At 37.4% G+C, this 55,932-nt stretch overlaps 1 protein-coding gene across 6 annotated transcripts; it reads left to right on the top strand.

The window, feature by feature from the left end:
* Nucleotides 1–22,781: 22,781 nt before the first annotated feature.
* LOC144980256 (uncharacterized) lies at nucleotides 22,782–46,549 on the top strand. Of its 6 annotated transcripts, none has more exons than XM_078927883.1 (5): nucleotides 22,782–22,914; nucleotides 28,583–28,755; nucleotides 32,347–32,455; nucleotides 33,270–33,466; nucleotides 39,368–46,549. In XM_078927883.1, the coding sequence occupies exon 5, from the start codon at nucleotides 41,486–41,488 to the stop codon at nucleotides 42,731–42,733; it is 1,248 nt and encodes a 415-aa protein (XP_078784009.1). In that variant the 5' UTR covers nucleotides 22,782–22,914; nucleotides 28,583–28,755; nucleotides 32,347–32,455; nucleotides 33,270–33,466; nucleotides 39,368–41,485; the 3' UTR covers nucleotides 42,734–46,549. The 6 variants fall into 6 exon arrangements, with proteins under 6 accessions (XP_078784009.1, XP_078784006.1, XP_078784005.1 ...); XM_078927880.1 differs by lacking the exon at nucleotides 22,782–22,914 and adding an exon at nucleotides 26,217–26,269; XM_078927879.1 differs by lacking the exon at nucleotides 22,782–22,914 and adding an exon at nucleotides 26,793–26,831.
* The last annotated feature ends 9,383 nt before the right edge of the window (nucleotides 46,550–55,932 follow it).

Here is a 55,932-nt window from a genome sequence, read left to right as displayed (position 1 = left end):
AAAAAAGGAGTACAAAGCTAAATGGTACAAAAATATTGACACCCATTTGCTCCATCCCCTTCCCTTTTGATCATCTTTTCATCCAAGGCCGTCATGGGTTAGTACCACTATTCACATTTGGCAACAGTGTGTCTAGACTAATGTCATGGGCATGGGAATGTCATCAAAAATCATGCAGCTGAGCAGAGGTGTCAAAAAATGACAAAAGACATATTGGTGATTTTTCAGCTAAATTACCTCTTAGCCGAAAATGTTTGACACGGCAAAAACAGTTGAAAATTTCAGAAAAATCCTAAAATCGCGGAATTCCGCGGAAGATTATCATCACTGAGGGATGATGGTGTGATGGTAGTTATAGTAGTGGTTGTAGCTGTAGTGGTGGTGATGGTCGGGATGATGATGTGGTGGTAGGTGTCGTAGGGATGGTGGTGGTGGTAGGGATGATGATGGGGTTGGTTGTAGTATTAATGGTGATAGGTGGGAATGATGATGTGGTAGTAGTTGTAGTAGTGATGGTGGTGGTGATAGAGATGATGATGTGGTGGTGGTTGTAGTAGTAATGGTGATAGGGATGTTGATGTAGTGGTTGTGGTGAGTCTTTTTAAAAGGCGGAATTGTGATGGTGATGGGCAGAGATAAAACACCGTTTAGGCGGAAGATTCTCAGCCCTGATAGCCTTCACTGTCTCATTCACGAGGGGCAGGCGATTATCCGGATAAAGTGAGGATCGATAAATGTAAAAAGAAAAACGATTAAAAGTACAAAATTGTATGCAATAGCATTCAATTCAGACCTGCCAGCTAACAAAAAAAAAAAGCATTTTATTTTTATTGACAATTTAAAGACAAAAATCTGCATATAAACCCATAATGCACGAGTTGTGTTTGTCACTCTAAAATACTTGAATGAACTAAAATGCAACAGGCGCTCATCAAAATCAAGGGTTTAATGAATGACTGCAGAATTCCCAAAAAACGTCGCTTCATTGTCTTTGTAACATTTTCATGGCATACAAAAACGCAATAGAGTGGTCACCATTTATAATTAGTCCTCAGAAATCAAGCACTTATAACTGCATCGTACTCATAGTCAAATTCAAATTATATTTTGAAAAGTCTATGGACAACCATCAAATCTTAAAATTCCTTATCTGGAACAAAAACAAAAAAAAACAAAGACAAAAAAAAAAAGACTCAAAAAAATACCCCCACCTAGATCTGCTTATATTGTCTTACAGGACTTAATAGCGCTTGCAACACTATAAAAAGGATGATGATATGGTGACTGATTCAATAAATAGGGAACAGTAGATTTCACGAGCACCTCAAAGATGTACCAATTTTGACATTACCTCAAAGTCTCACCGAGACACAAGCAAAGGATCCTGCTAAAACATTTACATAATGCAATAATATTCAAAACCTATAACTATAACAGTACATAACAGAGAGATGATTTACAGTATAAAAAATCATCGCAAGAAGAAAGGTACTGTATTTGACTGTCTGCCTCCCAACTAAAGACCCCGCAAGGACCAGGAAAAAATGAGCAATCTTAATCCATAACAAAGACAGGGAGCAACATGGAAAGGGAAAACAAATATAAGGGATAGAAAAATGTGAACTCTCTGCCCAGAACCCTTCCAAGAAATTTTTTTTTTTAATAAAAAAATTACAAATTCTGGAACAGTCAATTTTGTCACAAGCTGGTCATCATCTCTCCATCTCAGTGCACCACCTTAAATGTATCGTAATAAAATATGAGTTGGAATGGCTGTTGTCCTTTAAACATTTGGTCCTGGTGTCAATAGTGCATTTACCTAACTAATCTATTACTATATATTACACTCAATAGATGGAGGGGGGAGGGACAATTAAGTACTGAAAATATAAAGTAGCAAGAAAAGAAAAAATATTACATATTTATTTTTAAAAATTGAGTCTAATTGCGACTAAAATAGAATTTGCGATTAATTGCTGTCAAGTGTAAAATTTTCGGCAGCGAAAAACTGCAGGGACAAAATGTCGATGGAAAATAACTATAAAATGAATGAGTCTTACAAATTTATCACATGGGTGATTTTCATGGTGGTGATTAGCCCCTGTAACCCTCAGAAACCAGTATTAATTTCAGAGTCCTGCATGGTAAGAAAAACTTTTTATTACAAAATAATAAAATTATCCACAACATAGTATGATAAAATATTAATAGCGTTGTCACTTGCATAACTCAATTGTGAAGGATTTCAACATGCAGATTATAGAGCAATTGAAAATAAATCTTAATAAGATATTCAATAATAATACTAATCCAGCGCAATCAGATACAATGAACAAATCAAGTCTTTCACTTTTTAAAACTGTTCTGGTAATAGTTGAACTATTGTCTTGCTGCATTACATCGTGCAGCCCGCCCACTGAAGACTGTAAATGAGCTGCAGATAGGCACACATTGCCTCTTCCTCTGGATGTTTTAAAATTCAGAATTAGTTTGATTGCTTTATTAAAATTGTCTTGGCAATCAAGATAGAAAAGCTGATGGAGATAATTTACTTCCGAGTTATTCTGAAATATTATAACCTTGTGCATATAATATTTTCATTTTTTTAAAATATGTAAAAGTAAAAAAACACCTCCTGCCCCCGTCCAAAAACAACCTCCTACCTCTGGTTAGGGCGAACTCCTTTGCTTGAGGTCAATCGCTTTTTGCCCTGCTTGCATTCATAGACACAAAAGTCATAAATTAGCCAACTTTCCTCAGGGTGATATGATGGAAGCTGAAAAACACGGAATAATATAAAAGATCATAACATAAACACCTAAATATTAAGTTAAAAATTGCAATATTTTCTCCAACTGAGACAAAGGTGTTACAGTTCAGTACGTTAGAAGAATAAGAAAGTAAGTCGAGAGTTTTCTCGAAGAACTTAAATTTGTGACGTGGTACTCAAATCAGGGACTAGGTCAAAAGCTGAATGGCACAAATGGAAAGCCAAAGGCATGTTGTTTTCAATATTTAAAGTCAATAAAAATTCAAATTCTGTGCATTCTAATATTAGGCAAACAACTACAGACCACACTAAATTGAATTGTATTAAGTAAAAGGATCTTGTCACATTCAATCAAGCTGTCATTTGAGAAAATTACTACATTATAAATTGAAGTTCAGATCGCTTGTTTGAAGCCGTATTATGAAAATTCATGTATCTGTGTATAAGCCAAGTTTCACCAAAATCACAGTGGCAACGAGTGTCTAATATTTGCCACCAGATACACTCGTAAAATTTGAGTGTAGGCCTATTTAGCAAAATCATATATTAGGAATGGTTTATACTACATCATAAAGTAGCGCATGCCCGTCATCATCCTGCATCTTTTTTATATATATATAAATATTAAAAAAAGAATTGAGCTTTCATAAGCCGCAATATCCACCAAACATGCTCAAAGCACTTTACAAAGGATCCATGACTAGCAGCAACACGTAACAAGTAGAACGTTTCTTCTGACAGACAACGCTCTTAGCGGATAGGAAATCATACACATGAGTACAGTGAGAGAATGTGAGTCCTTGGCGAGGCTCGACCCCAGGACCTTCCAATCCGGAAGTGAGTGCCACACAGCCGCATATATCTTGGCTGTTCTTGAGAATTTGCCAAACACCTACAAACTAATTAGTAAAAAGAGGGGAGATGGGCAGAAATAGACAGACAGATACACACTCAGAGAGAGAGAGAGAGAGAGAGAGAGAGAGGGAGAGAGAGAGAGAGAGAGAGAGAGAGAGAGAGAGAGAGAGAGAGAGAGAGAGAATAATATCAGATGCCTGTGGTGTCAGTCCGTTTAGGAGCGAGGTGGCGGAAGAAGTAGTCTAGCACTAGTACTTGGGTAGTAGTAGTAAGTAGTAAATAGGGGAGGTCTTCTGCACGTTCCTTGAGCTAAGGAAAGTATTCCTTCAACTAACCTTAAAATAAAAAATAAAACATTGTACATTTCCAACACTTGGACCTGCACTATGACCTATAACTAAAACTAACAGACAAAAAAAACCCCCGCTAAGACTCCTCTCCAGTACCTTTCAATATTTCAAATTGAATTATAATGGCTGCAGAAAACTAAAACAATGGTCATATAAGGAAATTTACAAATCAATCAAGTTGTTCTACAGGTTTTAAAATGAAAATATGAAGTAACAAGATATCACTCTAACATAGTGACACCTAACTAACACTAGACATCACACCAGCAGCAATGCTGAGCGGAGTAATTTTACTTTTTTCACTAGCAACCAAGTTGCCACATTGGATTTTCTTTCTTAACTTTTTTTTTTTTAGTGTTCTGCTAATGTGCAATCTACATTTAAAATAAAAAGTGGCATCTTTCATTTCTTCTAATTCTAAACAGACACGATTATTAAAACATGTCCACTTCACATCTCAACAACAGGGACAATTTTTTTCACTTCTTGAGGCAGTCTTTTCTTACTTCTTTTAAATTTCATTTTTTTAAAGCTTCTTTATTGATTTGTTTATAAGTTCTATTGTTCTTCTTATTATAATTTCATTGTCAATATCATTTTCATCAGCATACTTTTACGGCACTTTTACCATGTTCTTATTCTTACGCTCTTACAGTTACAGTACAGCAGAACGATACCTAACGCAGGCCTTTAAAGTGCTACTAAATTTGAAAAATTAAAATAAAACGTTTGACAAAAGATCCACAGTTCAAAAGCTAAAACAATTATAAAGTGAAACTACCTCGAGACTCGGGGAACATCGGGGTAAAGTCTCCCGCCCATACTGGGCACTGTGGGACTGGAAGTCTAGAGAGCTGCGCCGGTGGAACCCGTAATTTAGCTTCTTAAACAGTTCCGATCATTCAGGAGAGGAGTAGTATCTAGTTGTAGTTATAAGTAGAAGAAGAAGAAGAGAAGGAGCATGTTCAGGTTCAAGTTCAACCCTCTTAGTAGGCACTTGCAAGAAGTAGCTCTCGCGAGTTGAAAACAGGTGAGGATTTCTGTTTCCGTTTTTGAGGGGAAAAAATTTAGGAGTGATTTTAAAATGTTCATTCTTCTTTCTCAGTTGAATGAAATGGCATGTGTTATATATCATTGGAAAGGACATAAAATTCTACATACAATGATGCTAATATTATTATCTTCCTATAGGCTGCCTCTATTCTCCTCCCCCCCCCCCCCCCCCCCCCCCGGCCGATTGGATTACGGAAAAAAACGTCGCCGGCTTTTTGCGATTTGGATTTGATCGATTTTTTTTTTTACAAATTACTGCATTACAACCTTTGGATTAAACATACAACAATTGTGGACTACTATTATGAAGACTAGCATCCTAGTCCTAGACTAGGGGGATGAGAATAGTCACTCCCCTTCCTATACCATGATTTTGAGAAATCTTTGCGTAAAGAGAGTAGGTAGCCTATATGTGTTTAAACGCTTATAACTTTTAAACCAGAGATGGTCCTTCTTAATAAAAAAAATTCCTTCTGAGATACATATTAAAGTAGTTTCTCTGAAAATTTCAGAGCAAAATATGTTTGCACTCAAAAGTTAGAGCTCCCCAAAATACAAGTTATTGGCCTCGATTGTTTACAAAAGCTGCCATTTTCTTATACTGATTCACTTCCTGTCGTCTGCTGCGTTTGAGAGATAACTTTGTCAATCCACATCAAAACTTTACATCTTTATATCTTACAAAATATTCCATTTATGGAAGTTATTTTTGTTTTAAATTATTCAATTAATTGGCGTTTTCATGTCCATGCATTCATTTTATAATTTACAATTCTCTTCCTTTTTTTCCGATTGATTTTTCACTGCTGATTTTGACGTTTTTCATCCTTTGACGGAGGTCTGTCTAATTTCGGGGAACGGGGGAGGGGAAGTTTTTAAAATCACCTATTTTCGATCATTTAAAACACTAATACTACAACCTCAAACATTTATCAATCCATATCTCTGCTTTTATGAGGTCTATTTTCATTTTGAAAAGTTCAAAGTGAATAACTAAATGACGCTGATTCAGTGGTGTAGTTGGTCTATCTACATGTGAATAAATATTTAATTGTCGACTTTTCCAAAATTCCAATAGGTTTTGCATGTCGTGGTCTATTTTTCCTTGATTTCAGCTGTTTCAGCTCTAAACTATACTTTTCTTTCTCAATAAATATTTTTTTTTCTGTTTGCAATGTATTACAGAGATGTTGAATTACCACATGTAAAACTTTCAAAGTTGTATCTGAGGCCGTTTCTGAAATGTACTCGATTATCCATTGGGTTGCTGTGTTTTGGTCACATATTTTCCTATTCCTATTATTGATAGAGTTAGAGTGAGAATGACGAGAAAGATTGCCACTTAATTAAGGAAAAATTGTCGTATCTAGTTTACTTACCTTCTTTGTTGACTTTTAAATAAAAAGTACATTATTCTCATTTTCGAATGTTTTCAAATTGGAGAAAAGATGAGAATGTCTCGTTTACCGAGAGGGCCATTTTTTTTTTTTTTTGCTTCACACTAGTGTTGGGTTATTTGATCGCTTTTACTCGATCGACGACCGAGCGCCAAGCCACGAGTCAGTGCTCGATCTCAATGCCGGAAGAGCGAGTTAGTAAAACGATCACTCGATCGTAAAACGATCAGGCGGGTTGTGAGCTTGAGACGATCTTGACACGTGAGACGAGCTTGAGACGATCAGGATTCGAGCGAGCGGAGGGGTAACGAGTGTTTCGAATCATTTCAAATTCAAACGATCACAGTTTGCCATCCGATACCAATCGCCAATGTTTGCACACGGTAGTCTGTGGTTCTTCCACAGCCCTCACTCCTTGTCAGATGTTAGTGTGTCTGGGTGGCAGTGGCAGGGAAATTCGTATAGGTGTATCACGCGTGTGTGACAAGACTTCATTAAACCTACTAAAGTTTGACTATCACACACACACACACACACACACACACACACACACACTAAGGCTATTTCTATGACACACACGCATCCCTCTATCAATGAACACTCCTACAGTAGTGCGGCTATGTGGTCTAGTCATGACGTAACTATAGGTAGTACTCTAGTCGACCATGGGTCTCGTGCATTATAATGGTCTAGTGGTATGACACCCGCTTTGGGATCGGAAAGTCCTGGGTTCAAGCCTCGCGCTCGGTGCATAGTTGAGTCTTTGGACAAGGCTCTTTACTCACATTCTCTCACCGTACTCAGGTGTAAAATGAGTACCTGGCCGTTAACAGCGTTGTCTTTGTCTGAAAAATTGTAATATCGCCTAACAGGCGGCATGTCCCGTCCTTCATATTAAATGTTGCTGTTGACCGGGGACCCCTTTACAAAGCGCTTTGATCACATTTAGTGGATATTGTAAAGCTCAATTTTTTAAAGTAAAACATTAGCTTTGAATATGGAATGTTTCAATTTTAGATGCCTGTGTATTCTTTGTTAGTTCCCATCATCATCATCATCATCATCATCATCATCATCATCATCATCATCATCATCATCATCATCATCATCATCATCATCATCATCATCATCATCAGGGGCAGCGGTACGGTCTTTGGTTGGCACCCGAAAGGTACCGAGTTCGATCACCCGCCGCTGAGTGGTCTTGAGCAAGTCACCTTGCCCTAACTAAATTTGCGGCGCTGCACTGCGGCTATCGCTTGGGTTATTCCAGTCTTCCCTTAGAATAGACCCGAAAGACGAATCTCCCCTATGGGATGAATAAAGGGAATTATGTTTAATTTATTTATCATCACCATCATATCAGCGGGATCATCATCATCACCACCACCACCACCACCACCCTAATAATAATGGATAAAATAAATATCAACACATTTCAATGTAATAATCAATCTAAAATCAATCAGTGCTCCTAAAAGACCCTTTGATTTCTTTGTCTAATTCGTTCCATACTTTTGGAGTCCCGACAAAGAAAGATTTTCAGCTAACTATAGTTTATATATGGGAATATTAATCAGTCGTTTATATTGGAATCGGAGTTGTCTAGCAGGTGTATTAGTTCAAAGCGCATTTCCAAGGATTTACCATGCTCAATGAACTTCACAATATTTTATTTAATTTATTCCTCCGGCACGCCATATCGACCATACATCCATTTCGTACAGTAGGTACCGATCGCTGTTTGGAGTCTTTTTGTATTAAAGCTCTTTACAATACCCGTCATTGCTTATAAGATAAGAATACATTCACACCTGAGTCAAGTGCCTGACACACGGACTTAACGTCTGGATCACAATTTTTAACAATCACTGTCACTCATCCGGCCATTGACAAGGCTTGATTTTGTGACAAGAGACACCGTACCACTGAGCGACCGAACAAATAATCACCATCTGCGCCATCGTCATCATCATCATCATTATCATCATCCTCATCACAGCCGTAACAGCCAGCAAAACCACAATCATCATCTTCGGGTCCGGTCTATCCGTGTGGGGGGTGGGGGTGGAACCTGCTAAAGTATTTCATTTTTTAAACAGAAACACGAGAATCATCATCATCATCATCATCGTCATCCATTGTCGTCGGCATCGTTATCATCGTGTCCGGGCAATCCGTGGGTGTCTGGGTGTGGAACCTGCTAAATATTATTATTATCTACCTACCTAATAAAAACACACCATTCTTGTTCATTTATTTTTCAAATAATGAAATGAAAGGCACGACCTTTCCCGCACACACAAGAGGCGATGACGACCAGTGACAAATTATGGGAGGTGGGGGCGGCCAACAACTTTTGGCGCGACATAAATATGAAATGTTAAGGTGACAGCGGGATGATGGTGGTGGGAGGGGGGGGGGTCTCAACCCTTCACTATCAACAACTGTTTGATGGCGTGTGTGTGTGTGTGTGTGTATGTGTGTGTGTGTGTATGTGTGTGTGATGCGACGAACGATCATAATCAAGGCTGCCAGACAGCCAGATTTCTTCTTGCCCAAGTAGTCAAATAGACCCCAAATAGCCAAACACCACAAGCATTCTGACTCCCTTGAAAAACTCATTTGTTTTGATTAACAAAACAATCGACTACAGTTGGATAAACTTATCTTTTCATTTTTTTTAAATAAAAGATTTTTTTAAAAATGAATAATAATAGAAAAGCGTTTCTTAGTAACCAATTTTGAACTTGGCCATCTGGCAGCCCCCATCATAACCAGCTGCAGTCAAGCCAGCCACAGACATAAGAGAGGGAGGGGTATGTGAAGTTTCCTGTGGCAAACGAGTTACTCGTGTTTTGTTTTTTTTCAAACGAATCACTGCTCGATGACGTCACTGACTCGAAACCCGCCCGAAACCGACTCGATTTTAGAGGACTCGATCGAAAACCCGCTCGATTTGATCGTTTCAAACTCGACCCAGCACTACTTCACACTTCTCAAAGAAAGACCGCGAAAAGTGGAGTAGCTGGTCGGCTGGTCCTTGAAAGCTCACAAATGCAACTTTAAACGCATAAGAGTGCTGGGAGTAGCTACTCCCACGCCTCGTTCTGAAAAAAGTCCGCGAAATTAAAGGGGAGGCAAAAGAAAATCAGCTGATCGTTAAAATAGTAACAGAAAAGTGGAGGTGCTCGGCAATGAATGCAAGAAAGACATTTAAAACGCCGTAAAAATGTTTAAAAATCACTTAATGTTATAATTACCATCCATAACAACCTGTCAAATTCACATATGTAAGATGTCAAGCCAAAATTAATAATAAAATAATAAAGAACATGATTGACCGGTGGTCCGTTGACTACACATGCATACGAGTACCAGAAATATTTTTTAAACAATGTAACACAATATAATGTGTAAGTTTCAAAGCAAATGCAACCACAAATAACATCAAAGAACAATGTGGGACTACTGTTTTAATTTCATAAAACCAAACGTATATTTTCTGCCCCCGATATTGAACGTGTAGTTAGTATGTATCGTACAAACAACATTCGTTTAGACAGGTAGTCGGGATTCTAGCGCCAGTTTTATTTGGGCAACCATGATTGGGATTTCACTCAATGCACTTATTATTAATTATTATTATTATTATTATTATTATTATTATTATTATTATTATTATTATTATTATTATTATTATTATTATTATTATTATTATTATTATTATTATTATTATATATAATATAATAATAATAATAATAATAATAATAATAATAATAATAATAATAATAATAATAACAATAATAATAACAATAATAATAATAATAATAATAATAATAATAATAATAATAATAATAATAATAATAATATAATAATAATAATAATAATAATAATAATAATAATAATAATAATAATAATAATAATAAGCAGTTGAAAGGATATAGTCTTTGGTGTATAAGTGCATATGTACAATATTTCTTATATTAAATGCTTCAAAACAAAACTAAACTAAAAAAAAAATAAAGAATAAATGAATAAAAATATCTATTTGGGCATTTACTTACATTAATAGTCTTGAAAATCACAATCACAATCCATGAAAATTAAATATCCCAAAATCCGAAGAAGACATGAATTTAATCCAAAATCCAACACAGGAATGTATTTTAATAGGAGACAGATATCCTATTAAAACCATAGCATTACTTGCAACCACCAATACCCCACTCTGCGTTTAACGGGCTTGTGGCCGTCACATTGTAAATTGTGGCCGCATTAGGGTAATCGGTGTCCTAAAGACTGACATACTGACATACAATCAATGAGAACTATAAAGAATCCATTCTAGAATTCAACTACAAACTGAAAAGCATGATAAATATCACTCTCTCAAATAATTTCCTTTGCTCAGGTTCACTCACACTCTCCTTTATTGCAAAACATTGATAAGTGAGATAAAGTTTGTATTTCAATTATAAACTTAATCACATAACCTAAATGATGGAGAATAAAAACAGCTAATTATAAAAAAAATTCACAGATCAAGTTATCTATTTGAACTCCGCATATTTAGCTTAATTACTCATTGACCATATATTTTTTTAAATGGCATTGTTTCATTTAAACAAGACCATGACGCTTATGCCTGGATCGGGTATTCACAAATTCTGCTTTTGTGTTCCACTTTTCGAATCGAATTAATCTCTATCTTATCCGTTTATATCCAAAGTTTCTGCACTTTATAAATAAGACCATAGCGCTTATGTCTGGACCGGGCATTCGCAGATTCTGCGTTTGTGTTCCACTTTTCGAATCGAATGAATCTCTATCTTATCCGTTTATTTGCAAAGTTTCTGCACTTTATAAATAAGACCATAACGCTTATGTCTGGACCGGGCATTCGCAAATTCTGCTTTTGTGTTCCACTTTTCGAATCGAATGAATCTCTATCTTATCCGTTTATTTGCAAAGTTTCTGCACTTTATAAATAAGACCATAACGCTTATGTCTGGACCGGGCATTCGCAAATTCTGCTTTTGTGTTCCACTTTTCGAATCGAATGAATCTCTATCTTATCCGTTTATTTGCAAAGTTTCTGCACTTTATAAATAAAACCATAACGCTTATGTCTGGACCGGGCATTCGCAAATTCTGCTTTTGTGTTCCACTTTTCGAATCGAATGAATCTCTATCTTATCCGTTTATTTGCAAAGTTTCTGCACTTTATAAATAAGACCATAACGCTTATGTCTGGACCGGGCATTCGCAAATTCTGCTTTTGTGTTCCACTTTTCGAACCGAATGAATCTCTATCTTGTCCGTTTATTTTCAAAGTTTCTAGATTTTATAAATAAGACCATAACACTTATGTCTGGACCGGGCATTCGCAAATTCTGCTTTTGTGTTCCACTTTTCGAATCGAATTAATCTCTATTTTATCCGTTTATTTGCAAAGTTTCAAGATTTTATAATTAAGACCATAACGCTTATGTCTGGACCGGTTGTTCGCAAATTCTGCCTTTGTGTTCCACTGTTCGATTAGAATTAATCTGTTTTTTTCCGTTTATTTGCAAAGTTTCTGCACTTTATAAATAAGACCATAGCGCTTATGTCTGGACCGGGCATTCGCAAATTCTGCTTTTGTGTTCCACTTTTCGAATCGAATTAATCTCTATTTTATCCGTCTATTTGCAAAGATTCTGTACTGTATAAATGGACTATGACGCTTATGTCTGGACTGGGTATTCGCAAATTTTCCTTTTGTGTTCCACTTTTCGAATCGAAATAACATCTAGTCTATCCGTTTATTTGCAAAGTTTCTGCACTTTATAAATAAGACCATAACGCTTATGTCTGGACTGGGTATTCGCAAATTTTCCTTTTGTGTTCCATTTTTCGAATCGAATTTATCTCTATTTCATCAGTTTATTTGCAAAGATTCTGCACTTTATAAATAATACCATGACGCTTACGTGTGGACTGGGTATTCGCAAATTTTACTTTTGTGTAACACTTTTCGAATCGAAATAACATCTAGTCTATCCGTTTATTTGCAAAGTTTCTGCACTTTATAAATAAGACCATAACGCTTATGTCTGGACCGGGCATTCGCAAATTCTGCTTTTGTGTTCCACTTTTCGAATCGAATGAATCTCTATCTTATCCGTTTATTTGCAAAGTTTCTGCACTTTATAAATAAGACCATAACGCTTATGTCTGGACCGGGCATTCGCAAATTCTGCTTTTGTGTTCCACTTTTCGAATCGAATGAATCTCTATCTTATCCCTTTATTTGCAAAGTTTCTGCACTTTATAAATAAGACCATAACGCTTATGTCTGGACCGGGCATTCGCAAATTCTGCTTTTGTGTTCCACTTTTCGAATCGAATGAATCTCTATCTTATCCGTTTATTTGCAAAGTTTCTGCACTTTATAAATAAGACCATAACGCTTATGTCTGGACCGGGCATTCGCAAATTCTGCTTTTGTGTTCCACTTTTCGAATCGAATGAATCTCTATCTTATCCGTTTATTTGCAAAGTTTCTGCACTTTATAAATAAGACCATAACGCTTATGTATGGACCGGGCATTCGCAAATTCTGCTTTTGTGTTCCACTTTTCGAAACGAATGAATCTCTATCTTATCCGTTTATTTGCAAAGTTTCTGCACTTTATAAATAAGACCATAACGCTTATGTCTGGACCGGGCATTCGCAAATTCTGCTTTTATGTTCCACTTTTCGAATCGAATGAATCTCTATCTTGTCCGTTTATTTTCAAAGTTTCTAGATTTTATAAATAAGACCATAACACTTATGTCTGGACCGGGCATTCGCAAATTCTGCTTTTGTGTTCCACTTTTCGAATCGAATTAATCTCTATTTTATCCGTTTATTTGCAAAGATTCTGCACTTTATAAATAAGACCATGACGCTTATGTCTGGACCGGGTATTCGCAAATTCTCCTTTTGTGTTCCACTTTTCGAATCGAATTAATATCTAGTCTATCGGTTTATTTGCAAAGTTTCTGCATTTCATAAATAATAATAATTGTTCAAAATTTTACCTTACACCCGATATTACAAGTACAAGTGAGCCAGGTGAAGAAGATTGTCAAACAGTGTGACAGATGAAATAGGAAGAGAGGAGGGAGAGAGAAGAGAGAGAGAGAGAGAGAGAGAGAGAGAGAGAGAGAGAGAGAGAGAGAGAGAGAGAGAGAGAGAGAGATATTCGTTTTTTGTTCAAAATCTCTCTCTCTCTCTCTCATTGCACAAGGTTGTGCTATTTACTACTATTTATCAAGAACAGCCAAGCTGGCAACCCAGTCTCTGTATAAACTAAGCAAGATGGCAACAGGGACCTCGCTCCTTATCCAATGCCGAAGCTTTAGTTTGAGTCAAACGGTTTTGTTAAAAAAAAAAACACCCAAAATAAGTTCGTGTCGTAAGTGATGGAAGTTGAAGTCGGCTTATTATAAAATCGTTTTTATGGTCTGTTTGGATTACCCTTTTTAAATAGAAAAAGTGAATATATCATAAACTTGAAGAATAGGCAATCTAAATGAAATTTAAATTGACTGATTAAATGAGTACGCGAGGCTGAGTTGCGAACGACTACTGGGTTCCGACATTCCGATCCCAGTGTCATTCATGTTCACCGTACCGTGTTACTGTCTACACACTACACTGCATTGTTAGTGACTGGTCATGTCTTTTTTGTTTGTATGTTTTACGCAAGCTTAATAAAAATTAAATTGACTGATTAAATGAATACGTGAGGCAGAGTTGCGAACGACTCATGGGTTCCGACATTCCGATCCCAGTGTCAGTCATGTTCACCGTACTGTGTTACTGTCTACACACTACACGGCATTGTTAGTGACTGGTCATGCCTGTTTTGTTTGTATGTTTCTTTTAATATGGGTCAATTTACAAAGAATAATAATAGAAATGTTCAAAACAAAAACTAGATTCACTATTACGTGCCTGTAATGAAGTGCTTTCCACAAACCGTGAGCGAGAATGATGGTGGAGGTAATGGCAACCATGTGGGTTTGTTATTGTTTCTTACCTCCGTCAACCCGACAATCCGGTTGCGCACCCACGCTGATTCTGACCAATAGGTAAAGGAGCGGTGGTTTGCAACTTTAAACACATAAGAGTTCTGGGAGTACAAATAGTGAAAAGCGGTAGTTTTCGCTATTTGTAGTGGTAGTACAAATAACCACTTCGTTATTTTATTGCACCAACTTTACTGCTCTATACAATGACGAAAAAAAAAAATGTAAACGATTTTTTCACCCTAAATCCCAAAAATTTGACTGATCATCCCCCTTAAAGCGAATTGTTATTATTTGGAAAGAAGTATGAAATAAAATTGATCACATCGAGGAGGAAAAGAAGAGGACCAGGATGACGACGAAGAGGAGGATGGCGTCAATATGAAGAGTAGTAGTAGAAGAAGAAGAAGAAGAAGAAGAAGAAGAAGAAGAAGAAGAAGAAGAAGAAGAAGAAGAAGAAGAAGAAGAAGAAGAAGAAGGAGGAGGAGGAGAAGGAGAATGACGAATAAATTAAATTGCTGTTTGTCTGTCTGCTGTTGTAATGTTTATTAACCTAGTAAACATGAAAAGCAAAAACAAAATCGGAGTAGAAGGAGGAGGAAAAAAAAAAAAACAGCATCAGTCGGAAGATGAGAAAGAGTAGTAGTAGTAGTAGTAGTAGTAGTAGTAGTAGTAGTAGTAGTAGTAGTAGTAGTAGCAGCAGTAGCAGCAGCAGCAGCAGTAGTAGTAGTAGTAGTAGTAGTAGTAGTAGTAGTAGTAGTAGTAGTAGTAGTAGTAGTATGCAAATGTGCAGCTAGGCGTATCCTTTGTTGAGTATGTAACTAAGTATATGACCATATGTATATTATAGTAAATTATAATAATCTAAATGGTCTGACAGGACAGACGAACAAAACTGTCGAGAAATCACAATAACTGCAACACTTAATTTATTGTTACATTATCGTTAATTCGTCACATCAGGTAGGACGCCATCCATCCATCTCTCAGTCGTCCTTGGTGTTTCATTCACCGTGTTTTGCTGATAAAGAGTAAGCCCGAAACGTCCACAGTATGTCTTCATTTAATAAATTGGAGCTTACATTTCAGTACGTATCGTTAGGTACCTAAACCACAAAGAAGTACCTAACTAGTGTAATGAAACACTTAGATTTGAAAAGACACTCACAACATCGGCTCTCTTATTTTTCGTGAACTAGTGCTGGGTCGAGTTTGAAACGATCAAATCGAGCGGGTTTTCGATCGAGTCCTCTAAAATCGAGTCGGTTTCGGGCGGGTTTCGAGTCAGTGACGTCATCGAGCAGTGATTCGTTTGAAAAAAAAAAAACACGAGCATCTCGGTTGCCACAGGAAACTTCACAGTCCCCTCCCTCTCTTATGTCTGTGGCTGGCTTGACTGCAGCTGGTTATGATGGGGGCTGCCAGATGGCCAAGTTCAAAATTGGTTACTAAGAAATGTTTTTCTATTATTATTCATTTTTAAAAAAAAATCTTTTATTTAAAAAAAATGAAAAGATAAGTTTTATCCAACTGTAGTCGATTGTTTTATTAATTAAAATCAATGAGTTTTTCAAGGGAGTCAGGATGATTGTGGTGTTTGATAATGTGAGGTTCTATTTGACTATTTGGCCAAGAAAAAATCTGGCTGTTTGGAAGCCTTGATTTTATTTATTTTAATTAATTTTTTTTTATGATCGTTCGTCGCATCACACGCACACACCCACACACGCACGCACACACAGGCACACACACGCACACACACACACACACACACACGCCATCAAAACTGCATCAGTTGTTGATTTGGTGATGGGGTGGCACGTCAACCCCCCCCCCCCCCCCCCCTAATCAGAGAAGGAATACAGCGATATTCACCTTGACATATTTCATATTTATGTCGCGCCAAAAGTTGTCGGGTGTAACCTACATAACCGCCCCCACCTCACATTTGTCACTGGTCGTCATCGAGGCGCGCGCTTTCTTGCTTTGTCGGTTACCTTTCATCACACATGTTCAAATCTTTATCTTATAGCCTATTTACTACTGCTATTAATTTTATTTAAACAGGTGATATTACGGTTGTTGCCTTTCCTGCTCTCGGCTTAGTTAGGTTGCTTTAAAATTTGGGCAGGAATATGAATATTTAACATTGTTACTTCCTGTTTAGTTTTTCTTTGTGTATGTATGTATGTATGTGTGTGTGTGTGTGTGTGTGTGTGTGTGCTGTTGTTGTTGTTGTGGCTGTTGTTGTTTTGTTGAGTTTTGGGGTTTTTTTTTTTGTTTTGGTTTTTTTTTTTTTTTTTTTTTGGGGGGGGGGGGTGCTTTTCTGACATCCAAACACCAAACCCGAGACTATTTATTTATTTACATTTAGTTACTTTGTTTGGTTTCTTTTTTTTCTCTTCATTTTGTTTGTGTTTTTTTTTTTTTTTGGTGTTTTTTTTTTTTGTTTTGTTTGTTTTTGTTTCCTTTTTTTGGGAATGGGAAGAAGGGGTAGTTTTATCCTTAGTCTTTTTAAAAGATGTATGGGATTACCTAACTTGGAACGCACAATAGGGATCGGCGTCGTTTCTGAGTTCAGTCAATTTGTTTTTAATTTTTTTTATTGCTCAGTCCATTAAAGTGGAAGTAGGTATGTAGCTGGGTGGACGCTATTTTAGATCAACGGAAAGCACTTTTCGATTTACTAGCATTCTATTAAAAGTTTGGGGTCCCAATAGCTCAGTAGGTAGTGCACTCGCTTAACATGCAAGGGAACCGAGCTCGATTCCGGGTGAAGTAGATACATATATTCTGACCCCTTGTCTACCTAGTAGTGATTGGGAAGCAAAGTCTGTTAAATCTGGCGGAAAGTTCCTTGCGATAGACTAATGGGCAATTGCTTTCGTAAGTTTTCCGATATGGAAACCGGACTGAACTCCGGCTTCATCGGGCCCAATAGCTCTGAAGAAGTACTTTTTAAAAAAAAGATTAAAAGCATGCATTTGTTGCGATCCTTAATGTTGTGATTATTAGTTGTTCTGTGGCTCAGCGGTAAGGTGTCTCTTCTTGTCATAAATCAAGCGATGTTAAGCGTTGTAAGTGGTCGAGTGGGTGACAGTGATCCTGGAAAATTCTGATCCCGAAGTTAAGTCCTTGTGTAAGGCACTTACCACACATTACTTTACTCGACTCAGGTGTGAATGTATAACTATCTATAAGCAGTGACGGATACTATTAAGAGTTTTAGTACAAAAAAGACCCGAAACAGGCGACTGGTACTTTATGAAATGGATGTAGGTTTGTATGGCCTGCTAAGGGGAAAATTGAATTATTATGAAGTTCATTGATCCGTGGAAATGAGCTTTGAATTCATACACCTGCTTGACCACTCCGATTCCAATATAAACGACTGATTAATGTTCCCATATTATAAACTATAGTTAGCTGAAAATCTTTCTCTGTCGGGTCCCCAAAAGTATGGAATAAATTAGACAAAGAAATCAAAGACGCTCCCGAGCTTTAATAACTTTAGGATTCTTTTGAAACTATTCCTTTTCAGATAAGTTAGCAATAGTATTTGTTTTGTTTTGTTTTCCTAGGTATTGTCTTTTAGGAGCAATTTGTGAATTCTGCGAGCTGTTTTGATTGATGATTACATTAACATGTGTTGATATTTATTTTATTTATTATAATTAAGGTGATGATGATGCTGGGCTGCTGCTCCTGCTGATAATGATGGTGAAGATAAATAAATTATAAAAATAATAATAAATAAAATTCCCGTTATTCATCCCATAGGGGAGGTTTTTCTCTACGGTCTTTTCTAAGGGAAGACTGGAATAACCCAGGCGTCAGCCACAGTGCAGCGCCGCAAATTGAGCTAGGACGAGGTGACTTGCTCAAGGCCACACAGGGCAGCGGCGGGTGATCGAACTCGGTACCTTTGGGGTGCAGCTAAAAGGAGTAAAATGAAAGGTGGCCTAACCCACTGAGCTGCCTATCCACACCGCTATCGGAATATTTTAAATTCATAATATATGAGCTAAACATATTTCCACCATTTTTGCTTCCTTGTTGTGGTAGTTATTTTCATCTCTGATTCAAATAAGAATATGTTGTTGGATCTAGTTTTGTGGACGTGTGATACTAAACTGTATTGTCTTGTGCGAAGCAGGTAGTGTTGGGTTATTTGATCGCTTTTACTCGATCGACGACCGAGCGCCAAGCCACGAGTCAGTGCTCGATCTCAATGCCGGAAGAGCGAGTTAGTAAAACGATCACTCGATCGTAAAACGATCAAGCGGGTTGTGAGCTTGAGACGATCTTGACACGTGAGACGAGCTTGAGACGATCAGGATTCGAGCGAGCGGAGGGGTAACGAGTGTTTCGAATCATTTCAAATTCAAACGATCACAGTTTGCCATCCGATACCAATCGCCAATGTTTGCACACGGTAGTCTGTGGTTCTTCCACAGCCCTCACTCCTTGTCAGATGTTAGTGTGTCTGGGTGGCAGTGGCAGGGAAATTCGTATAGGTGTATCACGCGTGTGTGACAAGACTTCATTAAACCTACTAAAGTTTGACTATCACACACACACACACACACATACACACACACACACACACTAAGGCTATTTCTATGACACACACGCATCCCTCTATCAATGAACACTCCTACAGTAGTGCGGCTATGTGGTCTAGTCATGACGTAACTATAGGTAGTACTCTAGTCGACCATGGCTCTCGTGCATTATAATGGTCTAGTGGTATGACACCCGCTTTGGGATCGGAAAGTCCTGGGTTCGAGCCTCGCGCTCGGTGCATAGTTGAGTCTTTGGACAAGGCTCTTTACTCACATTCTCTCACCGTACTCAGGTGTAAAATGAGTACCTGGCCGTTAACAGCGTTGTCTTTGTCTGAAAAATTGTAATATCGCCTAACAGGTGGCATGTCCCGTCCTACATATTAAATGTTGCTGTTGACCGGGGACCCCTTTACAAAGCGCTTTGATCACATTTAGTGGATATTGTAAAGCTCAATTTTTTAAAGTAAAACATTAGCTTTGAATATGGAATGTTTCAATTTTAGATGCCTGTGTATTCTTTGTTAGTTCCCATCATCATCATCATCATCATCATCATCATCATCATCATCATCATCATCATCATCATCATCATCATCATCATCAGGGGCAGCGGTACGGTCTTTGGTTGGCACCCGAAAGGTACCGAGTTCGATCACCCGCCGCTGAGTGGTCTTGAGCAAGTCACCTTGCCCTAACTAAATTTGCGGCGCTGCACTGCGGCTATCGCTTGGGTTATTCCAGTCTTCCCTTAGAATAGACCCGAAAGACGAATCTCCCCTATGGGATGAATAAAGGGAATTATGTTTAATTTATTTATCATCACCATCATATCAGCGGGATCATCATCATCACCACCACCACCACCACCCTAATAATAATGGATAAAATAAATATCAACACATTTCAATGTAATAATCAATCTAAAATCAATCAGTGCTCCTAAAAGACCCTTTGATTTCTTTGTCTAATTCGTTCCATACTTTTGGAGTCCCGACAAAGAAAGATTTTCAGCTAACTATAGTTTATATATGGGAATATTAATCAGTCGTTTATATTGGAATCGGAGTTGTCTAGCAGGTGTATTAGTTCAAAGCGCATTTCCAAGGATTTACCATGCTCAATGAACTTCACAATATTTTATTTAATTTATTCCTCCGGCACGCCATATCGACCATACATCCATTTCGTACAGTAGGTACCGATCGCTGTTTGGAGTCTTTTTGTATTAAAGCTCTTTACAATACCCGTCATTGCTTATAAGATAAGAATACATTCACACCTGAGTCAAGTGCCTGACACACGGACTTAACGTCTGGATCACAATTTTCAACAATCACTGTCACTCATCCGGCCATTGACAAGGCTTGATTTTGTGACAAGAGACACCGTACCACTGAGCGACCGAACAAATAATCACCATCTGCGCCATCGTCATCATCATCATCATCATCATTATCATCATCCTCATCACAGCCGTAACAGCCAGCAAAACCACAATCATCATCTTCGGGTCCGGTCTATCCGTGTGGGGGGTGGGGGTGGAACCTGCTAAAGTATTTCATTTTTTAAACAGAAACACGATAATCATCATCATCATCATCATCGTCATCCATTGTCGTCGGCATCGTTATCATCGTGTCCGGGCAATCCGTGTGTGTCTGGGTGTGGAACCTGCTAAATATTATTATTATCTACCTACCTAATAAAAACACACCATTCTTGTTCATTTATTTTTCAAATAATGAAATGAAAGGCACGACCTTTCCCGCACACACAAGAGGCGATGACGACCAGTGACAAATTATGGGAGGTGGGGGCGGCCGACAACTTTTGGCGCGACATAAATATGAAATGTTAAGGTGACAGGGGGATGATGGTGGTGGGAGGGGGGGGGGGGGGGGTCTCAACCCTTCACCATCAACAACTGTTTGATGGCGTGTGTGTGTGTGTGTGTGTGTGTGTGTATGTGTGTGTGATGCGACGAACGATCATAATCAAGGCTGCCAGACAGCCAGATTTCTTCTTGCCCAAGTAGTCAAATAGACCCCAAATAGCCCAACACCACAAGCATTCTGACTCCCTTGAAAAACTCATTTGTTTTGATTAACAAAACAATCGACTACAGTTGGATAAACTTATCTTTTCATTTTTTTTAAATAAAAGATTTTTTTTTAATGAATAATAATAGAAAAGCGTTTCTTAGTAACCAATTTTGAACTTGGCCATCTGGCAGCCCCCATCATAACCAGCTGCAGTCAAGCCAGCCACAGACATAAGAGAGGGAGGGGTATGTGAAGTTTCCTGTGGCAAACGAGTTGCTCGTGTTTTTTTTTTTAATAATAATAATAATAATGCTGAAAACTTATATAGCGCTATAACTCCGAGACACCAGACTCTAAGCGCTTAAATTACAAATTACTTTGGCTGAAACATACTCATTCACACACACAAGCACACACACACACACACATACACACACACAACACAACACACAACACAAACCAAACCTATCTTGCTTCTCATACCATCTACTAAAATCGAAACAAATATGTTTTAAGCGAACGTTTAAAAATAGACAAAGATTCTTTTTCACGAATGCTCTGCGGTAAGGCGTTCCAAATAGAGGGTCCGAAATGAGAAAAGGATCTCATTCCAGCATTTTTTCCGAATTCGAGGGACAACTAGTTTTGTGGAATCACTGGCCGAACGTAAGGGACGGGGTTTTGAATATCTTTCAATTAGTTCTGAAAGGTAGGAAGGGGCAGTACCTTCAAGACAACGATACACTAAAACACAAGCTTTGAATTTAATTCTTTTCTCAACAGGCAGCCAATGCAGGTCATGAAGTAGAGGTCCGGCAGAGTCGCACCTACGCTTCATAAATACTAGTCTGGCAGCGCTGTTTTGGACAATCTGAAGACGTTTCAGATTGTATTGCGAAACGCCAAACAACAGAGCATTACAATAATCCAATTTCGATAGTACGAGGGACACAACCAGGTGCTTGGTCACATCCTCAGATATGAACCGTCTAATGGAAGCAATCTTTTTTAGTTGGAAAAAGAGAGATCTAACCAAATTATTAACCTGATGCTCCATCGACAGTCCAGAGTCTAAGAATGTGCCAAGGTTTTTCACTTTGTCAACAATTTGAATAGAGGCATCCCCCAACTTCAAATCTGTTTCACTTTTCCACTTCCTGTTCCCCACATACAGCACCTCCGTCTTATCATCATTCAGTTTCAGTCTGTTCTCATTCATCCATTTCTTAACACTTTGGATACAATTTTTACTATTGGCTGATACTTCTTGTAAATTTCTCATATTGGAAACGCAGTACAATTGCGTATCATCAGCGTATTGATGGTAAGACAGACCAAAACTTCTGATGATTTTAGACAGAGGGCCAACGTACAAAACAAAAAGAACGGGTCCAAGTACTGAACCCTGGGGAACCCCACAATCAAGAAAGATTTCCTCCGATCTATATTCATCCACCGTAATAATCTGTTTACGATTAAACAAATATGACCTAAACCAATCAAGCGCTGCACCAGACACGCCATAAGTAATTTCAAACGAATCACTGCTCGATGACGTCACTGACTCGAAACCCGCCCGAAACCGACTCGATTTTAGAGGACTCGATCGAAAACCCGCTCGATTTGATCGTTTCAAACTCGACCCAGCACTAGAAGCAGGCAGGAAAATAACAGGTGTGGGTTTTGGTCTTTGGGGCGAACAACACCATGGCCTAGGAATTCGTCCGCGACATAAAAATTATTTCCGGTCGTCCCCAAAATTGTGGCCAGAATGAGCAAATTATAGAAACAAGAGATGATCAATAAAGTTAACAGGTAGGTTGGTAATGAAAATTTAAATGGTTGGTGGACTATGAACAGATTTGATGATTAACAACTTTCTTCCTGGTTGAAAATAAAAAGTCGAATTGCCAGTTTGACGTTTTCAGATCAAAGTAACAAAAGAAATTTCATTGATCCATTTGCTTTAAAATATTTTTTTTAAAAAGAGCTGGATTTGACATTTGATCACTATTTACTTTCATCTTGTGTTAAATATCACTTGATATATTAACTGTTTTGGGACACAACCACTAGTATTTTTTCCAGAATATTTGGTATTTTTCACGCATAGTTTGGCATTTTGCATAAAATCTTTCTGCCCACTTGCTACAGGCGTCTGGGAATAATGACAGCCTTGTCATTGTGGGAGGGGGGGGGGGACTTTTTTTTAAAAAAAAGTCTCTCCCCTCCCAAAACCCCTACTAGACTTTAAAAAAAAAAAGTTTTCCCCCCTCCCAAACCCCCAGAATTATTTGGGTCCCCGAGTTTGCGGTATTACTATTACCTTAAAATTGGTTGGGTTGAATGAAAATAAAGCTGTCTTAGACAGGTTCGTCAAGCTCATTAAGAAGCTGTGATTATCCCCAGGGTATTACGGTTGGTCACATTGTATTTAAGGCGGCACAAATCCGAAATACAGAATCAAATTTTATTGGTCTAGTTAATTTAACTTAATTTGACCTACTTTGTATGTGTGTGTGTGTGTGTGTGTGTGTGTGTGTGTGTGTGGAGGGGGGTATTGCATTGTTTGCATATGTGCGTGTATTTGTGTGTGCGTGTATGTGTGTGTGTTAGAATATTAACGAGACGTACTCACAAAAGAGCATCAATGATCTTGGACAAAACTTGTCTGTTAACTTTCATCTGTTCATTATAACGACTCACAGACGCAGCATGTCCTGTTTCCAACTGATTTCATATATCTACAACGTTGAAAAGTTTATATTTAACAGCATCTGTGACATGGCTATTTCATTCAGAATGTTTCTTCAGTGCCTGAGAGATGTGCGCAATATCACTGAATCCTCCTGTTGTCCGTTATAGCATACATCACCAAATATCAAGCAATAAAAACAATGAAGCGTTTTAAAAATAATCATTATTAAATCGGCGCTGTCTCCTCGGTGTGTTAGAAACTAAGTTAAAATTCCCTGGTTTGTGTGGACCTAAATCTTTCACCGCTATTTTCTCTTGATGGGATAAGTGTCGGAATCGATTTTCAATTAAAAAATCAACATGATTCATGATTGGTTACAAATTACAGAAATAACTTTTTAAAATAAAATGATTCAAGATAAAAACAGGTAGGTTTCATAAACAATGACAACAGCGATAATACATTTTCTCTGAATACTAACGGTATGACACACAACTTTAGAATAATTGAATTTAAAAATCCACATTTAATTCCAAACGCAAAGCACTTGTTAACTTCACACACAATCAGCGACATCTTTATAATTATACTATTATTAGACAATGCACACAATACAAGTTGAGTAGGGATCGTTGGGAGTGTGCGGGGATGAAGGACTCCGTGGGGTCAGGGATTTTTATTTATAGTACCATGGGGCTCTTCTCGGTGCATACTTTGTTTACTGTTCTTTTTGATATTTAATATATATTTAAGCAAAACCAACAATGATAAAATATATATTTATTGCCATTCTCTTCATCCGTATATCTAAGTGAAGCAAAGCCTCTTCTTTCAGTGATAAAACTGATATGGTTTTAATTTATCCCAAGTAGGACCTCAGGGCGTGCATCGCTAGATTGTCCGTCTTGGCCTAATTATTTTAGCAGTGAAAGACAATAGTTAGTTGGGGAGGGAGGGTGGAGGGAGATTGGGGAGTGGTAACGACCTTTCTTCAAGGTACAACAGAGTATAGGATAAGGACAGGACGGCCAAACGAATACTGGCTCATATAAACAAACAAAAAAACTTCCCCACCACACCACACCCTCCGCTCATTGTCACCCCGCGCAGGCAACGGGGGAAAGATGAAACGTGCCGATTTGACGCTACCTTCGCGGAGCGACGCACGAGTCGTCAAATATTAAATTCAAAACAAAAAGCAGTATGTGCTAAATTTTTAATTTTTATCAAAATTTTAAAATTGAAGTTTTTTGTTTGGTTGACATGCTAATCTACGGAAAATAATAGGGCGGCACAAAACAACTTCGCTCTATTGACCGACCGCCAGTGTTAAGTAATATTAATATTACGTCCTTAATATTAACAGAGTTATTCCACACCCGAGTCGCGCATGCGCATTTTGAGAATTAGCTACTCAACTCTCAACGACTTCTGTCGTGTGAATTTATCAGCATGGTGGACGTAGGGCTAAATGGTTGTCTGAAGGCAGGGACTCATTAAAATGCTTAGGCTAGGGATTAAATGATCAGAACAATGAGCAATTTGAATGTAAACCCTTCATCCGCATAGAAATTGTCTAAACAAATAATAATAGACAGAATGTCGTGTGAGCTCCTTGTTGGATGGAATCTTAATGACACGAAAGCCTAGTATGCTGAGAGGAGCACAGTGGTTGAGCTGCTTGACTCTTAATTGGAAGTTCTTGGGTTCAAAGCCCAACGGGGAACCTTATTTTTTCAATACTATTTTTTTTTCCTATTTTATTATTTATTATTTCCTTTATATTTTAAAGCTTATTTATTTATTTTTTATATAGCCTATTATTGGTCTTATTATTATCATTCTATCATTCTTTTTCTAATTATTATTAATATATTATTATTACTTTTGTCTGTCAAATAAACATTGTTGTCACAATAGTTAATTTATGAAAGTCATTACAATCATGGGGAAAATTTCTGAGCGCCACGTTTTACACCTGAGTACGGAAAGAGAATGTGAGCTTTTTCCAACATAGGTGAGCAAAAGTGGGGCAAAAAGCCAGCTGAGGGAGGCACCTCAGCGAGGCACAAGTGAGACAACTTTTTTTGGCAGGTTAAAGTGCGCATGCGTCAATGCAGAATTACCAGTTTGGCAATAAAAAATATTAGTTTTAACTGGGTTTGATATTTGGTATTTTGGGAGTGTTTTGCTAAATCACTTAATTTTACCTAAATGACAGATAATTATACAGTATTATAATATGGTCAGCCAAGGTCAAATTATTATGACAGCGTGACAAACAATGAGGGTTTTTTTCTTTTATTATATGCATTTTTGCAGAAAAAAAGCGATATCTATAATATTTTATCTTTTTTTCCATAACTAGTGTGGCATGTTCTATAAAAATAATCTCACAATCCTGGCATATTTACACGTCCTTTTCAATCTCAAGATGGCGTATGGCAAGTATTTTTTAATTCAGAAAAGTGAGTGGAGCAGGCACTTATGTTGGTAACAACAAGATATGAAGTGAATAGAAAAGTGCCAGAAGACAATAGAGAATAGAATTTTATTCTCTATTGTCTTCTGGCACTTTTCTATTCACTTCATATCTTGTTGTTACCAACATAAGTGCCTGCTCCACTCACTTTTCTGAATTAAAAAATTCACCCCATACACCGGAGCATACTCAATGTCTCAATCGTTTCTATGTTATATGTTTGTGTTGAGAATATTGGCTATTAAGCTTAACTGCTGGTCAAAATTATTCGCGATGGTGGTGTACGAACGAATCGGCGGTCTCAAGAAGTGGGTGAGAGAGGGATCTAGTAATGACTTTGAGTTTGAAACGAATATTTTTGGTGTTCGTGGATAGCTCACACGGTAGAGCCACGCTCTCACCTGCCAGGCGGAGTTGTCGTACCAATAAGGTCGCAGGTTCAAACCCCACCACCGCCGCGAAAATTTTTTATTCTCTATTGTCTTCTGGCACTTTTCTATTCACTTCATATCTTGTCGTATGGCAAGTACTATTGCTATGAAATTGAAATGAGTAAGAAGACATTTAATTTTTCTTGTACTGCCGCTGAGGTTAATATGATATATTATTTATATTGTTGTTGTTGCTCTTTGTTTCAGTCATCCAAGGGTTGATGGGTCTTTGAAAAATGTCACTTGTTTTCACTGTGGCGGACTGAACGGTGGGAATGTGTGACATTCATTTTCATTTGGTTACGACGAGTGGGGTTTGGAGTTGGAGATGTTTGGATTGGCGTGATGTTGGATAGTGTCGTATTTCAACACATAGTATTAGATTTAGATAGTCTTGATATTTTAAGTAGAAAATAGTTCGTTTTGCATAGAACACTGATATGATTCATGATACTAAAACGGTTCGTTCCTTTTCCAGATTCCAAATTATGATGGATGGTGATAGTGATAAGGTACTGGTCACTGACACTTGTGCCAGTGCTAATTTGTTTTAGTTTTATGAAGTGACTGGTTACCGCAGAAACTTAAAGCACCATTCTTGGCACAATGCTTGGTATCGCAATAACATTTTCAGCCAGTGAGAGCTGCTTTGATCAGTTCGGTTTGTTTGTTTTTTGTCATCTCAAAAATAGGGTTACGATAGACATAAAAATAAAAAGTAAAAAAAAAAGAAAACCGATTCACATCCAGAATTTTATTCATGCCTAGATAAATCTTAAACAAATATTAATGTACAACAGACGTTAAAGACAATCGGAAAGCTCCTACATCCCCAGTATTCATTAAAGAATTAAAGGCTGTCATTATTCCCATTGAAAATTCGTTATCCCCAGACACCTTTTTACCGGACGGTGCAAGGGATAAATGTCCCGTCCCCCCACCCCTTTTTTTTTTTTTTTTTTTGAGCGAGTCTATTCTTTTCTCCCTTTTGTTTGGCCTTTTGTTCCGTTTCTGAGCATGAATTTCTTAAAATTGTTTTTATTTTTTTTTTTAATTGTTTTTTCTCCTCTGTCTGACCATTTGGTCACTCTCACTGAATATTTCTGTTTGTTTGCTCTTTAATTAATTATTCTTTTTAGACACTTTTTCAAATCGGAGTGGGGACGAATATGACAATTTGCTAGAAACTAGAAAGGAACCAAGAGAGAGTTTTTTTTAAAAAAAAAAAAAAAGGTGGGGTGAGGATGGATGGGACATTTATCCCTTTCAACGTTCTGTAAAAAGAAGACGGAATTTTTTAAAAAGTGGCAGAACCAGGATTTGAACCCACAACGCCGATTATGGTAAAACTGCCAGGGCAGACGACTAAACCATTCGGCCATGACACCCAATTCGAAGTCGACGCATATTGTGTATATGTAGTAACAACTGATTTATTGTTGGTTAATTTTGTTTTTATAGATATTTTATTAACTTTCCTTATTTCTATGTGCATTTGGAAACATTCCATATTCTGGAATCTGGGTAATTGTTTAAAAGAGCGGAGTTTCAAATATGTCTGGGGATAATGAATTTTCGTCATCCCCAGACAGGTGTCAGGGGAGGGATAACGAATTTGCATTATCCCCAGGTGTCTGGGGATAATCACAGCGATTTAAAAAAGTATGAAAAATCTCTTGGGAGAGTAGAGGGCTAGGATTTAGTGAGCTAAGACTAAGATCTGGTGTTAGTAAGATTGAATCTCGCCTTTAATGGGTTAAATCTTATTGTTTGATTTTTAAAAATTACAGAGTGAGTTTAAGTTTTATTTTTTTTTAAATGAAATATTTACTATTGTTATGACATTTACTGCTTTTTTATTTTTTCTTAAAGGTGGCGTCAATTGGCACAGTGGTCAATCTATATATGGTCTGTTAATTCTCACAGTCCGCAACTGCGACAAAGTCCTGGTAAACCGGTGATGTGTATTCAACATGGATGACAGATTGCATTTGGAAGCAATTTTTATTGTAACCTGAGTGAAGTTTTCAGATCCCACAGATTTGGTAAATGAAATGATTCTTATGTTACCGCAGTTATGAGAGATAAAAGTATTATTCTCTTTTAGACTTAAGTCAGGCCTGTAAATCTTCCGACTTTTGTCGGATTTCCGACAGTACGATTTTGCTCTATAAGTGCTAATATTTTAAAATACAATTAATAGTAAAAATATAATCCATAACGTCAAAGAACAGAACCAATAAAAAAAAAGAAAATAAATTACTTTTATTTCGTTCCTCGAAAAAATCTGATTTTATTCCCTTTCAAATGCTGATTTTAGACTTTAGGGAAAAAAATTGTTCTTTGTCGCATCAAACACAAAACAAAACTAGGCTGTCTATCAGTTAGCTATAATATTATCATGTCACCTACACGCTCCTCTAGACGTGGATGTATTCACTGCCTGGCTACTGTGCCACAACCGGCGAGAGACGGTTGGGAAGTTCGCGCGAGTCGTCAAACACAGACCTAGTCAGTAAATAATGCACGCACAGAAGTGTGTTGGAGCTTCTCGGACCGGAAGCAGGCCTGTAAATCTTCCAACAAATGTCGGAATTCCGACAGTACGATTTTGCTCTATAAATTCTGACATTAAAAAATATATATATATTCGCAACATCAATAGACAGAACCAACTAAAAATAAAAGAAAAATGTTTTATTTTGTGTCTCGACGAGAGTATTAAAAACATTTAGACCTGTAAATTCTCAGTCAATTAACTGAAATCAGTCAATTCGTAAAATTCAAATATTTTTTTAAAGGAAAGAAAGAATTCATGAATCGTAGTCGAATGACGTGAAGTAGTTAGGAATGTTCCACAGTGCTACGCATTGCTCAAGGGCGTTTATATTTACAATGGATATATTGTCAAGGCTTCTTAGAATTGTCGTGTCTGAACACACCCCAGTGTATTTTCACACAGCCTTTGTGAAATTATCTTTTCACTTTCCAACCCTGTCATGTTCCCAATGGTAGCCAATTTTAACTGAGCCGCCAAGCGATAAATTTCACTGTTTTGTCTAAGCCAAAGTTGACCACATTTACTTGGTAGAGCCTAAAAGTATGAGAAGATTAATGCGAAAGCCAGAAGTGCGTTATGGAGACACCTTCAAATCGAAAGTTTTATGATTGCTACAAGCTCATCTCGATTGCCTCACGTTGTAAACAAACTGGTTGACCGTTTCTTCACTGATGTGGGTACTTGATTATGAGAAACAATTGTAAGTAGCCTAATTGATTCCCACGTAAATTAGTTTTCTGCCATTGTTTTGCTCAAATGAGCTTGCTGTTTACTACAATTGTAAGTAGCCTAATTGATTCCCACGTAAATTAGTTTTCTGCCATTGTTTTGCTCAAATGAGCTTGCTGTTTACTATTCATCTCGATTCTTTGGATTTTTCTGATACGATACGAAGAGTTTCAGTCAATTTTTATAGAGCTCATTTACAGGTCTATACTTATTTCGTCAAAGACAAAACAAACCAGACAGCATTCTATCTTGTCAATAATTATCACCACCTCCACACTACCCGGACGTGTACTTGTTCACTGTCTACTGTCTGCCCACAGACTTGTGTGTCTACCTGCATGTAACTAGCCAGTGTCTGTCGCTCGCGTTCGCAAATCGTCGATCACAATTCGTAGTCAGTAATCAACTAACGCACATAGTGTGTTGGGGACCAGGCCGTTTCTTTCTATTTTGCTACAGACACACACACCTCGTTCCATTCTTCTTTTTTTCAGTTCAGTTCATTATCTCTATCCGGTTGAAAGTGAACCAGAAAAATATGAATGCGAAATAGATATTTTTCTTCGAATGAATACTTATATCAGAAGTTTTCACTCGTTTGGCATACGACCGATCTTCTTTTCCTCTATTCTCGCACGACCGTAGTTTTTCAGTTATTTATTAATTAAATTATTCTTCCTATTCATTATGCCTGAAGTATTTTTAGATCGCAGATCGGACTTACTTACCTTAGAAAAATGTGTTAAGAATAAATTTAAATGGTCGTGGCTTGAAGAACAAGACACCAACGGCGATTTCTTCTCTTGCTATGTGAGGAAAATTGAGGCACCAGGAATGGCATTTGTGTCATATCTGGGTTGTGTTGTTAATCCACTTTTTTGGTTTAGTTGTGTCTATTTTCGTATCCTCAAAAAGTTCAGACAATTTTTTCACCACCCATTGACAGGCCTGCGGAAGGTTTCTCTCTATTTTGCTACTGACACACATGCATTTCTCCGTGTCTTATTTCTTTTTCCCTGTGATTTATTGGTTCAGTCTGGATGTGAAATGGAAAAATAATAATGCGAAATAATTATTTTTCTTCGAAATATATATTCTTCTTCAGATGCTCTCACACGACCGCACCACCTCCTCCTCTTCTTCTATAATAATTAATCCAAATAAACGAAAGAATCAGCGTAAACAGAGCAATTATATATATATATATATATATATATAAATATATATATATATATATATATATATATATATATATATATATATAGAGAGAGAGAGAGAGAGAGAGAGAGAGAGAGAGAGAGAGAGAGAGTGAAACATTTTTTACGGGTATGTGTGGCGTATAAGCGGAGCGTGAGATTAAGCGGAGTGGACTCATTTACATTTGGCTCAAACATGTTAAATCATAGAGGAGTATTATTTGCAATTGTTTCAGTGAAATATGGATAAAAGTTATGGCAAATTATGTTTCTTATGTCTTCAATCATGTAACATTAGCTTCATATTATGTTCAGGCCTGTAAATCTTCCGTCTATTGTCGGATTTCCGAAAGTACTATTTTGCTCTATAAGTGCTAATATTTTTATTCCGTTTCAAATGTCGACTTTAAAAAAACAACAACTTTATTTGTCGCATCAAAGACAAAACAAAACGTCTATCGGTTAGCTATAATATTATCATGTCACCTCCACACTCCACTAGACGTGGATGTATTTACTGCCTGGCTACTGTGAGAGAGTGTCACGAAGCACAGATTATCTTTGTCGCAAAGGAAGTTAACGCGAGTCGTCGAACACACACCTAGTCAGTAAATAACGCACGCACAGAAGTGTGTCGAATCAGACCGGAAGGTTTCTCTCTATTTTGCTACCGACACATGCCTTTCTCCAGTTCTCATATCTTTTTCTCTATATTTTATTGGTTCAGTCTGGATGTGAGACGGAAAAGAAATAATGCGTAATAATTATTTTTCTTCTAAATATATATTCTTCTTCGAGACCTCTCTCTTCTTCTTCTTCTTCTTCTTCTTCTTCTTCTTCTTCTTCTTCTTCTTCTTCTTCTTCTTCTTCTTCTTCTTCTTTTATGAGAATTAATCCAAATAGACAAATGAATTAGCGTAAACATTGAACACAAACAAACAGGAGCGAAGAGTTCTGACAACTTTTTCACCAACAATTTACAGGCCTGTATGTTATGTGTTATTTTCAATTTTTTTCTTCCTCTATTTGATAGTCAAATCGACCTCCATGATATGGCAACCAAGAGCAGGGGAAGTGTCTACTTACAGGGATACCACAATCTTGGATCTTTCCTTCACTTGATGTTGTGTTTTTGTTTTTTACTTTTTCAGCAGTGTAAGGTGCCATTTCAAGCTTTTTGAAGAAGAAATACTCTGACCATTTGGCTAAGATGTCTTTCAGTGGCTATAGACCATTCCCTTTCAAGTACGGAGCTATGAAGTAAGTAGGCTACTTTGGCAATCTGGCATTGTTTATGTCGAATAAAAAAAATTATATGAGCACCTTATGTAATATCCAGTCCAACATCTTGTTTTAAGTTGCTTGTTGGCTTGGGAGCTATTGACAGGCTGTCTCTGGGTGGGTTTTTAAAAGTTATTTATTTCGACCTCCCATAGTGGACGATATTGTGCTAAGCCATGGATATATTTGAAAATTGACTTTCGGAGACCAAAAGAGCAGGGGATTTCAGTTCTGTTAGTTAGAGGTGTGTACTACCAGTCTCATACATTTTTCAGCCATGAGGTTTTTAATTCTGCTAATACATTTTACAATGTAATTAACAACTTGGCATAGTTTTAAAACATGATTATTCATCGTAAAGTGTCACTCAGTTTGTTCCAGTGGTACACAGAATTATCTAGATCTATAATTTCTTAGTCAGCTGACAAATCAACCAGAAATCATCGGATGATTATTTACCAACGTCAATGTATACGACAGTAATTGGAGCATGTTCATATTATTATTACTTGTCTTTCTTTCTTTTCTTTTTTTGTTATTTACGCTTAATTAATTTAAGATTTTTTAAATTATGCCCTTCTGCCGCAACATCATAAGACTAAGACATGAAGATATCGTCTAGGCATTCTCTTTCTCTCTCTCTCTCTCTCTCTCTCTCTCTCTCTCTCTCTCTCTCTCTCTCTCTCTCTCTCTCTCTCTCTCTCTCTCTCTCTCTCTGTGTGTGTGTGTGTGTTACATTTTATACAGTTTTGATTATGATTAGAGGAGAGAATAATTGTTTTAACTTTTTTAGACCTCCCCAGATGGACAGTCCGTATGAAATTGAATTGTGGTGAGGTTGATTGCAGTCTTCCGTCCAGTCACTTACCAAGGAGGCAAATGGTTAATATTGGACTCAGCTCATGTCTGACCCTGTAAAAGCTGAAGCTTACCAGATCCAGGAAACTGAATTTGAGAAAATACAGAGAGGATCTACCTCCTGAGGAAAAGGTATAAATGAAAGCAAAGCATGGTGAACAATTCAAAAAAGAGAGAAAGCATGTTTGAATGCTTTTGATACTTCGCTCTCTCTCCTTTTTAAAAAATGGGAAATGGGTGCCTCTGGTTTGTGTTGCATTTCTTTTTTTTTTTTTTTTTTTTTCGTGGTTTAAGTAACTCTAAAATTCTAGCACCTATCATGAAGAGAGAAAAAATGTTCTTCAGTTCATTGTTTCCAGTTTCACAAATGACCCTGCCACCTTGCAATACCAGAAATCTCCTTGGTTCATAGTGGAAGTCCTGGATGCAGTTTTTTATTTCTCATAGTGGATGGCTCTGTCCTCTATCACTATTTATCTTTTTCAAGCTTGCTTTCAGTCTTAGTCTTGAAATGAGATTACTTCATTCTTTCCTGATCTTGGTCAGTAGAGCATACATGCTGAATCTTACGAATTTTTCGTAATTTTACGAATTTTAGACAAATTTCATGGCCGAATAATAAGTTTTATGGAAAATTACAAATTTTTAATTCTTAGTAATACTTTATGATAATATTAATAATAATAATGAGAAGAAGAACAACTACTACTACTACTATAATAATGATAATAATAATAATATTGTGGTTGTTCATACAGTTCATACACAATTTCAGAAATTACGAATTTCCTTGTCAAATTACTAAAAATTGACATAAAAATTACTTAATTTGAAGTTTTCAATTTGGCATGTCTGGTAGAGTCAAATGTATAACTGTCGTTTTGGGAGATGATTTTTTTTTTCTTCTTGTAAATAATCTGTTATGCAGTGCAGCAGGGAAATCTCAACCGTGGGACCGGGCCTAGTTGTTCGAGATTTCTGTGTTCAGTATATTTTACAAAGCATGTGTGATGGTTAAATGCGGCATAACAGTCACAGGTGGCATAGTGTGTTCTATAATATGAAGACAAAGCCAGCCCATAGCACACACCCACGAATTACGTGCCTGAGCGAGCCTTTACTCACGGTATAGGTCAGGTTGACCTCAGGGTCAAGCGGTCAATCCTGCGGGTAAAGCTGCATACAATGCATTACGTTCCAAAAACATATAAATTGAGTAACGACGTTTCCTGTTTTCAGTCTACCGCCACTCCTCTTCTAGATTCACAACATATTTTTCAAAGCTTGGATATAACTGCATTTTTCTCCTTTGATATTTGTGTCTGGATTTCATTATTCTGCTGTGATTAGTTCTTTAGTTATTTACACCTGAAATACTCAATGAATAAAATCAATTACAGGAGCTATTTATTTTTTTTTAAATTAATATAAAACTTTTGACACAACCAATTTTTTAAAAAGTTGTATCGGCGCATCTAACATTCTCTGGGCTTTCTAATGATTAAAACCGTTTAATGGACTTGTCTTTTAATCTTTTATAATATTTTTTTTCTTGCAATGTACATACAAGTAAAATGATCACACTTTAGAGACCCACATGAAATCTTTAAATGAACTTTATAGTGTATGTGGCTATACAGCACTCATGCAAAAAGAAAAAAAAACGTAACCGCTAAAGATTACTGTGTAATGATTTCAAATGTGAAATACTTTTGTTATTTGATATTGATATTGGAAAAGACTTAGAAACAACTCATTCCCCAGTGACATTACAATGTGTACTGTGTACAAACCATTTACAAACATACGAGTCGGCTGCATTAAAGATAGGCAGTCAAGTGACATTCAAACCTTAGACACACATTCATCACACTCCACATAAATCACAGTAGACAATGTTATAATGACAACCAGTCTTCTTCAAGTTTCCCCTGACTTACAGTCTCATGTACCAGAAAAGAAGATAAGATTAGAAAATATCAAGTAAATTATCAAGAAACAATACAGGACAGTTTACAACGTATTAGACAGGTAGAGACACCTAAACAATTTGAAATTATAATGTGACTTTTGACTGAAAGAAAAGTGAAATAATAGAGCAGGAGCTTGGATTCCCTCCCTCTCCTGAGAATCATGTTTTTCCCCCATTTTTGTCTCTCTCTCTCTCTCTCTCTCTCTCTCTCTCTCTCTCTCTCTCTCTCTCTCTCTCTCTCTCTCTCTCTCTCTCTCTATATATATCTATCTATCTATTTTATTTATCTCTAATCTCTCTCTCTCTCTCTCTCTCTCTCTCTCTCTCTCTCTCTCTCTCTCTCTCTCTCTCTCTCCCCCACCCCCACCTCCCTCTCCTACGTCTTGACACACATACGCTCACGCCGACAGACAGTATTACAATCAATACACATACAAACATAAAGTCAGATAGATAATACACATAATTTACGCTTTGTACAAATAAATGTTTAAAACCATCCCGGAATTTGGAATTATCTATGTTTTCTGTTATTCAAACTGTGAGAAAAGATTGTCTTCATTGTGTACTTCAGTGATTTATACGAAACAATTTCGGTATCCCAAATATAAAAGGTTTACAATGAAATGATTGACAAGTCCATTTAGAGACGACGTAAGTAAATTCTCTTAATGTTTGTCTTTAAGTTGAACCAAGTTTTATTGCATTTGATCGTGTCGTTTTTTTGCAATTTGGGGGGTAAAGTTAAAAGTAAGTTAATTATTTCTCAAAATATGAGTAATTTATAATTAACAATAACTTTCTTTCAACTAACACTATGAAAATCAAATTAATATCATAATACCAATTATTTTCTAAATATTTTCTTTCTGTAAATTTCTTGCGTTCATGATCATATTAAACTTTGGATAGCAGGTTTACAAAGTAAACAAACACACGTAATGACTGTGAGTAAGAATCATTCAACAGGTAATTGTTATCATGACCCCGAGGTCACGCCCCCACAAAGGCGAAGGGGGCTGACTGGGTGGTAAGGCATGCGGTCAGGTTGAGTTCACTGAACAACTAAAGGCACGGCTTTTCATTTCCGTGAGCATTGCTGGTTACACACTCAGCGCTTGCCATCTTTATCTATGAATCCGCTATCTAATCACTGTCACTTCTCATCTCTCCCAGCGCCTCTCTTCTCACCCAACCTTAAAAGGCAAAATGAAAACAAATGGTGTAGGTCAAATTAACCAAATGCATATGGTCAATTAAAAGTTTGCACTTCCTCTTTTCTGGTTTAGCAAAATGTTGACATTTGAGTTTCAGGTTTAAGTCTGGTGTTCGCTGGGATAATACAGACCTGCCAACCAGTACGATTTTGATCCAATTATGCTGATACGATTCCAAGGGATATAGTACGATCTTTTTAAAGATATGTGATGTGAATTATGTTGATGATACATTTGATGCATTGATACACACATGTCTTACACCTACTACCGTGTTTCTGAATGAATGATGCATCACATTTAGTATTATAGTTATCATTTCAGTTGCTTATATGATGCCGGTTTTCACCAATATTTTTCTCATACATTTTTTGAGGATTTGCATAGAATTATGCATATATATCAGCTTATTTTATACGTTAAATAGTCTCAGACATTTAAGTTTTTGCCACTTATTAAATAGAATATTCTAAGTGAAAATTTAATTTTACTAACATCTTTGACTAGGAAGCCTTCAATTAAAAACTGTCTTGCTAACAAGCTAAAACATAAATGGGTTATTTCCTTTTATTGATAATAAGTAAAATTACTCTATTTTGCTTTATAAAATTTATAATGATCTTTTTTCTTCTATATTATTTTGTACGAGTCTTGAATTACAAAGTGGGCAGCTTTAGGAATGGTATTTGGTTCAAAATGAATTCTCTAGAACCATTTAAGTATTTAACTTGTCTTTGCATAGTACATACTTGCGAATTTCCTATCATTTGACCAAAGTAATAGTATTGGTAGTATGTAGTAGTAGTGAATGCTCAAAAAAAAAGAGAGAGATATTGTCGGATTTCCGACAGTACGATTTTCTCTATAAGTGCTAATATATTATTTTAAAAAATTAATAGTAAAAATAAAATTCGTAACGTCAAAGAACAGAACCAATAAAAAAGAAAATAAAATACTTTTATTTCGTTCCTCGAAAAAATATTTTATTCCATTTCAAATGCCGACTTTAAAAGACAAGACAAAACAAAAGCTATAATATTATCGTGTCACCTACATGCTCCGCTAGCCGTGGATGTATTCACTGCCTGCCTACTGTGCCACAGCCAGCGAGAGAGAGGTCGCAAAGTTCGCACGATTCGTCTTCACACACACACACCTAGTCAGTAAATAACGCACACACAAAAGTGTGTCGAACCGAACCGGAAGGTTTCTCTCTATTTTGCTACCGACACACATGCGTATCTCCGGTTCTTATTTCTCAGTCTCTATATTTTTTGGTTCCGTCCAGATGTAAGACGGAAATAAATAATGCGAAATAATTGTTTTTCTTCGAAATATATATTCTTCTTCAAAAGCTCTCGCACCACCTCCTCCTCTTCTTTTTCATTGTCGTCGTTGTCTTCTTCTTCTTCTATAAGAGTTAATCCAAATAAACGAAAGAATCAGCGTAAACATTTAACACAAACAAGAGCGAAGTTACACCTCCTTCAAAAGGGTAGGAATTGTTCTCTTCCTTTCATTTTACAACTAACTCAGACCTGGGCCCTCAAATAATTGGGATTTTTTTTTTTTTTTGTTTTTTTTTTTTTTGGTACCATAAAATAAGGACCTCGTTATAAATAAGTAGGGGAAAGTGACACGATTTGACTAGTCAATTGACGTATCATATCTGTGTTGTGTTTTTTAATTAATCCATATTTTTGTCCTGTTGTGTCTATTTTCGTGTGTTCAAAAAGTTCCGACAACTTTTTCACCAACCATTTACAGGCCTGGTTTGGTGTTAGCTTTTATATAAATTTTTGTATAGCGTGTACTTTTTTTTCCACATGTGCGGACAAAATACACTTTTTTGCTCTAAAAAATACACTTTTTAGGGACATAGAATACTTTTCGTCCTGGGAAGGTTGGCAGGTCTGATAATAGTCGAGGTTGGTTCTAAGATGATGTATTCTTGTGTACCACCGAAATAATTTTCCTATATAGCAGTTTCCCAATTCAGTGGATGAAAAACTTTCCTGACTTAATATCAAAATTTTCACGCATACTCTTTGAAGCCTGCAGTAAGCAAATCTGTCATCTGCATTATCTGCGGCCTTAAATATCAGGGCGATCTGCAGATTTTGGCAAATTTCCCCAAATTGGTAAAATTAGGCAAATTTTTGTAAAAAGAAAGAAGCATCGAAAACAAAATAACGAAAAAAGGTATGAAATTGAGGAATGTTGCAGCTTTGCCTGAGCCTAGACTCTAAACACCAAGTGAAGCTGCTCTCTACCAACGACGATCTTTCAAAATCTTGGTGACATCACTGCTCATACTTACATCTAAAGTCTAAAGTCATACCTAGTCACTTCCAACTTCCGTCATGGATCTCCTCGACTAAAGACTCAAAGGACTAGATTTCCTTTGTGATGCCTAATTTTTATTTTTTTTTATTTTGGAGTAGTAAAGGAAAACTAGGCCTTTGATGATTCTGAGAGAAAGTTTCGTTTGGGATAGTCTGTAGGCGGTAGGTGTGAAAGTTTGATAAATCTGATACTGTGAATGACTATGACTGAGTTGAATGTTCGCCAGTGTAAGTGTTCTATTCCACAGTATGTGTGAGTGTGATTGTTTGAAATTTGGGCGCATAAATCGCATTGCGGTGCGGAAAATAATAAATGCAGCCTCCTTTAAGTGTAATAAGATGTCTTTTATATTTATTTTTCCACATAGCGTGTTAAGTTCGGATATTATTTTTCTGACTTTTCTTTTTCTTCTTTCTTCCTTCTTTTTTTTTTTTATATATATATAAATATAGTTGAAGATTGTGATTATCTTTTCTCTATCTTTTTTTTTTTTTCCAGCTAAGGTTTGTTGAGAACGAGAAGAAAGGAAGCTGTGACTACGCAGATGATGGAAGGAATCGACGTTGAATTTCACAACGGGAGAGGAGAGCTAACCTGTCATCACAAGAAAGAGGAAAGGAAGAGTTCCGCTCTTACATCTGGTCATCTGCTGTCCATCGTTTTAAAAAACTATTAGGATCAGATTAGAACTTTCTTAATGGAAAGCATCTTATTAGGGCAACTCATCGTCAACAGGCAACTGCGCTTAATGCACTCAGGATAGCTTATATATCCTCACTGTCTACCAAAGGTTTGCTGGCTGTCCTTATAACAGTCAACAGTGTTGGGCGGTTGAAGCCACTTTGCAATAATGCAACCTTCAATGTCTATGGATTATAGTACAAGTTGCAATCACGGTGATGAATAAATGCTTCCTAAGACATTATGGTGTCCACAAGAGCAATGTGTGAAAACTTTACAAACTAAAATAAGGAAATTTCCACAGATTGTGTTGTGTTATGAAGAAAATTCTGTAATTCTTTTTTAGGTTAAAACAGTGTGGAGTAAAGTTTAGTGCCAAGAAAAGACTAGGCTTATCGGGCTGCAAAACAGTTTTAGAAAATTCTTAGGGGTTTGTATAGTATTCTTTCCTTTTTTCTTAAGCAGCCGAAAAACTTTTTAAGTCTTATGTAAATTCACTTATCTTCAATGCTTATGTGAAGAATGTATAAACACCATGCTATAGATTAAAATGTTAGGACAGTTTTGTGGAGGGAGGGGGAGTGTTAAATGTAAATGTCCTTGTAGAGATGACTGTGAGAACATGTTTATTTTTTAAATATTTCCTTGTATTTTGATCAGTGATGATAATCTTCCGGGATTTTGGGATTTTCTTCGAAATGTCCTGTGGCTCCGCAGTAGATGGATGACTGGGTGGGATATGACCTAAATGTGTTGCAAGCCCTGTAAAAAAAAATTAAAAACAAAACTAGTCTTGAGTCCTTGGCTGGGATGGAAACAAGTCGAATGTATAGTTAAAGTTTTGGGAGATGATATTTTTTTCCTTGTAAATCATCTCTCTGTTATGTCCTGTATTTTTTTTTTGTGGTTATTAATGGTATCAGTTTATTTTTTGGTTCCATTTACCTTTTCTTTTCTTTTTTTTCCACTTTCGTGTAGATTGTCCTCAAATTGTGTGATTTATTGGCGAAAGCCTAAGATTGAATAAACTTTGATGTTTTAAAAATATTTTTAACATATGATTTGTAAACATTTGAGTGTATTCCTCTTAGTAGGGACCTGTGCTGGTGTTTGGGTGAGACTTTCAGGTGTTCTCAAACTAATTACACTGATACTGTGCTCTTGGAATCTACATCTGTTCCCTATTTGAGCGATTTCCCCTATGTCTTACTTTTTCCTTTAGTCTTTTTAATTGTACATCTAGAATATTTTTCTGGGTGGGGATCCTGACCTCCCATAGCGGGCAGGGAGGTACATACTGTGTCTTCTATCCCCTTATATCTGTTATCCAACATGCTTTCTGTCTTTGTCTCGGAATGAGATTACTTGGTTTTGTCCTGGCACTGGCCGGAATCCTAGCTGGGAGGGAAACAGTCAAATGCAGTTATTGTTTTGGGAGATGATATTTTTTTCCTTGTAAATCATCTCTGTTCAGGGGTGTCAGAATTCCGCGATTTTCCGCGGTTGGCCGCATTTTCGATTTTCCGCGGTTGACCGCGTTTCCGATTTTCCGCGGTTGGCCGCGTTTTTGATTTTCAGAGGTTGGCCGCCATTTTCGATTTTTCGCGGTTGGCTGCCAATTTCGATGTTCCGCGCTTCGCGGATATCTGCTTTTATTTCGTTTCGTTGCTATCCATGGGGATAACTTTTTGGAATCTAATGACAAAGAAAAAGTAGATCCAAAACATTAACTTCCGGAGTAACGAAAAACGAAATTCGGGCTTTATAAATAAAGCGTACACTGATCATCAAGGTTTATTCTGTTTAATTTTCTGTTGTGGAAGCGTGGACTCTTGGATTTTAAAAAAGCGTGTACTTGTTTTTCTGAATTATTTTGTGAATTACAACTCTTTCCTTTTTTGTGTGTGTAGCAACGTTTACCGTCATTAAAATAAAATGGTATTCGAATTTCTGAAAAAGGGCGAGGAAGCCTTAATTCAGGAGATCGACAAAACGTGCAAAAACAAATGGAAATTTTCTTGGCTGGATCAACAGGTTAGTGTGGAGACGGTGGGTGTTGTAAAGATAGGAGACAGCATTGGGAAGATTAATTTGAGTGGAAAGGCAAGATGCGAGTGGTGCAATTCCCTGTTGTCATACAGTGGCAAGGGGCTTAGTACTTTAAAAGAACATGTAAAAACAGAGACACATGTAAAGAACATAAAGTTGAGACAGTCCAACTACGGATTGGGAAGTTTTGCTATGGCCTCCTCAGCAAAGAAACTTTTCCCTATTTTTGCAAAACCCCAATTGCAGAAACCGTCTTCAGTGATAGAGGAAACTACTGGGAATCAGGATCCAAGTCCAAGTGTTAGTAGTGAGGTACTCATGCCTCGAATCCCCTATTCAGATAGAGTGAGCACAATGGAGGCCATGATTGTTGCATACATGGCAGAAAACTCGTTGCCCTTGACTATGGCTGCAGGCTTAGTAGACTTTGCTAAGGCGTGTAGTCGAGATCTCCAGGCTTTGTCTGGTGTTCGCCTTGGAAAGTCTTCTGCTGCTTATAAGATTAAGTTTGGTGTGGCAAAAACTATAAAGGAGGCTCTTGTCGAGGATTTGAAGAGTACACCATTCTCTTTAAATATTGATGAGGCCACCAGCACAAATAATAAAAAGGTGTTGTCAATTCTTGTTAGTTACACAAAAGAGACGGAGGTAAGGATTCATCATCTTGCATCGGTGGAACTTTTAAGGGCGACATCTTCAAATATTTATGAAGCCATTTGTTGTGCTTTTGATCGGAATGAACTGCCATGGGACAACCTTGTTTCTGTCCTAAGTGATAGCTGTGCTGTCATGAGAGGCCATATTTCAGGAGTGGAAACTCGAATTCGTCAGGAAAAGGCACCCCATTTATTAGATGTTGATGGTGATTCTTGTCACCATATGCAAATAATAGCCCAGAGTTTTTGTTCACCCTTTGAGCGAAAATTACAATGCCTATTTTCTGACTTGTACACTGACTTTAAATGGTGTAGTGAACACAAGTCGAGCCTAAAAGAACTTTGTGACATCTTGAAAGTATCTTTCACTGTGCCTCAAATGTATGCAGGTACTAGGTGGTTGTCTAGGTATGACAGAGCTTTAGAAACAGTCAGGATGTTTGATGCGTATCAACTTTTTTACTTTTTTTTTTCCTGAATGTAATTGATAAAAAGGCTTATCGCCCAGTCATCAAATCCCTGTTGAAGAAGTATGAACTATCTAGTTCTGCAAGAAAGCAGGTGCATGAGATTTTGGAGAATTTAACAGGGAGGAGGATGACGGTTGAAGGCAGGACAAGGAAAGATAGGATTATCAAGGCTATCTTTCACACCTCGAGTGATACCATGCTTCAGTTGGAGTTGTTTACGTCTGTTTTACCCATCTTTAAGCAATATGTCAGTTTTTTTCAGACAACCACTCCCATGGTTCATAAATTATCAGATTTCCAGATGTCTGCTGTTAAAAAATTCTTGACATGCTTTATGAGACCAGAAAATATAACCAACAACCTGTTGAAGACAGAAATCTGCAATCCCTCCTCTCAATTACCCCTTACCGACATATTTGTAGGCCATCCATCTGTGGAAGCATCATTAACCTTTAGAGAAAAGGCTTTGCAGGGATATATAGCAGCAGCCAAGGCCATGTTCAAAAAATTGCCTCTTAACAGCCCAACTTTGGTATCTTTGTCAGCTCTTGACCCCAGTTTGACAAATCACACTGCTGTCAAAAAGAACTTGGATAGGTTGGTTGGGATGTCGCACTTTATTTTGTCTAAAAGTAACAGTGATGCATGTCTTGATGAGGTGAGGGCTTACGTAAATGACGACAAGTTGCCCGATTATAACGACGATGAAGGAAGAGTGGATTGGTGGTAGACTCAAGATAGCCTAGTCAGGAAGTACCCTAATTTGACAAAAGTTGCTTCTGCTATGCTTTCCATTTTTCATGGACCTCAAGTTGAGTCAACATTTTCAGTTATGTCTAGAATAATTACAAATCAAACTGCAAGCACAACAATACCATTCTTAAGTGCTATACAAACCATAAAGTATGAGTTGCGTTTACATAAAGCGACAGCTCTATCCTATTTTGAAAGAAAGAAGCCATCGACTGATGCTGTTAGTCTGTCTCTTTGTCGGAACATGAAAACCGCATTTTGCAACTATGAAAAGGAAAGAAAAGCCGATCAAGCCAGACGGGAGATGAAGCAGAAAGCCATGGAGAGAGTTAAAAAATCATCATCAACAACCACCGCTTCTGCTGTTGTTAAGAGAGCCCTGATTGTGACTGCAAAGAAACGCCAATTAGATCATCATACGACTAAATGCAGTCAACCCCTTGCAAAGAAAAGAAAATTGTCCAACCTATAATGAATGTCTTATTCTTGCATCAATTCCCCCTTAACCTCTCAGTTCCCACCAACACCATTCATTCAACAGCTTCTTTTATATTGTTATTACCACCTCCCCATCAACAGCATCAGTTATTTTGTTATTACCACCTCCCCATCAACAGCATCAGTTATTTTGTTATTACCACCTCCCCATCAACAGCATCAGTTATTTTGTTATTACCACCTCCCCACCAACAGCATCAGTTATTTTGTTATTACCACCTCCCCATCAACAGCATCAGTTATTTTGTTATTACCACCTCCCCACCAACAGCATCTTTGTTATTACCACCTCCCCACCAACAGCATCAGTTATTTTGTTATTACCACCTCCCCATCAATAGCATCAGTTATTTTGTTATTTTCACCTCCCCATCAACAGCATCAGTTATTTTGTTATTACCACCCTCAAATCAGCTGCATCATTTTTGTTATTGATACCACCCTTTGAACTGCATCTATTACTTTGTTATTACCCCTCCACATCAACTGCATAAGTTGCTACCACCCTCTTTCCATTTTCAACTATAGCAGTTGTTACACCTCATCTTTCAACTGCATCAGTTGCTACAGCCCCTCTCCTTTCAACAACTTTAGTTGCTACCATCCCATTAACTGCCTCAGTTACTACCACCTGCCTTAGCCATCAACTACCACCTGCCTCAACAATCAACTACCACCTGCCTTAGCCATCAACTACAAACCTGCCTCAACAATCAACTACCACCTGCCTCAACAATCAACAACCACCTGCCTCAACAATCAACTACCACCTGCCTCAACAATCAACTACCACCTGCCTCAACAATCAACTACCACTTGCCTCAACAATCAACTACCACCTGCCTCAACAATCAACTACCACCTGCCTCAACAATCAACTACCACCTGCCTCAACAATCAACTACCACTTGCCTCAACAATCAACTACCACCTGCCTCAACAATCAACTACCACTTGCCTCAAACCATCAACTACCACCTGCCTCAACAATCAACTACCACCTGCCTTAGCCATCAACAACCACTTGCCTCAACAATCAACTACCACCTGCCTCAACAATCAACTACCACTTGCCTCAACAATCAACTACCACCTGCCTCAACAATCAACTACCACCTGCCTCAACAATCAACTACCACTTGCCTCAACCATCAACTACCACTTGCCTCAACAATCAACTATCACCTGCCTCAACAATCAACTACCACTTGCCTCAACCATCAACTACCACTTGCCTCAACCATCAACTACCACCTGCCTCAACAATCAACTACCACTTGCCTCAACAATCAACTACCACTTGCCTCAACCATCAACTACCACCTGCCTCAACAATCAACTACCACCTGCCTCAACAATCAACTACCACCTGCCTCAACAATCAACTACCACCTGCCTCAACAATCAACTACCACTTGCCTCAACAATCAACTACCACCTGCCTTAGCCATCAACTACCACCTGCCTCAACAATCAACTACCACTTGCCTCAACAATCAACTACCACCTGTCTCAGCCATCAACAACCACCTGTCTCAGCCATCAACTACCACTTGTCTCTGCCATCAGACACCACTACCTATCTCTCCAAAAATTCTCACCTTTCAGGTAAGTGTCAAACCATATACTTGAATCAAAGTAATGAAGTGTTCCTTTAGAATATTCCACATTATTCACTCTTTCCCATGGGTTTGTCATATGGTGTGAATGGCTCGTCATGCTTTCGCGTGTCTTTGTATGAATTTCGAAAAAGTTCAGGGGTTGCAACAATTTCACTCTGACACCCCTGTCTGTTATGTATTATTATTTTTATTTTGAATTTATAATGTAAGCATTTGAGTGTGTTCTTCTTTGTTGGATTTTGTGCTTGTGTCTGGATGAGACTTGTAGGTGATTTCAAACTAAGTACATTGGTGGTGTGCTCTTGGAATCTACATCTGATCCCTATTTGTTCTCAATTCCCCTTTGTCTTACTTTTTCTTGGGTGCTTTAATTGTAATTCTAGAACTTTTCACTATCCCATTTTCTTCCTTTTTACTGGCGCTGGTATAACCTAAATGTGTTGCAAGCGCCGTAAAACCCTTAAAAACAAAAAAACAAAAACAATATTTTTACTGTCCAATTTTCTTCCTTTTTACTAGTGCTGATATGACCTAAATGTGTTGCACGTGCCGTAAAACCCTAAAAAATAAAAAAAAAACAATTTAGCCTACTACTACTATGGCTGGATATGACAGTCCATTGTCGAGTACTTTACTCCTTCAAATGCCAATTTTGGTTGGCAATTCTCTATAGTGACTTTTTTTCTGGTCTCAAGAATGTCATTATTGAGATGTACTGTATATACATTGTCTCATGTGCGTTTTTTTTTCCTCGTATTAAATGTTATGCTTACTATGATATGCCATAGAAACAATATGCCACATGAATTTGTTTATTGGTTGTGTCGAGTATCTCGGATATGTAGTCTTGTACGTTAAAATGATACTTGAATTTTGTCATGCTTTTTTATCCATGATTATTTCTGTTGATTCCAGTTGTTTGACCTGAATAAAATTATGATGATAGCTCTATCATTCCTTGTTTTCTTTGATGTTTCATTTTTCTTTCAACACTTTTACAGTGTCAGTGTCATCAATGGCCATATGGGCAGATCACTTGCTGTGTTTTCTATCCTCCTATATGTTTTCGGTGTTGCTTTATATATTTGTCTTGGAATGGGATTACTTGGTTTTGTGCTGGAATCCTTGGCTGTGACTAACAGTGTGAGTGAAACAGTCAAATGCCTTGTGTTAGTTTTGGGATGTGATATTTTTTTTTCAATGTAAATCATCTCCGTTATGTACTTTTATATTTTGGTTTGAATATATTTATAATGATTTGTAAACATTTGAATGTATTCCTCTTAATGAGATACAGTACTTGGGTCTGGAAGAGACATTAAGTAAGGTGATCTTAAACTTAGCATACACTGTTGTGTGCTCTTGGAATCTACATATGTTCCTATTTGAACTATTCTCCTTTGTCTTACTTTTTCTCCTGTACTTTCAATTGGAAATCTAGCAATTTTGACTATCCAATTTTCTTCCTTTTTACTTGCTCCGAAATGAGCTAAATATGTCGCAAACGCAGTAAAACCCTTACAGACAATCAATACTTTTGTCTTACTTTTTCTTGTGCTTTCAGTTGTAAATCTATAGTTTTTTTGACTACCCCATGTATCTACCTCTTTACTGGTGCCGTTCGCAGCTTTTTGTCTTTGGAATGAGATGAATTCCTCTTTATGGGGACCTGTGCTTGTGTTTGGATGAGACATAATACTCATGTGATCTCAAGCTAAGTACATTGATGATAGTGTGCTCTTGGAATCTAGATTTGTTCCGTTTTGAACCATTCATTTGTCTTGCTTTTTCTTCCTCTTTACTGGCCCCGAAATGACATAAACGTTTTGCAAACGCCGTACCACCCTTACAAAATCATACATTGCGATGGTCAATCGCCTATGCCTCTTTAACTCGTTGCCTGACACTTCCTTAAAAACTTAAAATGACCTGGTATTACACGATTATCATAAGAGAGTTGTTAGTCGTGCTCAAGGAAACGAAACTTTGCCGTGAACCATGTGTGAGTTACTTGTGAGAGTCTGTTTCTGGGCCCGTTTTCATGAGCGTGGGCCTGATTTATTTACTTACAAGTCTAGAAAATGACTAGCTAATATTAAGCCTAAATGAAGCAAGTGACCAACAAAATCTGATTTCATGAACGCTTTCTAGTCTCGGACTAGCTAGTCTCTTGCCTAGAACTAGAAGTGGGCTTTGTCAGGACGGTGACCAATTCCTGATTTTGTGCGGGTAACACCCGCTCTCCAGTACACGACGGCAGGTAATAGCTATACCCGTCTTCATACTTTCAACGCAAAAGATTTCCAAAGAGGAATTAGCAACACATCCGGTATAGATTGTATGCGCTTGGCTAAGAAGCTCACAACATTGCCATCCGGAAGGATAAGGGACCGACACACAACTATGTGTAACCATGAACATTTAGTCTGGTTCATACACTTTAGTGAGAAGTACTCATAAACGTGGATGGCAAAAACAATAACAAAGACCTGAGTGACGTCAGCTTCGTTCTATCCATAGATAATATTTATTTCATTATTTTCATATTTTAACTTACCTTTGTCAGATGAATCAAATCACGCGATATTGACATTCGACAGCTGGACTAAAATGATGGTTCCGATGAATCACATTATTTCAGTCAGTAGTTACAATGCCAGCAGAATAACTTTTGTCTCCACTATACTTTCTAATCATTTATTTGGTTGTTCTTTGTCGCAAATCATTCGATTACGAATCTCGTGTCACTCACGACTCACTTAGCCGATTAGATTGTTTTGTTTTGGTTTTTTTTTTTTTTTTTTTTTTTGGTTTTTTTTTTGGGGGGGGGGGGGGGGTAGTTTTTACTCACAAAAATGTGTACTCTCAACGATCTGCACTATTTTATAGTTTTTAAAGCTAGTGTGAATAGCAACAGGACAGTTTTTGCCTCTGTCATTCGTAACCCATGTATTTTCCATACGAATCGAGGCTCTCTCATTTAAAAATAGCTGCTATCTTGTTGACGCTATGCCGTATCCTAGTTACCCGTCTCAATCTACTGAGCTTGTGAAGTCCTGCCTCAACAAATGACTAAAACTTGACCAAGCATAGTCCGAAGGTGCTGTGACGAACGATTTTCTTTCTCTTATGATTTCTTTATCATTCGTCAGCGTCTAATTCAAAACCACTTCAAATTTTAGTAGACAACAATATTTGCGAAGGGAAATTACAACTTGAGTTAAAACACTGAACATGGACAGTTTTATTATACAGTTAAGCTAATGTAAACATACACTCGTCAAAGCCATTGTATAACGGGACGCTATCTTAATCTTACCACTCACTTCCCGCTTTGTGGGCTTAGTCATCTGTTCAATGGCCTGTCCATTGACTGCATATCTCCTGCTGATAGTCCTTTCCAAACAAGACTTCAGGTGTGTTTATGCCCTCAGGTTCGCGTCTTGTTCAAGAGTAGCTAAAATTGCAATTAATATTCTAGCTCTCCGTTATCTCCCTACCCAGTTGTTAATCAAAAGCATCTAAACGTCATTGGTTATCTAAATAGGAACATTCTTTCTGATTGGCTATCCCCATAATTGTTGGCGTGGCCTTATTTTACAAAACCAAATTTATCTCAGAAGTGAGACACACACACCAAGAATCCCAAGGAAGAAGAACCAATTCTTAAACTTCAAACTTGTAAAAAGTTCAACTATCTCTCGGATGAAGGTAAATTATTATTGGTTAACTTATTCATAGTGGAACGAGATATTACTGTTAATTCAATGCTTAACCTACCATTACTATTATAATTTGTGTATATTTTATTTGTGCTTTATTCTATGAATGTTTGTAAGTTGAAATACTTGTACAAAACTATATCTATAAGTATATTATACTATAGTTAACATTTGTTTATGGCCTATGCTATTATTTCATGTATATGTAATAGAGTCAGACAACCGGGTAGTTGATGCCGGCGAGTGGTAGTAGTAGTATTGGCAGAGTGTAGAGGCCGTGGTGGGAGTGAATGGACTCGGTCCCGGGGTCGACTTAAGAGTTCCAGACTGTAACTGTAACTGCGGCGGTGGTGCTCAAGTGAGGAAGATAGATCGAGACAATGAAGTGACAGTTTAGTACTACTGTTAGTGATAGTAGCATGACTTCATGTGTCAGAAGTAGAAGTAGGGAGTTGATTTCATGAGTGAAGAGCACACACCACATCAGTCGGAGCACCTATCTACCCGAGTCCTAGCCCATCCACTCCAGGGTAGTGGAGGCGATCAAACAACAAAGGCCAGGATGTAAAATGATGAAGTCTTTATTCAGGAACAATGGAACAGATCATTCTTTTGGTATATCGTAGTCTATAGGCGTGTAGCAATGAATGGATCAATGAATGAATGAAAAGAATAGCAGAAGAATCTTACATAATATTAGCTATAGCAGTTAAAAATAGATTTAGCGCGGACGTCAGGGAAAGCACCTACGTCACTGGTCCAGGTAAAGTGATGCGTAGACTGAAGTGAGTAAACTCGATCGAGTTGTGTGCATCTTCATGATTTAAACAAATTAATGTAAATAACATGGGACATGTATGAAGGAACGAATTAGTCTAAACTAAAGAGTTATGCTACAAAATCAATCATAGTGAATTGCAGAGTTAAAGAGTAAATGTTTAGCTCGTAATTAGTAATCAAAGGCGTTAACGTTATGGCTGTATGAAATATTTAAGTAGCAATTATTAAGTATTCAGAAGAACAAAGTAGATTAAGATGACTCAAGGTAGGTGGCTAGAAAGCTATGATTTGCCAGAATTAGTGATATAAATTTGTAAATGATCATAGTTGTTAAAATGAAGTTATAACGATGTGAAGTGGTGAAAGAAAGCACACAAAAATATAGTATCAGGCAGGGCCTTCTAAAAATAGGATCGGGCCTGTCCAACCGAATTGCGCGAGTTCTCTGCTGGGCTTAAAATTTAAAACCCCGCGATATTAATTTGATTGTCAACAAAGTTTGTGTGTACACATTACACACCACAGTTACGCTGGATTACCTGTTGATACAATGAATTTATCGCGTCGTTTGTTATTATTTCTGTTCATGGATATATATATATATATTCATTGTGATTGCCAATCCCACCATGATGTTTGTTGTGTGTATCTTTTAAAATCTAATTTAGCAATTGAAAAATAATTTAAAGGTAATTTAAAAACTATAGTGTCATCTAAGCCATCATCTGTCGTCGAGCAAAACCTTGAACTGTTGCCTTGAGTCAAAACAAAACCGGATGATCTTGTACTTATACTCATCAAAATAAAATTGTCATTAATAGTCTATTTATCTTAATTCTTAACTTATTTGACTCCTCTATGTTATAAAAGTAATTTTGAAATAAAGTATATCTAAACATTATTCTCTCATACGAAATAAAAAGACAGACAGATTAACAGAGCTCAAGTAAAGCGATCCAGGATAGCCATTTTGATTTCACTTCACTGACTTCACCAACTCATTCAACAATGCAAATAGTAAAATTAAAAGTCTATTTAAAAGAAAACATTGTCTAACAATATTCTCTTAACATTTCAATCGCATTTGATTTGGTGGCATTGGCATTTAGAGTGTTTAAAAATATTTTTGTCTCTATTCATTTTCAGTGCTATTGTTACCATCCTTATCCCGATATTATCATATATGACTATGATGAATTGAAACTGTGACTATTATATTATTTGACTAACTTTAACTGTGATTGTGAAGTAGATGAAGTCTTCTTCTTCCCAATGCCTTTATATCTGGAGTCTCGTTTCGAAGATGAAGGTACTCGTCTTTTCGAGTTCTTCTTGTGGGTCGAAAAGTTTGTTGTTTTTTTTTTAATGTAGAGAAGTTGCAATGAAGTGACATTGATTAAAAGAGATAAGCTAATTCTCCGAACTTATGCGACATGAAATTTTGTTACCATGCCTCGTAAGTGTTCAGTATTTGGTTGTCGTACCGATTATAATCCATCCAAAAAAGCTAGAAATAGAAACCTCGAGAATAGGAATGAAGCTGAAGTAGTGAGAGTGCACGGGTTTCCAACTGATAAGGACGAATGTCGAAAATGGATTGCTGCACTGCCTAATGCCAACCTAACTATTGAAAAAGTCACTGAACACATTGGAGTCTGTGCAAAGCATTGGCCTGCTGATGCACCCAAAAAGTTTCGTGGAAGATATCTTTGTCCATCTGTACCTCCATCAATTTTCTCATCAGAGATCCCCAAGTCGTCAATACCTGCTACATCTGATATTCCACGTCCAACTTATAAAGCTCTAAATTCAGCCCGCAATCCCGACATTGACCAAACACATGATTTTTTTCAATCTGACCGCTTTGTCTCTCTTGAAATTGATGAATTCCATATTAAATTCAATGAAATTTTGTCTACAAAAGGGAATGTTGTATTTAATGACACTAGGACCGAATATGTTGTTCTTAGTCCTGCACGAGATGGACCAATATTTGATTATATGCTGATTTTTAATATTCATGAAGATGATCGTAATGCTATTTCTAATGTTGAATTTGTGGCTTGTCGTAAACTTAAAGTCCTTGCTGTTCCATATGGAGATAATGGAAAACTTTCGTCATGGAGTCAACTTGCAGAAGTTATGCGGTTTGTCCCTGTAAACCAAAATGAGGATAGCAAGACTGATTTCATTTTGAGACAAATAAAACTTATTAATTCTCCAAAAAACACCCGTTTGTATGACCATAATGATTTATGCCAAGCTTTTAGTTGGTATTCAAGATCCCGCGCTCTTTACTCAGAACTCCGAAATCATATGCAGTTACCATCCCTTACAACGCTAAAAAGGATAACAAGAGCATCCAAGAATATGAGCGACACTGTATTGTATAAAAGTTTCTTTGAAGCTCAGGAACAGCGGAGTCGAAACTGCATTTTGATTGTTGATGAAGTATATATTAAATCGTCAATAACATACTCAGGAGGAGTACTGTTTGGATATTCTAAAGATAACCCTCGGAAATTAGCTACTACACTTCTATGTATTATGGTTAAATGTATGTTTTCATCCAAGAAATTCCTGGCCAAACTTGTTCCTTGTCACGCCCTTACATCTGAATTCCAGTTCAAATGTGTTCAAGGCCTTATCTCTTTTGGAAGACTGCGGAGCAACTGTCTTGGCAATCATTAATGATAACAACAGAGTTAACCAGTCTTTCTTCAAAATGTTCCCCGGTTGGTCGATGCAATCTCCATATCTTGTTCAGTCACCATCCTCAGATAAGCCATTGTATCTTCTTTTCGACCCTGTCCATATAATAAAAAACATCAGAAACAACTGGATAACTGAAAGGACTCAAACCCTCAAGTTTCCATCCGATGGTGCTCAACGCCCAGGACGAAAGTATGCAAAATTGAAGTAGACAAATATGCACGATTATCCAAATTAACGAAAGCAACTGTTTACCCATCAAGTATGGACAAGCAAAAGGTGTCTCTAGTGTTAAATATTTTTTGTGACAGTACTGTTGCAGCATTGAAGACCTCGGAATCAAGTACAGAATCATGGAAAAACACCGCAGAATTTATTGCAATGGTCCTGAAACTGTGGAAATTATTGAATTGCAAGACACCAGTTCAAGACATCCGACTTTGTGACCCTGACCGGACAGTCATAAATAATGGTGAGAAAGGACAGAGAGGTCTCCAAACACTACTTGAATGGGCAAACATCGCTTCTCTGATGGACTCTCCTGGTTGTGATCGCATGGAAAGCTTCACACGAGACACATCCCTCGCTCTTCAATGGACATGTGTAGGCCTGGCTGCTCTATGTCAATTCCTTCTGACAACAACATCATCCGCAAAACACAAATATGTTTGTCTTGGCTTTTTTCCAGCAAGATGATATAGAACGTCACTTTGGCCATTTTCGCAGGTCTGCAGGCTGCAACTACTACATCACTGTCTGCGAGATTTTTAACACACACGGGTTAGATCGAGCAAAATTAATGCTATCTATAGATATTGACTTGGCGAATGTAGCAGATCATCATCAGTGTGACCTTTACACAGCCTCCATCAATGAAACCGAATTAATTATTCTAGATGAAATGACCAATAGTGATATGAATGATAGTATATCGAAAGATGAGAGGATGGCGATTTTTTATATAGCAGGTTATGTAGCTTTTAAACATAAGCAGTTAGCAAGTAGTACAGCCAATGTTTCGACAGAATTAAAGGCATATTTTAATGCAATTAACAGGAAAAATTTAACACAGCCATCAGAACAGTTTCTTCATTTTATGTTGTTAGCATATTATTATTTCACTCATAGTCAGGAGGCATTCTGTAGACAGAAGTTAGCAACAACACTGGCAACATTTCCAAGTTTTTTTTCTCTGGATATTGAATTACCAAAAAAATCACTGTTGAGGATTTCTAATATCTTACTCAACAACTTCAGAAAGAAATATAAACAGAATGGTCAGGATTCAGCCAGAAAACAAGCAAAGCTCACCTCTCAATCAACATCAACATCATCTTGCTAGAAATTGTAAGTTACCATATTATTATTTAACACCATCAATACAATTCTTCTCATCTCCTCCTTTTCATCAACCTCCATCCCCTTCACCTCATCACCATCATCATCATCATCATCATCATCATCATCATCATCATCAGATACCCCCCTCCAAAATTCTAACCATTCATTTAATCACGGTATTAATCAAAGTTGCATCATTCATTTTTTCATCATCAAATTAATCGGCAATGACTGTATTACCGTTATGAAATGAAAATATTGAAATATCACTTGCCTCCTTACTTTCCCCGCCTCGTCCTCCTCCCCCCCCCCCCTCACCCCCTCTTCTTCTTTCCATTTGATTTCTTTTTTGGTCCGGCATAACTAAATGAAAGATAGAGGGGAGATGAACTATAAAAGACTGCGAAGAGAGAGAGAGAGAGAGAGAGAGAGAGAGAGAGAGAGAGAGAGAGAGAGAGAGAGAGAGTGAGTGAGAGAGAGAGAGAGAAACGAACAATTACTAAACGAGATATATATATATATATATATATATATATATATATATATATATATATATATATATATATATATATATATAGAGAGAGAGAGAGAGAGAGAGAGATGGGCAGGTTATAAACTAATAAACACGAGAGAGAGAGTTGGCTCGAGCGGTAGTCTGTGCGCAGAACTAAGCCCAGCAGAGAAAGTGGGTCATGCGCGGTGGCTCTGCCTATCTCTTTTGGTCGCCTCGGTATCAGGTCCCCCCTTAAGCGAGAGTTGATTTTAACGTAGTTTTAAAGGGACTGCAGTGTAATTAATTGAGTTGCTTTCGACAGCTGTGTCGTTTCAAGTTTGTGTATTTGTTTTTTGAAGGGTTTGTTTTATGGTAACAAGGAGAGAGGGAGAGAGTGTGTGAGAGAGAGAGAAGGAGATAGAGAAGGAGGGAAAGGGAGAGAGAGATAATGAGGGAGAGAGAGAGAGGGAGAGAGAGATAGAGAGAGAGAGAGAGGGAGAAACAGAGAGAAAAATAGAGAGTCAGAGAGGGGGAGACAGAGAAAAAAGAAAGAGTGAGAGGGGGAGGGAGAGAATGAGAGAGAGAGGGGGAGAGGGAAGGTGGGAGAGAGAGATAGAGAAGGAGAGAGAGAGGGGGGGGGAGGGAAGTAGAGAGAGGGAAGGTGGGAGAGAAAGAGAGAGGGAGAGGAAGAGAATGACAAAACAAAACCCTATGTTTCATCAGATAGAGCGTTTGAATGGAAATACACTTTTCGTTACTTGCGCCTCTATGTGGTCTTGTGGTGAGACATAGCTATTGGATTGGAAGGTCCTGAGTTCGAGCCGCGCTCGGCGCATAGTTGAGTCCTTGGAAAAGACTCTTTATTCACATTCTCTCAACGCAATCATGTGTAAAATGAGTACCTGGCCGTTTACAGCGCTGAATCTTTGAAAAAAAAAAATGGTAATATCGCCTGAAAGGAGTCTTGTCACATAATAATTGTTGCTGTTGGACACGGACCCCATGTAAAGCGCGTTTATTGGATATTGCCCTGTATAAAAAGCTCAATTTTTTTGTTTTGCTATAAAATGATGTACCAAGTATATAATTGACACAAGGGATAGGCATCATCATCATCGTAATCGTTACCATCATCATCATCTTCATCATCATCATCATCATCATTATCACCATCATCATCAACATCATCATCATAATCATCATTATCACCATCATCATCACCATCAACATCGTCATCATCACCATCATCATCATCATCATTATCATCATCATCATCATCATCATCA

This window comes from Berghia stephanieae, chromosome 9 (genome assembly GCF_034508935.2).
Source record: "Berghia stephanieae isolate SIO BIC M18660-M18661 chromosome 9, UCSD_Bste_1.3, whole genome shotgun sequence".
Lineage (NCBI taxonomy): Eukaryota > Metazoa > Mollusca > Gastropoda > Nudibranchia > Aeolidiidae > Berghia > Berghia stephanieae.
The sequence above is the reverse complement of the archived record's forward strand: the minus strand, read 5'-3'. Positions and strand labels throughout refer to the sequence as shown.

What these genes read in the sequence shown, in the direction of transcription:
- LOC144980256 (XM_078927883.1), top strand. Translation starts at nt 41,486, where the DNA reads ATGGTATTCGAATTTCTGAAAAAGGGCGAGGAAGCCTTAATTCAGGAG.